A 72,089-nucleotide genomic window follows, 5' to 3' on the forward strand; every position below is an offset into this window, starting at 1 on the left:
GGTTTGAGTTTCAACAGGAATGAAGCTCAGGTTAGGTTTGTGGCCACGGAACAAGATATCAATAATCGATGGTGTGTTCAACGTTTTTGGTGGTATGTCGCTATAGCATTTCTCTTCGTATGCTATAGTGCTTCTGCTGCTGTGTTCCACTCACGAAAGGATCATGCATACCCCACAGGCATATGCTATACATCATATAATTGAGTTGAAAGTTATGTACAGTAATCCCTCCGTAGAAAATTATGTGGAGTATATATAATATTGTGAAGATAAGATTGGAATATCTAGGTATAAATGAGCTAAGTTTGACTTTTTCAAAATATATTAATAGTCAAACTGATAATACTTGTACCGCTAAGCAAAATATCTAGGTAGATTACTTACTAGTTAAGGTGGTTAAGTTTGTGAGTATCACGATACACATTTAATTCCATACGATCCTACAGGATTATACGAAGTATCCTGATCCCTACGATCATACAAAATTATTAATTTAAACAAGGTGGTTTGAAAATAATGTGATTAAGTTCACACAAGTTAAAAAATGTTAATTAAATTTATCAAAACTAATATTGTAGTCTTCCAATTATACAACATATTAGAAATGTTATGCTTTCTCCGCACGTCTTAAATATACCAACAAAGGATTATACACACCCCAGTACAACAAATATGAATAATGGAAAGATTATGTTAAACCCTCTCCAGATTGCTACATTTTAGGATAAAAATAATATAAAGTTATGTACTACTACTATAGGATCCTGATCCTACCATGCTATCAGGAAAATAACAACACCACCTATTATCCTGACATACTGAAATAATGACCTTGCTTACTAGTACTACAATGGCAGAAACGTTGTGTAATTTTCAAGATATTTTAAAGATTAAACAGGAAAAAGATCAACTCTTGTTGGATCATTGCTGATTTCAGTATAATTCGTCAGCAGCAGAACTGGTCATCTATATAAGTACATAAGCAAAAACGATCATTCGACCCCACACGCTTCCTGATCGCTTCTGGCAATGGGGCATCCTGTCGTCGCCGTCGCCATCGTCTTCGTCTCCGCCGCCATCGCCATGGCGGCGAGCTCCCAGTACTCCCACCACCCGCTCGACCCGCTCACCGCCACGGAGATCACCGCCATCCGCGCCGCCGTGCTCGCCTCCCCGCTCGTGCCGGCCCGCCCGCTTTTCTTCCACTACGTCGGCCTCGACGAGCCTGACAAGCCGGACGTCCTCTCCTACGCCTATGGCGCCGCCGACGCCGCTGCCACCTCCTCCCAAATGACCCTGCCGCGCCGCGCGTTCGTCATCGCGCGGGCCGGCGGCCAGTCGCACGAGTTCACCGTCGACATCGCCGCCGACAACGCGTCCGTGCTCTCGCACGCCGTCCACCGCGGGCCCGGCTTCCCGATGTTCACGGACGAGGACCAGATCGCGGCCATGGCGCTGCCGTACACGTACCCACCGTTCGTGGAGTCCGTCCGGCGGCGCGGGCTGGACGTCGGCGAGGTCGGCTGCGGGGTGCTCTCGAGGGGGTGGTTCGGCGCCGAGCAGCCGGCGTACGGCGGCGCCAGGGTGGCGAAGATGAAGTGCGTGGTGGTGGACTACAACGCCACGGCGAACATCTACGCGCGGCCGGTGGAAGGCGTGGTGATGGTGGTGGACCTCGACCGGATGGCCATCATCGGGTACAGGGACAGGGCGGTGTTCACGGTGCCCAAGGCGGAAGGGACGGACTACCGGGCGGACAAGGTCGGGCCGCCGTTCACGGGACCGGCGGCGCCGCCCGGCGTGGTGATGCAGCCGGAGGGCAGGGGGTTCCACGTCCACGGCCATCTTGTCAAGTAAGCAACCGTATCCCTCATCCGTTTCATATTGTAATCGTTTTGATTTTATTTTTCTACTTAATAGAACTTCTTTTAAGTTTGATAGAATTTATTGAAAAAATTAGCAAAACTCTAAAGTACCAAATTAGTTTTATTAAATGTAGTATTAATATATTTTAATAATATGTTTATTTTATATTGAAAATATTACTATATTTTTCTATAAACATTAATTAATTTGATTAGAAAAAAGTCAGAACAACTTGTAATATGAAACGGAGGGTGTATATCATATATATATATATATATATATATATATACCAGGGATTACGAGTTCTTTCACATCAACTGATCACAATCTTGCCATTCTCAGATTTCCGGATACATATTTTGCACTGAAAATAGAAGATGAAAACGTTGGCGCATTTCCTTAATTATAAATAATTCTATCATGGTACAAATGTGATTATTTGAATAGCATATTTTTCAAGTGTAGACATTCAATCCAAAACAGTATGGGTACTGTGCCACTAAAACCTGGAGGATTCTTTTGTCCATGCATGCACGTGTGATTCCGAAAAAGGATGTGTTTGTGCCAAATGAGGACGATCACGCCAGGACAAAATTAAAGTGGGGCTCATCAGCCTTTTGGACCTTCTAACCATCTCAAACAAAGTCTATTTTAGCCCCCTTACAATAGATATATGGATTTAAATTTTAGGGCGGTCTTAATAGGGGCTCTAATGATTTATTAGGGGGTAGGGGGTCTAAAGACCCCCCAGCCCCCACGCTGCCTCCGCCACTGAGGACGATATCAGTAATACATTAGGACATAGAATTGTAATATGTGTTAGAATGGAAGTAGAGTAGGATTCTTGTCATACGCTCTCTTAGCGAGGCATCACCGATTATAACCATATAAAAGACCTAACTTAGGTCTATAATTAACTTCTCCATAATCAAATGATAAATAACTAATCGAGTTTAAAGTCTTAAAACATGAGTTCAAAGTTTTAAATTTCAAGTTGAAATTTAAAAATATCCGAATTGAAAAGTTTCAAAATTGAAGTCAAAATTTTCAAATTTTGGACACTGAAAAAATGTTTTATTGTTTCAAATTTAAAAGTTTTAAACATTGAGTTGAAAGATTCAAAATTTTAAGTTGGAAGATCAAATTTTGAATTGAATGCTTAAAATTTGAGTTGAAAGTTTCGATTTGGAGTTAAAAGTCCAAAAACTGAATTTAAAGTTTAAAATTTGAGTTGAAAGGTTTAGGTTTTTAAATTTGAAATTAATAAATCTCTGTTGCTAAAGTCTATTACAACATTTTATTTAAATTTAATAAGTATTGAAAAATTACTTAGAATTCATAAAAACAATCCATAATATCTCTAGTACTTTTAATAAAAAAAGGTGACTATAAAACTTTCTATATTAATTAATTGGAAAAAAAGCTACATATTTAGTTGGCACTACGAGACCATAAGCAGTAGCCATGATATCAGGGCGTAGGTGCACAGCCACATGGGCAGGGCACTGCCAGCGCAGCTGCACCAACTTGCTCTAGATATGACTGGCCAGTTGGGGGTCGTGGATACCCAGATAAGCTATAATTATATTAGATCATGGAGGAGGGCCCATAATCAATATCCTGAGAATGAAGGCTTTGGTCAAACCTCATTAACAAATATTATGTCGTGGTGTCGTTAGAATGTTTGGATCTTTTATAGATCTCTTATGCAGATCATAATCGATGTGATACCGATACCACTTTAATATCAAGACATATCCAAGAGCGAGATCCATGATATATGTGCGACAGAACTGCCCCACAACGCGTGGCCCGCACAAGATGTCGATAGAGGGATATTGGCACATGGTGGAGCACGATGGCAATCAACATAAATTGATTGGTGGTGACGAATACACCTGGGAGGTAGTTCAAATTGCTCGATGAGCTCTAGTTGATGAGGAGGCAATCAAACATGGTGCTTGGGTCGATGGTGGCTTTAGGTGTAGCAATGAGCGATCTAATCGGTGGAGTCGGATACTTTGGGCGGTAGCCTAGATATCTCGATGAGCTATTTTCAGCAAGGAGACAGTCAAGCGTGACGTTAGGGGTTGATTGAGACTAGAGGCAATCGACGATTCAATCAGTGGAGTCACATTCTGGGTGGAGGGCCAGGGTTTATCGATGATGGCCAAATATGGTGCTAGGGTCATTTGGTGGCTAAGTATAGCATGATGATTTGTTGGCTTCAGCTTGCAGCTAAATTGTGGGGGCTTATCGGAAGTTGGTGCAGGCTGACCTTGATCAATTCTTACAACGATAGTAAACAAAGTGACATGCATCCAGATAAGACATAGTGTGACCAAACCGACAATTTGGGCTAGAAAGAATGTGGAATCTTTGGCTTGGCTATAGGTAGGGGTGGTAATGGGTCAAGGCCCGTGGGTTCTTTCACAACCCATCTCAACCCTTAAATATTTTTAGCACAAAAAAACTACTAAATTTCAGCCCAACCCTTTTTTGGACCCAACCCTCACATTTTCTAGGCCAAAATGTTGGGCCCATTACCACCCCTAGCTATAGGACATTGCACAACAATGTGCACTAGCTAGTTATGGAAGACTCTAAATTCCTCGTTGGTGGTTGTGTAGAAGATTGTGGAGTGTATGTGAAGCTCGGGGAGGTTAGGCCATGGTGGTGAGCATGATTTCACTCACTACTACAAAAATCTATTAAAACCTTCATAAGGACTGGCCTTATAGGTGCCGATTCATTTAAAACTGGCACCTATGGGCATTTTCCCACCTCCGCACAATGAAAAAAGAGATAACCAAGAAATGCCATCGACAAGCGTGAGTTCCAAGAAATATCATCGTACAAACGATTTTGTCCCAATAATGCCATCGCCGTTACGATTCCGTCCACCCCACGCCGTTACATACACTGTTCATCATATAGCTCTTAATGGTGCGGGATGGACGGAACCCTAACGACGATGGCATTTTTGGGACAAAATCGTTTGTACGATGATATTTCTTGAAACTCACACTTGTCGGTGGCATTTTTTGGATTTAAACGCTTGTCAATGTCATTTATTGGATTATCTTATGAAAAAAATATAGAACCGGCACCTTTAAGCAATATAGGTGTCAATACTATAGGTGCCGGGTTTTTAATAGAACCAACACTTGTATTATAGGTATCGGTTCTAGAGAAAAAACCGACACCTATAATGTAGGTTCTGGTTTTTTAATAGAACCGACAACTATAGGAGATGGTTGTTTTAAAAAACCAACACCTATTAGAAAAACCGGGTCTCAATTTTTTACCGCCGGCACGCCGGCATCCAGTACTTATCCACATCCCCTCCTTTCTCTTGCCACATCTCTCTCTCTCTCTCGCCACGTCTCTCTCTCTCTCGCTCTGTCCCTCACTCCTCCTCTCTCTCGCCTCTGGTGGAGCGGCCGTGGCCCACGGAGGGCATGGCGGCCCTCTCCTCGCCCGAGTGCCCTTCCCCCTTCTCTCCTACTCCAGCAGCTAGCCCGTGTGGTGGTGGCCGATGCGGAGATCGGCGCACGCGCGGCGAGGTGGCGGCGGCGGTGGTGGAGAAGGCGTCGGTCCCCTCTCTCTCCCGGGGGCCCTCCCCCCTCCTCTCCGCCACCCTTCCCCTTCTCCTCCTCTAAATTCGGTGGAGGCGGCGGCGGTGATGGTGGAGGAGGCTCGCGAGGTGGAGGCTAGTGCACGAGCGGCGAGGTGGTGGTGGCGGCGGTGTTAGTGGTGATGGAGGAGGCTGGCCGGCCCCTCTCTCTCGCAGGGGCCCTTCCACCTCCTCTCCGCCGCCCTCCCTCTTCTCGACCTCCAGATCTGGTGGCAGCGGCGGCGGTGGTGGTGGAGGAGGCTCGCGAGGTGGAGGCTGGCACGGTGAGGTGGCCGGCAGCAGTGTAGGTGCCATCGTCTTCTTTTTTTTTTTATTTTAATAGTATAGGTGCCGGTTGTAGAACCGGCACCAATAAAATTGAGGCAAAGGTGTTGGCTAGGAAATCGCACGTAAAGCCAGTTCCCAACTGTCACTTATAGAGGTTTCTGTACTAGAGACTTCAAGGCTAGACCAACGGCAATGACCAGCCGGCAGTGCAGATGAGTCATTTTGGCATGAGCAGCAAGGGAAGAAGACTCGGAGTGAAAATATCGTTAATTGGCGTGTTTACTTGATTAAAGAAAATCTATACAGAATGTGATGACGCGGATATGTATACTAGTATTTTCTCAAACGTAGACTTTCATTCCAAAAGAGTATTGGCACTGTGCCACCAAATCCTAAAGGACCTTTGATGTGTGATCGATGCTCAAAAGAAGCGTTGACGTGGATGCTAAGAGCCTATTCAGATTCGTTCGACTGAAAGCGTCCAATCGGATAATCGGATATTAGGTAGTAGTATTTTTTCAAATGTAGACTTTCATTCTGAAAGAGTATAGGCACTGTGACACCAAATCCTACAGGAACTTTGATGTGTGATCGATGCTGAAAGTAGGTTGATGACGGTGCTGTTCGTAGCATGCAATTTGTTGCCGACTTGTCTCTGTTAATTTAACCCTAGACTTTGTAATACCGTTTAAAGTACACCACAAGTATGGTGGTTTTGCATATTTGGACTCTAAAAGTTTTAAATAAGGAATATGACACATTTACAATTTATGCTCCATAAATATGTCATACTAGTATTACGTTGGTATCCATTTTTAATGAGAGCAAACATGGGGTAAAAGGAAAATTTTAATATATATCTCTGATATAATACATATGTCATGTAGTTAAACTCATCCAACGTATATACAGATTAGATAAAAAAACACTGTAAAACCAACTTTGGAGATTATATGAATGTTATCGTAAAGTTTGAGTAGTTGGATGTGTCGTTTTAAAGTTCAGGGCACCGAATTCACTTTCAATCAATAGCAATTCTATGGTCCTTGAAGAGGTACTATGAGGTACAAAAAATTTAGTGTAAAATTTACGTAGGTACTAAAAGGTACCAAATTTACAATAGAAAAAAATGTACCTCATAGTATCTTTTCAAGGACCGTAAAATTGCTCTTCAATCAAAGTTTACGCGGGGGGGGGGGGGGGGGGTAAAGAAAAACCTGTGACTGAAATATGGAGGAGTGTTTTCTTGTGATTCCAAATCAGAATATATGCTTGTTGTCATCCATGTTTTCATGCATGGAAGTACCTTTTTTTTTTCTGTGCCTTTGACATTGCTGGTCATATGTCATATCATAACCCGAGATAATTAACTACTACTGCATTAACATAGTATATAGTCGACACCGTGTCGTATCGAATAGTAAATATATATAAGATGTCCTTAACTAGCCAGGAAGAAGACCAATATCAAAAGAGGGCATATTATACAATTGCCTGAACAAAACGACTGTCACCTGACGATTTCCGGCCACCTCATTCACCACCACCACCAGCACAGCTTTCACCCAGCAATTTTCTTCTAAGGCCCAAGCTCGCCGATGGAGACTCGGTGGCGTGGTTGCGTTTACATTTTGTTCACACAAATCGATTTGGGTTCAATATTTCAGATTGTAATTTTTAAAATTTTGAGTTTATCCGTCCCCCGATAGGATATTATGTCGGGCAAAATATTCATTTCTTAATTCAGCTTATTTTATACAAATTCTAACATTTTTCAATTCAAAATCTCCGTAATTTCGTTTTGAATTAACATTCACCGAGATATGCAAACCGCCAGAAGAAAATTTAATTAGGTGCCACATGTTACAATTTTGATGCACAATAATGAGCATTACAGATGGGCCAACTGGGAGTTCCATGTGGGTTTTGACATGCGCGCTGGCACGGTCATCTCTCTGGCCTCGGTGAACGACACCGATGCCGGTGGGCTGAAGCGGCGGGTGCTCTACCGCGGCTTCGTTTCGGAGATCTTCGTACCGTACATGGATCCGGAGGAGGAGTGGTACTTCCACACGTTCACGGACGCCGGCGAGTACGGCCTCGGAGCCTTGGCGTCGCAGCTTCAGCGTGGTGCCGACTGCCCAGCCAACGCTGTCTACATGGATGGCTACTACGCCGGCTCCGACGGCAAGCCCGTGAAAGCCGAGGACGTGATCTGTCTGTTCGAGCGATACGCTGGTGATGTCGCATGGCGCCACACCAATGGCATTGGGCTGGGCGGATTGGTGATGACCCAACATAGTCTCTGTCTCTCTGATGTCTCCTTTGCTGGAAGATGGAACTACTGTTTGATGTGCATGGTTTTCGCTGCAGTTCTCGGAGGTCCGGCCGGACGTGACCTTGGTGGTGAGGATGGTGGTGACGGTTGGGAACTATGACTACACATTGGACTGGGAGTTTAAGACCGTTGGCTCCATTAAGATTGTGGTATGCGTACTAACTCTGTTCCCAAATATAAGAAGTTATAGTTTGTTCTAATCAAACTTTTTGAATTTTTGACTTAGTTTATAAATATATCAGTGTGATGTTTAGATATTGCTGTATTTTTTCTATAAATATGATTAAATGGAGAAGTTTGACTTAAAACAAAATTGAACATCTTATATTTTGGAATAGATGGATTGACAACCTTTTATCGTCTGCCTTGTCTGTCACTCAATCGCCGCATATATTGCAGGTGTCTCTTAGCGGTATCCTGGAGATGAAGGCCATAAACTACACGCACGTCGACCAAATCAGGGAAGACACACATGGCACGCTGATCACCGAGAACACCATCGGTGTCTACCATGACCACTTTGTTACCTACCACCTCGACCTCGACATTGATGGCACCCGGAACTCTTTCATCAAAAACAACATCGTTCCTAAGTGCAACACTGGCGTTCGTGCAACCGGCGGTGCTCCCACACCGAGGAGGAGCTACTGGACAGTACTATATGAGGTTGCCGAGACTGAGGCGGAAGGCCAGGTGAACATTAATAGCGCTCCTGCTGACCTCCTCTTCGTCAACCCGAGCAAGAAGATGAAGATTGGCAATGAGGTAGGTTACCGGCTCATTCCAACTGGTGCGACAGCAACGTCATTGTTGGCCGACGATGACTACCCGGAGCGCCGTGCAAGCTACACCAAGAAGCAGGTCTGGGTTACGCCGTATAACAAGTCGGAGAAGTGGGCATCCGGATTATACGCCGAGCAAAGCACGGGAGATGACAACTTGGCCGCCTGGAGCAAGAGGTATGTCTCCATGACTTGACTTTTGTCTATGCCATATATATAGCTCATCGCATGAACGGCCACGGCGTGGCTATGCTGGGGCAGGAACAGAAGTATAAAGGATGAAGACATTGTACTGTGGTATACGGTTGGTCTGCACCATGTTCCGTACCAGGAGGACTTCCCAGTGATGCCAACTATCAGCGGTGCATTAGAGGTCCGTCCATCCAACTTCTTCGAGAGGAACCCGCTTATCAGAACAAAGCCACCCGAAAACTCCCCAAACTGCTCGTGCAGCATTGGAGGATCTGCTTAATGTGATTGATGCTGCCGTGCATCTTATTTATATTTAAGACATCTTGTGCGTCTATGATTCGATATAGCGGACCATTGGGGAGACATTGTTCGCCTTTTGTCCAATAATTTTTATTTGATTTGATCAGTAAGAAGATCATATTTGCTGGCAAGGCCCTTACTGTAACATTACTAAATGATAATAGTAGGTAGGTAGAGTGATGCTTCGGTACTCTTCTGCTAGTAGTATACTACTAGCAGAAATGATCTGATCCGTTCGTCAATAAGGTAAATTAGTAATGCACTAATACAATGATGATGAGTACATCATTATTTTAGATACGCTAAGCACGGGACTAGGAGACGGAGGTCCATTCATTTTAAGTTCAAGCCCATCTTGTCATCCATGAGCAGCTTGCACTCAGATCATTGCCCAGACTCACATCGAAATTACTTCTAAGTCAACAGGAATCATCAAAACAAGAGAGCGTCTAGAATCTGTTCGGGTTCTACATTACCGTCTTTAAGTATGTTGGGCCGTATATCATGCTGGAGTCTATTAGGGATGTGTCCAAGGGTCTTAGGTTGACCTTAGAACCTATGTAATGAGTAGCCTTTATTGAAGTAGGATAGGTTTTTGCTTAGATTATTCTGCCATCGTTGTTTCTCTGCTAGTTCAGTTTGTGGAACCCTAACTTGTGAGTTTCATCCTAATTAGCAATATATTCAGATTGTATCTTCTGCCCTCTTGCGTGTACACGATTCGCTTGCAGGAGATTGCCTTATCGGCGAAATCAACTGTGTTTCAGCTCGGGTGATAACCAACAGTGGGTGGTGTAGTGATAGCAAGGGGTTCAGTTGTCCTGATCGAAGCCTTCGGATCATTAATGTCGAGTCTCCATAATCGACTTATCAGTACCTAACGGAACATCGGGACCCTAATCGTCATCAATTGATTGGGGGTAACTTTGTCATTTATTTCTTTTTTCGGCTAGATCGATTTGTGGTCATCCATTGCGCTAGCAATGCTCATATTCCATCGAAATAAGCCACAAAAAAAATGGAGAAAGAAGGTTTAGTCCCTACTAAATGAAGATTACACACATCTGCACCTTTTTTAACAATAATACCCCTCCACATTTTTCTATCTCTATTTGGGGTGGTAGTATAAATAGATCCGAACCCATCGATCAAATAAAGTCAACAGTTTGGATGACTTTCACTACTAAAAACGTACTGGCTCATATCTACTGGTTTATTTAAAACCGACACATATTGACCGTTTCCCTCCACCATGTGAGGAAAAAAAAAGAAACCAGCACCTTTGAAAAACTATAGGTCCCGGTTCTAAATATAAACTGGTTCTTATAATATATTATAGGTACAGTTCTTAGAAAACTGGTACCTAAAAAAATAACCAGAGCAAGCCACCGCTTAACCCCACCAAAGTCATCTCTCTCGCGCTATCTCTCTCTCTTTCTCTCTCTCTCTCTCACACACACACACACACTCGCCCTCTCCTCCCACCACATCGTCCTCTCCTCTCTCCACGCCACTGCCCCGTCACCACCCGCGCCACATCCATCACCGCTGCCAGTCGTGCCACCAGATCTAGCGGCGGTGACCTCGGTGCAGAGAGAGACGTACCCCGGCAGCGACCTCGACGTGGAGAGGACCCGACTGCTAGCAGCGACCTCCACATTGCTCCTCTGACGGCGACACGGATTGGCAATGATGGCGAGACCGGGGAGAGTGCCTTCATCTTGCTTATGTAGTTCTTGATCTTGTGTTGTTGTTGATCTGTGATCTGTGATAATTGTTGTTGTTGATCTGTTATATATGAATGATGGGATGCATATTATTGTTATTGATCTGTGATGGATGGGGAGAATTGTTTGTTAGTTTGTGATTTGCAATGGATGGGATTAGGTGTTGCTCGAAACGATCAACTCATCGAGCCGAGCCGATGCTTGGAGTCGGCTTCTCTCTTTTTTTTAATCGGGGAGAGGACAAAGGTGTTGGTTCTTCAACTATCACCAATGACGTCATTGGTGCTGGATAATTGGTGCCAACTGCGAAACTAGCACGTATGCCAGGTATGCAACCGGCAGCTTTATGGTGTTCTGTAGTAGTGTTTCTACTTCCAGCATAGAAGCTCAAGTAAGAAATAATGACATGTCATATGTGATTCCTTGGCTATAGTAACGTAATTTATTCAACCATGGAACATATAGAGGAAAATGTAATTAAATATTGCAACAAATGTTATTGAAAGTTTTGTTATATGACTTACCGGTAATCACGCATGTACAACACACGTAAAAAAGAAGGTAATGCTATGCTTGAAACAAAACGATATTGTTTTGCTTGAAATTCACACCTATGCGACAAACGGTCGTTGAATATTCTGTCAAGAATATGAATTCGTTGCAAGAAAATCACAATGTTGTAACAGGGGGTCATCGCCATCCCTCCTATTCAATCGTAACACTCAAGTATGGAATGTTCTTCTTGAGCCGGAAAGTTTCTCTCGAGCTGGAAAGTTCCTCTCGAGCCGGAAAGTTCTTCTCGAGCTGGAAAGTTATTTTCGAGTAAAGAGAACATGACCAAGTTGGTTTGTCATTTGTAACTTGTTTTGCTCATGAACTAAGTGAGGCAGGTTCGCTTCGGGAGTTGAAGGTGGAGAAGAATAAACAAGTCCCAAAGAGCACATGAGGCATCCGACTAGGTGTCTTGAAAGGGAAAATCCATTTGGACAAGGGGAGAGTCAAATGGAAGATTCTGTGGGGACCACTTCTCAATCACTCCTGCCAGCTGGAGCCGAAAGACCTTATTAACCCTGAAAATGTACCTTAATGCCCCTAGCACTGATGATGTGGCAAGGGCATTATAGTAATTACACTATAAACCTGTACGGTGCATAAATGTAATCTAACATGTAAGACCGTGGGCTATAAAAAGCTGGTCAAATCCCTGTAGCAGGACAAGACATTTTTATAACAAAAGTAACCCTCAAAAGGTGTGTTTGTTGTTTGAACTCATTCTCAAGGATAGACAGAGAAATACCTTTTTCCTGGTCTATCCCCAATTTTGTCCGTGACTCAAGGTCACGATAGTGGCGCCGTCCGTGGACACATAAAGTCTCCGATGGATTGGGTTCAAACAGCAAATGCGATGCTCGCAATGATAGAAAACTGTGCTAGTACGCTATACGGGAGCTTTTGCAAGCGCAACAGACGCACTTGAGAGAGAGTGGGAAAACGTAGTAGAGGAAAGTGATTTGGTAAAAGCTACGAAAGCAGTTGACAAACGATGGGCAGAGATGTCTAAGACATCCACATCAACGGTGGCCAATAGAACAAACCAGGAAGAAAGGATTGCTAACATAGTAGTAGAAGAAACAGGGAAAACACCCCTAACTGAAGTAGAACTTGCTGAATTGGTCCAAGCACAAGGGGCTGTCATGGTAAGTAAGGGACAATATGAGGAGTTACAAAAAGAGTTGCAAAGATTGCAAGCTCTACACAACCAGGCAGTAGGAGCAGGAGGATCAAGTGATCAAGGTGTAGCACTAGGGGCTGGTGAAAAGCAATCAGATCAGACCATCCCTCCCCCCTCCCTCCCTCCACATTTCCTTTTTTGGCACCGCATTACTTTCCTATTTTAGTAAATTTATACACCTAAAGTTTATAGACCCAAAGTTTATAAATCAAAAGTTTATATATCCGATTCAAATTTAAATTTGAATTAAAATATTTTTTATAGTATTTATATACATCTAAAGTTTATACACCTAAAGCTTATAGACCCAAAGTTTATAAATCAAAAGTTTATATACCCGACTTCAAATTTGAATCGGGTATATAAACTTTAGGTCTATAAACTTTAGGTGTATAAACTTTAGATTTATAGAAATACTATATATGAAAAAAATTTGAATTCAAATTCAAATTTGAATCGGATATTTGAATTCAAATTCAAATTTGAATCGGATATATAAACTTTTGACTTATAAACTTTAGGTCTATAAACTTTAGCTGTATAAACTTTAGATGTATAGAAATACTATATATAAAAAATATTTGAATTCAAATTCAAATTTGAATCGGATATATAAACTTTTGACTTATAAATTTTTGGTCTCTAAACTTTAGATGTGTAAACTTGAGGTGTATAAACTTTAGGTGTATAAATTTACTAAAATAGGAAAGTAATGCGGTGCCAAAAAAGGAAACCAGGTGGAGGGAGGGAGGGGGAGGAGGGGGGGGCTACCGATCGCTACCAGATCGGTAGGGCGATCGATCGCCCATTAGAACTCCCCAAGGAAGATGCCTGGAAGGAAAACAAAGAAGGAGAAAGCATCAAAACCACCCAAGTTCAAAACCCACCTCAAAGCCAAACTCCTAGCCAAAACCAAAATACAGCTCAAACTCAAAATCCTAACATAACACAGAATCAAGTTCAAGCTCAATTCTCAATTTATAGCTCAAATCCAAACTCCTGTTCAAAACCAAATTCCTATTCAAACACAACTTTCTCTCCAAAACCAACTTCCCATTAAAACACACATTCCCATTCAACCACATATTTCCGTTCAAACCTAAGTTCCCACCCAAATACAATACCCTGAAACACAATCCCATCAAACCTGAATTCCCCCAAACCAAAGCCACCAAATCCTCACCAACCAGATCCAGATCCCCCAATCCCATGCACAGAACAATCAAATCCATATCCCGCAAATACAAATCCCACAAAGTGACATCCCACAAACACATTTTCCACAAAATGACATAACACAAATACAAATTCCTCAAAAATAGAATACCCCAAGTTCAGGAATCCCAACCCACCTTTGCACATATGCAAGTGCCAAATACTCAAGCAACTCAAAACCATAACCAACATTCCCAAGGTTTTTCCCCTTTTCGTGTACAAGAACCAGAAATAGTACTTGAACAAGGATACATCCCACAAATGGCCAATCACATACAACACAGGTCAAATACCAAACCAAGCTTTCCAATTCCAATCCACGCAACATTACTTTCAACCTACCAGAGCAATAGACTCTAAGAACCCTCTAAGAATTTGCAAATGGCACCTTGGCCAGCAAATTTCAAGTTATCAAACATCACAAAATACAAAGGAGATACAGACCCCAATGAGTATTTGAGGGTGTATGAACCAGCAGTTGAAGCAGCAGGGGGAGATGATACAAAAAAAAGCTAAAATGCTTCTGACCATGTTGGAAGTAGTGGCATTGTCATGGTATACTACAATTCCACCCATGACAATCTACTCGTGGGAGCATATGAGGGACACTTTTCGAGCAGGGTTCATCGAAACTTATGAAGAACCAAAAGAGGCAGATGATTTGTACACCATGAAGCAATTTCCAGGCGAGTCTTTAAGAAGTTTCATTGTCAATTTTTCTAGAGTTTGATGTCAAATCAGACAAGTGGATGACGAGATGCTTATAGCAGAGGCAAAAAGAGCTTTGTTGCCTGGTCCCCTCCGTTTTGACCTTGCAAGAAATAGGCCAAAGACAACGAAAGATCTGTTTGAGAGAATAGAAAGCTTTGCAAAAGGCGAAGAAGATGAGTTGAGAGTGCAAGAAGAAGCAGCTTTGTTAGGCAAAAAACAGTCAAAGAACAAGCAAGTTTCCCAAGGGGAAGAACAAAAAGTGGAAAACACAAACAAGCCATGGAAAAAGTTCAAACATGACTACAAGCAAGAACGGAAGAAGCAAATTAACTTCATTGGTGATGGATCACATAATGGTGAAGGATTTTTCCGGCAAGAAGGAAAAGGTAAAAACAACTGGGATAACTCAAAAGGAGGAAAAAGCTATTGGGGCAATCTGGTAGAGGTCGAGGATAATGATGGAATTCTGTCTAAGGAAGAGGAAGATGGTGGAATAATGGAAGAGGTAGAGGACGAGAAAGTCAGAAAGATCAAAGCAAATTCTGTCAAACGCATGGCCCAGGTGGTCATCCCACGGAGGAATGTTCTAGCAAACTTTGTCAAATTCATGGGCTAGGAGGCCATCCAACAGAAGAATGCCAACACATGACTCATTTGTTGGAAAAACACATCGATCAGTATGAAAACAATTATGAAGGGGCTCGAGAGCGAGCTCAAAATGTTATAGAAGCACCGCAAGTTCTAAAGATAGAAGCAATTGAGGAAGTACCAAAAAGGGTGATCAGTGCCATAACAAGATGATTCTCATTGGGTATTGAATCAAAAAGACAAATCAAATCCACCAACTTACTCGAAAGCAGTAATTTCCTTTGGTCTAGAAGTTGCTGAGAGAATCTTGTTTCCTCACCAAGATCCTTTGGTAGTTTCGGTAGAAATTGCCCAATGTGAAGTGCAAAGAGTGTTGACTGATGGAGGAAGCTCGGCGGATGTGCTTTTTAATGATGTTTTTCAAGAAGATGCAAATACCAGAAGACAGGTTGGTTGACTAGTGCAGGAATACCCATGCAAGGCTTTGGTAGACAGCAAGTACATGCACTTGGCAAGATAGCTTTGCAAGTTGTTTTTGGCAAAGGTGACAATATAAGAAAGGAGGAAGTAGTGTTTGATGTGGTTGACATGCCATATCAGTAGTGTTTGGTAAGATAGCTTTGCAAGTAATGTTTGATGTGGTTGACATATCAGAGTAGAACTCCATCCAGAACCAATTCCACATGAGGGGAGAAGCCGCCGGCAGCCCCCCTAAACCCTAACATCCGCAAATTACAGAGCCAGGATATTAGGGCCACCTTAAGAGATCTAAGAAATTAAGGCCACCTTACGATATCTAAGAAAAAGTCAGCACCAAGTGAGATGGTACCCTGTTAACTGCATCAGCAATTGACTAGATTACACAAATGTTGATGGATCAGAGCTATAGCGAATTTACCAGTTGTCAAAACATGTAATTGTTAAAATTGGTGAAGATTTGCATAGGTGATTTCAGACCATTTCTGAAACCTATGATTTTAAATAGGACACAAGGAGAAAATGGATAGTATTTGAGAAATGGTCTATAGAACACATGATTTTTTTTTAAAAAAAAAGGATATACCCTGTTTGAGAAATGGTCTCTAGAACACATGATTTTTTTTAAAAAAAATAAGGGATATACCTGGCTTCTACATATAAACCGGATGTACACAGCCACTGGTGGGACACGCAGGTTTTGCGATCACTTAGGATCCAACCCGGGTGGGCTGCATGCACGACGGCAACGCTACCCATCCAAGCAATGCCTGGTTCATACAAGATGCTTGCTAATCATTTTATGGGCCATGTTTATCTGATTAGGAACCAAGTCCACCATATGGTTCTGTTTTGCAATCGTCTATCCGACCAAAACAAGATGGACTATCCGTTACCAACTATTGATTCAACAGCCGTATTAAAGAGGAGATCATCGACAACAATCTCATGGAGGTGTCAGTCTCTGATCTTCATGGTTTCCTTGCTAACAAAGGTGATCGACGACAATACTCTGCATAAGCAAATTAAAATGCATTTTTTTTATACATCAGCAAGGATGGTCTTTGCACCTTATGAGAGATGTTGATCTGTAGTTCCAAAAAATATACCAATACATACTCTCCCCAGTAAGAATTAAATCAGTTTTGCTAAACTTACAGTTGAGTTCATTTGTTGTTAAAACTTTTTTTTCTCGAAAACGCAAGAGAATTGCATTTCATTTCATTAAGGGGAAGAAAAATAAAGGAAAAAACTTATCATGGATAAAAAAAAAACTCAGTATGAAGGCAATACAAGTGTTGCAAAAGAAAAACATCGGTGCAAATGCAATAGTATGTATGGTCAAACATCTCTGCAGATAAATTATAATATGAGTAACCATAAATCCAGAATGATACAGTCCGCAGATTGAGTATCAAACAAGGGAATATTGTACATGGAAAACTCTGCTAGAAATGGAAACATAATATAGCATTTTTTGAAATTATTTGCTCATTGTTCAATAAGACATTATGAATCTATTGAACGATATGTCAGCAATTCAGCAACCTGCCTATCAATATATACTAAGCACTATAGTTGTAAAATCACAAATAAAAATTCAGCAATCTGCATATCAGAAAGATGTAAAATCACAAGATACATTTTAAATGGTGTGTACAAGTGGCCATTAGTTAAGCATTCAATATAAGTGCCCTTTTTATATCTCTGCAACATTTCCAAACAAAGAAACGCTGATAAATATGTAAATAGTCATAGATATACATTTTAAATCAAAATCAAGCTAAAATTGAAATCACAAGAGTTAAATTTCATTGTTTAACATCTTCGAAGCAAGCACAGCTCAAATTATACTTCAAGTGATAAAACCGTAACAGATCAAGAAATTTCTCTACGCCATTACTCCATTCGATTTCATCTTGTAATTTAGCAGAGCAGTGAACAGGGGGACTGCAAACAGGAAATTAACGTATGCTTTTCAGCATTAGAAAACATAATCTATGTTAGTTGTTCATTCATTAATATTGACCGATGTGTTAATTATCAAATAAGGTTTTGAGCCACCCTCCTTAGTGAACAGAAATCGAATTACATGAAAGATCCATCTCAACGCAGACAAAATAAGCGAGAAAATCTTACTCAACTCCCAATCATCCTGCGGCGAGGCATTATCTCGAGCACCAGGTAGGCGGTGGTCGTCTTCCATTTTCTCATCGTCTTGCAGTCTTGTGTCCCCAGTGGAGATCAGAAACCAAACATAGATGATTCACTGATATATAGAGAGTGCTTAGACTCGTTCAGGCGTTGACATGCAACGAGGCAACGAGCCAAGAGGTAACAAAGTTCGTGGAGCTCATTGACAAGCGCGTACAGGCGAAGCGACCTCGACGAAATCACCTCCAAAACTCCAATGGCTGATCTCCAACGACAGCCTATGCAACTCTTCCAGTTGTATGGCAGGTCCCTGTCCGTCTCCCACCCCGCAGCAGGCGGTCGAGCTAGGCTGATTTCCCCGCCCGTGCGAGGCCACCGGTTCGAGTAGCGATTGAGGTATAGCGTATGTGTTGGACTCTTCGCCACCCGCATCACATAATTACCATCGCAGCACACAATAAACACACGCCTCAAAAGGCAGAGGGATTAAGTGAAGCTTAAAAAATTACAGCGATTGAGCTAAAAGACAACATATGAGACGTCTACGGTGGTCCCTTGGCAGCTCCCACTCGCCCAGACCATCCGATCTTCTTTGCGTCATCCTCCTTTGCTTCACAGCTGTCCAATTCAAGTAAAGGGAAACCGGCGAAACGTTGTACACGCTGCCAATTTTAGTTTTCACTCAATCCCTAAACTTATCTGAAGACTGAACACTCTGAAATTCAGATAACGTTTTCTCCCGACTTGCAGACAAGACACCTGTAACTGTACGACCTAGCTGTATATAGGCCACCTGGCTATAGTGAGAAGTGAGAAATCACTCCTAATATTGCTACGTTATTAGGGCAACAACAATGTATATAGCAAAAATAATCCATATAGATAGGATCTACATATATAAACTATAATTATTATAACCTTCACAATGCATATAGATAGCAACTAGTATTAGGAGAAAATAGAAAGTAGAGACAAATAACATATTTTATTGTATATGGTAGTGTAATGTTGTTAGGTGGTTGAATGAAATATTGTGTTACTTATGGACTAGTTTCAGACTACATTGTAGAGTAGACTAGATTTAGGCCCTCTTTAATTATTTAGGCTTATAAGCCAACTTTATAACTCGAAAAGTCTAAGGCCTGTTTGATTCAGCTTAGGATTATTATAATCTGGATTATTAGGAGTAAGTTGAAACAAACAAGTAGATTATTATGCTAGATTATTATAATCTATAAGCCAGATTACTATAATCCAATAATCTCCTCTAGAGGAGCTTTTTTCAGATTATTGAGTGGCTAAAGACCCACTACCCTTAGATGCCTCTAATAATCCAGAGAAACAAACAACTCGTAGCTTATTTTATGTCGGCTTATTATAATCCAGCTATTAGAGTAATCTGATTTAATAATGTATATTAAATTTTAAGCTGAAACAAACAGGGCCTAAGTTTAAACAAACAAGCAGCTTTTCCGTTTGGCTTTTTTTAAACTATAAACCACTCTAACACTATTAAGTCAAAAGCTAGGTTAGAGAAGTTTTTTTTTGCTTAAGTGAGATAGTTATATGACTCCTCCATTCAACTAAGGGCATTAAATCCACCAGGTTATAAATTATATAAGCCAATAAACTAACTTAAAAGTCTAAAGCAGTAAGCCCTAGCCTGAACAAAGAGGGCGTTATTTTAGAACATAACTTCAATCTTGCAGCGGGCAGAAATTAATATACCTGATTTGTCTACTCCCCGCATCATTTCATTCCTGAAATTACCACGGTCATAACACTAGCAAGAGGTGACAAAAATACAGATTGGGATTAATTAATGCAGTCACAACTAGCTAGAACTGCAGGTTAATGACTGCATAGGATCTCATTCATTCATTTTTTCCCAACGAAGGTAGTAGATTAAGTACTACAGTACCATCTGCTATAGCAGATAGCTGTTATTTTTTTTCACGAACAATGCTTAAACAATCTCAACCATTCGATGTAGTTTCAATAGCCCTAGTGTGACTATTAAGTTGCAGTCACGCTAGGGACTGCATATGAACCTGATCTCAGGAATACATGGTGTCCTGATAGAGATTTCTCTCTCTACAGCTGAGTTTGTGTCGGAATCACTAATCTGACACAAAGGTGTATTGGGTGGAGGTGCCGTGGGTTGTACGAGGTTCGGTGGATAAACCCGTGGGATTAGAAAAAGAAGCAGGGGAAGCTTGGCCCATACCCAAAAAAGTTTAAGCCATATGCCTGATAGCGCGCACAACTCTTGGAGCAGAATTAATGACCAGGGGATCGACTGATGGATTATGAAATTTCGGTCGCCTATAGAAGAGGAAAAGCTTATTAATATAAAAGTAGGATTGACGGATGTGTAGGTGAGGGATATACTCCCTCCATTCCAAATTGATATACGTATAGTTTTTTTTAGGTTATTCCTAAATGATCTACATATTTGTGTTCATTTATTGAGTCTATTCGTTATTTGTGCATTGGAGTAAATGGACATTGATGCATGTATCCATACACACAAGTATTTATAACCTACATGCAATATCTTGATTTGCTATTGGTTAGGAAATATTGGGGATGGTGTATGCATCTAGTTTATTGCTAGAGTAAATATAGTATGAGAGAGTTATTAGCTTTTCTTGGTCTTGGTGTACCTATGAAATATGTAGATAAATATGGAATGGAGGGAGTATACAGTAGTGATCAAACTTCTTGATTTATGAACAGAGAATAAGTAATGAAGTAGAAATAAACTTATTTTGGCACAAGTTTTAACCAAAAAAATCAGTTTTATTTTGGGGTAGAGGAACTACATACTATGGTGTGAATAATTTTTGTTTCTATTACTATCGATCTACTCCCACCATCCTAAAATTTAAGCATTTTTAGTATAGTGACAAGTCAAACATTTTTAACTTATACTATTAATAACAAGAAAATAAAAAAAGATCAATCATGTAAAATTGATTAGTAGATTTATCATTAAACAAAACTATCATAATATGCATCTCTTTCTATTAAAACATCTTATTTTTATAGATATTGTTGGTCAAAGTAACATCTCAGAGACCGTGTCAGAGTCCAAAAATACTTATATTTTGGGACGGATGGAGTACATGATCCAACACGATCTGAGAGCTTAGATTTTAATTTCTTTTTCCTCCAAACGTAGTAATTTCTATACCTTCAGAGTGAAGGTGATTTATCTTTTCAAGCTAGCTTTACTGTACAGTTAACTATGTAAACAAACAAATTAATTAATTAATTACCTATAACATTGTAAGGTGTTTAATTTTTTTGTAAGTAAAAAGTTTTTTTTTAACTTTGATCAAGTGTGAAAAAAATAATCAACACAATAACAAGTAAATATACTATCATGACATACCTCATTGTGGATTTTAGAGAAGATTGACTCAGCACAAAGCTATCTGAACGGATTGAGTATTGAAAATTTGAAAACCGGATGTGAACAAGTATTTTAAGAAACATAGAAATTTGTTTGAAAAAATCACGACGTTTTATGAGCTTTAGAAGCGTGCATGTAACAATCTGTTAGCTAGTATAGCACTTTCAAAGGAAGCCTTTTTCAACAGGTTGAGCTGTCGCTGAGACTAAATAGCTCTGTGATTTCGTCGTGAACATAAATGGACCACGTCACAATTTAAATGTCAAGCGACTTGCAGGTAACAGATCATCAAATTCGATCTTTCGATGGTTCAGTCTTGGTGAAATTTCATATGGGTGTATCCAGGTATTTTTCTCCTATTAAATCCTTTCACTTGCAGTATAATCTTTTTTTCTCCTATTAACACATTCTGACTTTGCATGCATGACCATCATTATGTAGAAAGCGTTGCGTTGTTGACCTGTAAATATATGCCACTTCTTGTTGACTTGTTGGGCCTTAGAAGAAAATTGCTGGATCAAAGCTGGCTGCTGGTGGTGGTGAATATAATGAAATGGAAATCGTCAGTTGATCCAATTGTTTTGGTCAGGCGATTGTATAATATGCTCTTTTGATATTAATCTTCCACATGGCTAGTTAAGGGCTTCTTATATATATTTACTACCAGTTGATACTCCGTGTTTTGGTGTGACATGTAGATAAATGCATGTTATACATTATAGAAATAGAAATGGTACATGTGTATGTTAAAATAATATGAAAATGATATGGAGATAATGATTTGACATTGCTTTCATAAAGTTCTACAAATACAACAAAATTGTAAATGATATGATATATTTGTATGATATTTAAAATACTCTAGATAATAATTGCTAGTGGGTAATGATGTGACACACTTGCATGTTGAGTTTTAGAAATTAGTGGACATCAACTTTGTACTAAGATAAGATACGATATAATGTTGACTATACAATATTATTGGAGTATGTAGTTTTCTCGGAATATGTTATGACATATGACCATATACTATGTTAATGGTGTATGATATTAATGGTGTAGGAATGTCAAAAGCACAAAAAAAAAAGTACTTGCATAAACATGGATGACAACAACAAGCATATATTCTGATTTGGAGTCACAAGAAAATACTCCTCCATCCAATCAAAAATATTTTTTGGGAATTGCTAAACAACTACCTACTGAAATTTTTTGTTTTGTCAGCTGAGTTCGCGAGCGTTGGATTTTTGAGTTTGCTTGCATGATTATCATTATATAGAAAGCGTTGCGTTGTTGACTCGTTGTATGTATATGCCGGCCACTGGAAGGTGATTGGTAAGGAAAATCGCAGACAAATCAACGGTCGGATCGGACGCTGGACAAACCAGCTTATTAGACGCGACGAGTAGTATAGGAGCCAACACAAATTTGTGTGAGGGAAGAGGTTGAGACGGATAGGGAGCAAGTGGCCGAATCGTGACAGTGCTACAAACAGAATGATTTCATAGTAGTAGTGCAACTTCCTTTTTCCGATGTATCTTTTTTTTTTTTTTGCGGGGTTTTTCCAATGTATCGATCATTGTTGACTTTAGCGAGCGCCAGCAGTTCAGTACACGCAAAACGCACAGCTATATATGTGTACGCTAATCATCCATGAATTGTCCCAACCTCATTTCCTTAAACGCCTACGCATAGCTCTCACCATGTATCCGCCTCTGGTTCTGGTCCTTGCAATCTTCTTCGCCGTGGCCACTGCCATAGCGGCCTTGTCGAGTCCCCTCCCGCACCCACTCGACCCACTTTCTCCCACGGAGCTCACGGCGGTAAGGTCCGCCGTCCTCGCCTTCTCTCTCGTCGCTTCCCGCCCGATATCCTTTCACTATGTCGGCCTCGATGAGCCGGAGAAGCCCGATGTCCTCTCTCACACCAACGCCGCCGCCGCCGCCATCCTCCCACGCCGCGCGTTTGTGATCGCCCGAGCCGGCGGCCTCTCCCATGAGTTTTACGTCGATGTCACCAACACCTCCGCTCCCCGTGTGGTTTCGCATGGTATTCACGATGGCCCTGGCTTCCCAATGTTCACGACCGAGGAGCAGGTGGCGGCGGGACAGCTTTCACGCGAGTACCCTCCCTTCAGGGAATCCTTGCAGCGACGTGGGCTGGCCTTGACCAATGTGGGGTGCGGGGTGTTCTCCATGGGATGGTTTGGAAAGAATGAGGCGAGGCGGTTGGCGAAGGTGCAGTGCTTCATTGTTGCAGGCGGCACCGCCAATTACTATGCGCGGCCACTGGAAGGCGTGACGCTGCTGGTGGATGTCGAGAAACTGGTTATCGTTGCGTATAGAGATAGGGCAGCGTACTCGGTGCCCAAAGCTGAGGGGACCGACTACCGCGCCGGCAAGGCTAGGCCACCGTTCAACGGAGCGGTGCCGGCGCCTGGCGTCGTGGTGCAGCCGGAGGGCAAGGGCTTCCACATAGACGATCATATTGTCAGGTAAGCCCCTCCAATTTGCATGGGGTTGTTACTTGTTACTTGCCACCTCTAAAACTGGTTTACTTCGCGTGGTTCTATCGACAATTCCTTGGGAGTACCAATGACAGCTGCCCTTGGTCAAACGGTTGACAATATTCAGAGAGCAACTTCCCAACTTAAATAAATTGCATGTATTAGCACTGAAATATTTGACCAACCGGTTTCAGTAAACTTTTGGGCTCATGTCTTTCGACTTTTCGCTATATAGAATCTTCCATCAAGATTCGTCTTCCTGTAGGCCCAACTTATAGTTGTACTTAGTTATATAGCACTTATACTTAGCAATAGAAAATTTATGCTCAATTACAATGGATTTATACACAGCTACAGTGAAAAAAGATTTTACAACTGTTTTTTCTCTAGATTTATGATTTTTGACATATTTATCCCCCTTTTTTATCATTTTATTTAAAACGGGTTGTATCTATTAGTGGAAAATTTTGCAAGATTTAAAGCTCCAAATCTATCCATAAATCAATAGGTAGTACCTTTGACAAATTGAACTAATTCATGAGCTACACTGCTTGAGCGTGACTGCAGGTGGGCCAACTGGGAGTTCCACGTGGGTTTTGACATGCGAGCCGGCACAGTCATCTCTATGGCTTCTGTCCACGACGCTGATGCCGACCTATGGCGGCGGGTTCTCTACCGCGGTTTCGCCTCGGAGATCTTCGTGCCATATATGGACCCGGAGGAGGAGTGGTACTTCCACACATTCATGGACGCCGGTGAGTACGGCCTTGGCGTCTCGGCTGTCCCGCTGCAGCCTGAGGCTGATTACCCAGCCAACGCCGCCTACATGGATGGTTATTACGTCGACGCGGACGGCAAGCCGGTGAAGTCGGAGAACATCATCTGTGTGTTCGAGCGGTACGCCGGCGATATTGCATGGCGCCACACCGGGGTCGCGGGACCAATCGCACCGGTGATCTACCATCGACCCCTCAAGTGCGTGTGTGTGTGTGTGTGTGTGTGTGTGTGTGTATAATACTAGATGATGTGGCTTTCGGTGCAGATCACGGAGGTCCGGCCAGACGTGACCTTGGTGGTGAGGATGGTGGTGACGGTTGGAAATTATGACTACACATTGGACTGGGAGTTCAAAACCGTTGGCTCCATCAAGACCGTGGTATATAACAATCTTCTGTTTGCTTGCCGTGTTTAAAGCAAATTAAAGGTAAGAACTAACTCTTGACTCAATTAACACACGTATTGCAGGTGTCCCTTAGTGGTATCTTGGAGATGAAGGCGACGAATTACACACATGTCGACCAGATTAGAGATGACATACATGGCACGCTGATTGCCGAGAACACCGTCGGTGTCTACCATGACCACTTCATTACCTACCACCTTGACCTTGACATTGATGGTACCAAGAACTCTTTCATCAAAAATACCATCATTCCAAAACGCAACACGGGCGTTCGTGCAACCGGCGGTGCTCCCACACCAAGGAGCTACTGGACGGTACTCTATGAGGTGGCCGAAACTGAGGCTGAAGGCCAGGTGAACATTAATGGCGCACCTGCTGATCTCCTCTTCGTTAACCCAAGCAAGAAGACAAAAGTTGGCAATGAGGTCGGTTACCGGCTCATTCCAGCCGGTGCGACGGCAACATCATTGTTGGCCAACAACGACTACCCACAGCGCCGAGCAAGCTACACTAAGAAACAGGTGTGGGTTACGCCATATAACAAGTCGGAGAAGTAGGTGTCCGGGCTGTACGCCGAGCAAAGCACGGGAGATGACAACTTGGCTGCGTGGAGCAAGAGGTATGTCACCTTGAGCCCATGGCTCCACATTTGTGTACCTTAGAATACCATATCGCTCATTATACATCCCATGGCATGCGTATGTTGGAGCAGAAACAGAAGGATAAAGGACGAGGACATCGTCCTCTGGTACACGGTTGGCCTGCACCATGTTCCGTGCCAGGAGGACTTTCCTGTGATGCCGATGATTAGTGGTGCATTCGAGCTCCGGCCATTCAACTTCTTTGAGAGAAACCCGCTGATCAGGACCAGGCCACCCGGGAACTCCCCAAACTGCTCGTGCAGCTTTGGAAGATCCGGATAAGGTGATCGATGCTGCCGTGCAACTTAATTATATTTGAGATGTCCTTCGTACTTACTCGGATAATGTCGAAAATCTAACTTTGTGACGTTTTTGTATCATTTAATTTCATTTTCAGTACCAGTTGAATAAATTGTGTTTAAGTTGTGAGAAGTCAGGCTCCATCGTGTGGTTCACTGTCACCTTCCTAATGCCTAAGCTTTGAAGCTGACTGCAGTATCTCTCATATCCACATATATTCTGTCACTTGCATACGCTTTGTCAATCAAATGTCAATGCCTTCAATTATTGCTGCTGCCAAGGTTACTGTTCCACCATCATAGATCATGTAGGGTATACATATGCATATAAGCATATTGCTTGGTCACCTGGTTAACGTCATGGCTTTGAGCTAGCTATATGACCCAAGCATGTTTTCATCGATACCACGAATGGTAGCTTCATTCCAACTTTGGCAGTTTTTCAATGTGCCCACGCAACGCGCGGTGGTTCCTATTGAATGAAATATGTAATTTGATTCTATTGTGAACTGCATATATATCATTGGTGGAGAAGTGCTTTTTACTCCCGGTTCGTAATCCCCAGTAGTCCCGGTTGGAACCGGGACTACGAATCTGGGACTAAAGATCGCTATCTTTAGTCCCGGTTAAAGCCGGTTGGTAATACCAACCGGGAGTAAAGAGAGAATAGCGGTGGTCCCAAATGATCTTTTTTTTTTATTTTCTCCCAAATCAAGTGGGATGCATATCCCCAAATCAAAGTAACATCCCAAATCCACATCACAAATAAAGTAACATCCTAAATCCACATCACAAATCTTAAAGTTACATATACATCACAAATCCTAAAAAATTACACACAAATCAAATACATCACAGGTCATCTCAGATCCATCCAATAAATCACAAAATTATACATGTGAATCACAAATTAAAAAAAAAAGAAAACAGCGCCGTTGCCGCCGCCCGCCGGCACACCGCCGGGCGCGGCCCCGCCGGCCGCCGCCGCGCACGGCCCCGCCGGCTGTCGGCTGCCGGATGGGAAGGGGAGGATGGGTAGGAAAGGGAAGAGGAGGAGGTGGAGGAGAGGGGAGGGGATGAGGAAGGGGAGGAGGTGGAGGGGATGGAGGGGAAGGGGAGGATGGGCAGGAGAGAGGAGGAGGTGGAGGAGAGGGGACGAGGAAGGGGGGAGGTGGACGGGATGGATCGGGATGAGGAAGGATCGATCTGATTTAAACTGTAGGAAGGGGAGGAAGTTCGACCTGTGGAGGAGAGGATAAGGGATAGGGATTATATACTACGCTTGAATTTTAGTTCCGGTTGGTGTTTCCAACCAGGACTAAAGATCATTTAATTTTTAGTCCCGGTTGAGAACAACCAACCGGAACTAAAGTGGTGACACCAACCGAGAGTAAATATCCTCGGCCCCCTGACATCAATCTGACAGGGGATGAACCGAGATTAAAGATGATTTTTAGTCCCGGTTGATAACACCAACCGGGACTAAAGATCATAGATGGCTCTGGGGTTTTCAACTGGGACTAAAGATCATTTTTACTTCCGGTTTTTTTAGAACCGGGATTATTGTGGTTTTGGGTCGACCCAGCAGAGATCATTTCTCCACTAGTGTATGTTAGTTAGACTATGAACGAAAGCTGCAGTTTAGTGGTATTAATCGGTACTACACCATGTCAGGTGCTATCGGGCTGCACCTTGGGAGTTGGGATGTGTCACCAGGGCAAGCCCATGAAGAGGGGACAGATAGAAAAGGCAGTATATAAACAACACTTAGCTCGGTTCCCAAAAATACGTAATACGCACGAAAAACGGAGCGGTCTATTTGCACGTGATTAATTAAGTATTTGCTAATTTTTTTAAAAAAAATAGATCAATATGATTTTTTAAACAACTTTCGTATAGAAACTTTTTAAAAAAACACACCGTTTAGCAGTTTGAAAAACGTGCAAGTAGATAACGAGAGCAGAGTTTGAAACCGGCTGTTACCAATATAGCCTTAGGCCGAGTTTAGTTCCAAACTTTTTCTTCAAACTTTCAACTTTTTCATCACATCAAAACTTTCCTACACACACAAACTTTCAACTTTTCTGTCACATCGTTCTAATTTCAACCAAACTTCCAATTTTAGCGTGAACTAAACACACCCTTAAAGGAAGGATGAAAGAGAAAGAGCAATGCTCTGGTGCTATCAGCATCTGCTGATAGTATTATAACCATTAAAAATAATCCGAATTCTTTGTTAATAAGGGTAAATTAGTAATTTACTAATACATTAATTTGGGGTATGTCATTTTTATTTTTGTTCCCATCTCATAGTTCGTTGCATCGCTGATATCCCATAAAAAAAAGAGAGAAAGCAAAACGAAGCTTCTGCATGTGGATAGCTAGTCCTCCTGTCGACGGTGCTTGTGGATCGCAATTCGCAAGTCTCTCCCGCCGGCGGCGTATACACTCCGGCACCCCTGTCAGATGACAAGTCCCTTTTAGAAAAAAAGGATTGATAGATAATACTCCTTTCTTATTTTAATATATGATGTCGTTGACTTTTTTACTAACGTTTGATCATTCGTCTTATTTAATTTTTTTTACAAATATAAAAATATTATGTCATGCTTGAAGACATTTGATGATAAATGAAGTCAATGTAAAATAAATGATAAGTACATAATTTTTTTATAAGATGAATATAAAATAAATGATAAGTACATAATTTTTTTATAAGATGAATAGTTAAACATTGTTAAAAATTCAACGATGTTATACATTAAAACACGGAGGGAGTAAAAATTCAACGATGTTATACATTAAAACACGGAGGGAGTATGAGTTTGAGAGCTGCTTTCATTTCACTGAACCGTCAAATAGACTGCAAGCTATTTCAATGCTGAACAAATCCAGCATATAATTAATCCAGTGTAGGGGTTGGGTGTGAAACGTAATCCAGTTCCCTTTCTTCATTGCAGGAGGTTTACCTGGTGACTCCAGAAGAAAAACGGAAATGGTAAACCCTTGCCAAGTCTCCCAAATTAAGCCCCTGATCTTACGTAATGGCTGTCGCTGGAGCTCGTCGACGATAGCGTTTTTGCACATTAACTAAACATCTCAGCGATAGAGTTTTTGCCCCTGATCTTCTATGTATCTCAGTCGAGTTGGCGAGCGGCGCTTTCATGTTTGAGCTGCGAGATGAGAACCCTTCCGCACCTGCTAGTTTAGTCACTGCAAAATAACAATTATACCCCTCCTCATATATTTTTAAGAAAATCCCCTATGTACAATTGATAATTCGTCCAATCATTTATGTATCCCTGAATTTTGCCTCATCCCTTATATACACCTGAGTTTTCATTTAGATCTCCTCTATACCCATTACGTTAGTTGACCATGAGTTGACCGTTAAATGTTTTTAAGATTGACTATATTACCCCTCTCTTATCCTTATGTGCTAGTTTAATGATAAAAACACAATTATTATATGACAAAAATATCTATTTGTAAATAAACAAAGGGAATATAATTATTTGACAACAAATTTTAAAAATAAATTAAAAAAATTTAAATTAACTTTTATGGTATACGTATATTGTTTTCATCAAAATTTGAACCCAACAAATAAATAATTTTGGTTCACAATTTATAGCTAAAACTCTTATATGGATTTTGTAAAAAAAATAAATTTGTTCAACAGTTTAAGTTTTCTTTTCAATAAATAATTATGTCACATTTGATTTTATTATGAGTTACAATTTTTCACATTGTGAATTATGAAAAATGGGCGATATGGTCATTTTAGAAAAATTTAACAGTCAACTCACGGTCAACTAACAGAATAGGGATAGAGGAGATCAAAATGAAAACTCAAGAACATGTAGGGGATGAGGCAAATTCAGGGGTATAGAAGAGATTGCGAAACTTTTTAGGGTTATGTAGGAAATTTTCTCTATATTTTTTGAAGAACCACAATGCCTTATCACGTTTCTACTACTACTAACTAAGGTGGTAATAGAAATATATTTGAACCATTTGATCAAATGAGATCAATGGTTCAGATTTCTTTCTACTATTAGTAGAGAGCGCACCATACTGGGGCCCTAACAGAAAACAACGACTTGGCCATGGTGGCTCGGCGCGGCGCGGCGCGGTGACAGCATCCTATTTCCTGGCTTGGAGCCTTGGCGATTTCCTTTCCTACTCTCATCGATCTTTCTTCCAGCCCCCTACCTTAGCTTCTAGAACCTTCTAGAGCATGTGTCATCTACCTCTTTTCTTCTTCAGTTTCACCTCAAACAGCTAGTTATACTTTGAGTTTGTACTGGAGATTGTTGTTATTTGTTGAGAAAAGAGGTCCTTTAACAATCTGGGATCAAAGCCATCGATCCTTGCTTGAGTATACAATGAACAATCAAAAGAAATCAATGGATTGGTACCTAGGTAGGTTACTAGAGAAATTTGTGCTATATGTTACTACAGAAATACTCTCAACAAATAACAACAATCTCCAATACGAACTCGCATGTACAGCTAGCTATTTGAGATCAAACTGAAGAAGAAAAGAGGTAGAGGGTACAAGCACTAGAAGGTTCTAGAAGCTAATGTAGGGGGTTAGAGGTAGGGAAGGAAAACGCCAAGGCTCCAAGCCAGGAACTAGGATGCCACCGCCTCCAACCCGTCGTTGCCAAGGCTCTGTTTTCTATTTTGTTTGATCAATGATCCTGTAGTTGGCTGAAACCAAGAGCATGTCAATGTTATATCATACAATACTATAATGTAATAGGAAATTCTAATGAATAAATCAATTCATTCATTTTTTCCAAGTTTCATTGTTTTAGTCTGTTTCCCAGGAAAATTAGAAAAATTCACAATAACTGCCTTTTGTTTGAGTCTATTGTTTGAGTAAGCAATAAGAATTGGAGCCAATAAATTCCCAATGGGAAAATTCACTTTTTCTTGTTAAGGAAAAAAGGCAAATAATTTCTCAAATAATAACCGTTGAAACCCGTAACTGCCTTTGTTCAATGGGAAGAAGAAGGCAACATCTTCAAATTCCCAATTGTTGAAACTTACTACCTCCGTCCCAAAATAAGTGCAACCATAGATATCCGTGTTTAGCACTTTGACCATCCGTCTTATTTAAAAAATTTATAAAAAATATTAAAAAAAATTAGTCACACATAAAGTACTATTCATGTTTTATCATCTAATAACAATAAAAATACTAATCATAATATTTTTTCAAATAGGACGAACGGTCAAACGTTGAACATGAACAGTGCTAAAACTGCACTTATTTCGGGACAGAGGGAGTACATGTTCAGCTTCCTCGTCTAGTTTGTGTATCTATATTTCTAAAGCTGGCAGGCCTCCCTGCAAGCTGATTGGTTGAGTTGTTACCCCACTCTTTGATTGACATGTGTCCCTACACCATCCGTCTATAAGCACAGCGCACTCGCATCCTTTGCACCTAGGGAAGCCGGGAAGGAGGAGCGTGAATGTTGGCGGGTCAGGGCCACATGTCAGTACTAAATTGGCAGAAAGCTCTCAACAGGGAACTTCCAGAAAAATTCCAGGAGGAAAAAGTTGCAAGTGAAAACAAAACTCTCGAGAGAACATCCAAAAAATTCAATGAGGAAAGAAAGGCAAAAAAGAAATAAAGAGTTGAAACCCAGGAAATTTGAGGAAAGAAGGAAAGTTAAGAAAAATGAAGAAAATTATATTGAGTGAAAGTCATTCACAATGAACGAAACAAGGAGGAAATTTTATTGGAGTTGCAGCTTTTTCAAAAAAAATATATAACATATTTTTTGTAGCATGATTGGGAATTTCTAAATACTTAAAAGATAGTGTAAATTTCACAAAACTACATGTATTTTCACTAAACTATAACAAAACTATAAATTTAAAATGTCGTATCATAAAACTGTATATTTAACATTAAATTTATCACAAACTACAGATCTATAATCAATTATCACAAAACTATATATTTAATATTGAAGTTATCACAAAGTTACAGATTTTTAGAGTTTAAATCCTAACACTATTGTTATGTTATGTTAGAGCTATAAACATAGTTTAATGATTGAATCGGTTCTAAACCTATAGTTTTATAATAATGTTCTAACTAAATGGGTAGTGATGCAGACATCACTCCTTCAGATATACACAACAATCCTCCACCGGTCATTTAAGAGTCGATAATAAGAGCTCGCGCACGACAATTGAATTTAGAGGTGAGCTCGTTCCTATGTTCTTCATTGTATGAATTTGAGAATAGATTGCTACCTAATGATTATATTGTGATTAAGAACAATGTAGATAACAAGGAAACACTTAGAGAAGGACTTAGTCATGGAGGATCAACAAGGACGTCCAAGTCAAGGTGGAGGCCCAAACCAAGTGACTTCGAGTGCAATTCAGAGTCCAGGACCAGTCCGCACTAAAACGGGTGCCCAGGTCGCATACGTGCTCAGATTGGGGCGTTCTTTATATGGATGGAAAGCTAAGAAGATAAACTTTCCAATGATTCTGGTCCCACGTCCAAATTATTTCTAGGTCAACAGGAATCGACCGAACAATTTGACGTCCAGAATCTGTCCCGGTGTTGCATCACCGTATTTGGGCCTTTGGGCCGTGTATCGTGTAGGAACCCATTAGGGTTGCGTCAAGGGTTGGTTGCACGACCCTAAACTCTATATATCAGTACCCGCCGTCACCTTTAGGGTTTGGGTTTTGCTTAGATTAATCTGTCAAGAACAGTTTCGCCGCTAGATCGATTTGTGGGTTTTGCTTAGATTAATCTGTCAAGAACAGTTTTGCCGCTGGATCGGTTTGTAAGACACTCGAATTTGGGGTTCCACAAACCGATCTAGCGGCGAAACTATTCTTGACAGATTAATCTAAGCAAAGCTCAAACACTAAAGGTGACGGCAAGTACTGATATATAGAGTTTAGGGTCGTGCAACCAACCCTTGACGCAATCCTAATAGGTTTCAACACGATACATGGCCCAAGGGCCCAAATACGGTGACGTAACACCGGGACAGATTCTGAACGTCAAATTGTTTAGTCCATTCTTGTTGACTTGGAAAGAATTTGGATATGGGACCAGAACCATTGGAAATGTTATCTTCTTAGCTTTTCATCCATATAAAGAACGCCCCAATCCGAGCACGTATGCGACCTGCGCGCCCATTTTAGTATAGACTGGTCCTGGACTCCGAAGTGCACTCGAAATTGGCTTAGTTTGGGCCTCCACCTTGACTTGGACGTCCTTGATGATCCTCAACTCTAAGTCCTTCTCCAAGTGTCTCCTTGTTCTCTCTATTGTTCCTAATCACAATATAATCATTAGGTAGCAATCTATTCTTAAATTCATATAAAGAAGAACATAAAAACGAGCTCACCTCTAAATTCAATTGCCGCGCGCAAGCTCTTGTTATCGGTCCTCAAATGACCGATGGAAGATTGTTGTGTGTATCCGAAAGAGTGATGTCCGCATCAGGTAGTTTTGTTACATTCCATCTTAAATGTGTAGTTTTGTGATAAATTTAATTTTAAATCTATAGTTTTGTGATAGATTAAGTTAAATCTATATTTTTTAGATAGTTTGGTCATAGTATAGGTAGTTTTGTTAAATTTACTCTAATTATACTACTCGTACATGCTAAATAAAATATAAAATAGTACCCTTTAAATATCATATAATATTTTTTTATAGAAAACTTTATAAAATCTATAGGCGCGCCAACCGTGCGTGCCGATTTTCTAGTCCATACTAGTCGAGACGTGTTACACGCCACTTGGCTGGGTCCTGCTAATGCGCACCCGCACTCCCCTCCCCCTACGCCGATTCCTCCCTCTTCCCCCCTTTCTCCTCCCCATCCTCTCTTCCTACTACAGTACACCACAAAAATTTTTTAAAAAAACAAAAGTTAGAAAAAATTACGGATAGAAATACTATATATAAAAAATTTGAATTTAAATTCAAATTTGAATTAAATTTTAATTCAAATTCAAATTCGAATTCAAATTCAAATTTGAATCGGGTATGTAAAACTTTTAACTTATAAACTTTGAATCTATAAACTTTAGATGTATAAACTTTAGATGTATAGAAATACTTGATATAGAAAATATTTGAATTCAAATTCAATTTGAATCAGATATAATTCAAATTCAAATTTGAAACGGGTATATAAACTTTAGGTCTATAAACTTTTAGGTCTATAAACTTTAGTTGTATAAACTTTAGATGTATAGAAATACTATATATATAAAAAATATTTGAATTCAAATTCAAATTTGAATCGGATATATAAACTTTTGGTCTCTAAACTTTAGATATGTAAACTTGAGGTGTATAAATTTTAGGTGCATAAATTTACTAAAAATAGGAAAGTAATACGGTGAAAAAAAAAACAGGTAGAGGGAGGGAGGGGGGAATGGGGTGATCGCTAGCCAATAGCCAGGGTGATTGTTCGCCCATTAGAGTTTCCGCGCTTGACTGGACCATGTGGCGTACGTGATGTCACTGATAAATCCGAACCGACGCGAGATAAAAAAAAACTGAAAAGGAAAATCTCGAAACGTCGATCCAGGATTGAAAGCAGATGGATCAGAGGCGACCTGACCGTTGCTAGCGACTTCACCAACCACCAGTCCATTCTCAAGGCACTTTTTGCATTTTAATACATACAAATAATTTTATACTTTGATCCAAAAAAAAATAAATTAAAAAATCATGAAAGTACCCTTATGTTGCCTGTTGGAATTCAAGACTCGTGTAGTCGCATAACGTAAAGGACCTTGGAGATTGGAGTTCTTGATTGGTTCCTATTGGAAATTTGATCATAATTCGGTATATTTTAATCTAAAATAACAAGATAATAAGCATGATATTCGCAATGGGAATTGATCCAGTGATAGTGGTAAATGTAATCAACATGAGCATACTTAATATAGAATAAGCATCAATATAGACAATACAACGCAATAATATTGTGACTGACAGTTGTAGGAAACAAAGAACGAATAGTAACAGTGAAACGTTATACCCCCGAGAATAGTTCTCCGCTGGAGTTTGAGGCAGTATTGCCTCCGTTGATGTTGACGGGAGGCTCCTTCTCTTTGTATCTAGTGTTGCTGTTGTCACCAGTTGTCGACATGTTGGTGAAGATGATGCAGAGCTACCCAAAAACTTGATCGTCCGCCTACCCGTGTAGGTTCTCAAGCGGACAGAGTTTCGGAGGCACTTGCTTGTTCCGATCACCCGTGCACACGAGATGAACAGAACCGGAGAAACAGAGAGACAACGCAAAAACAGAAGGAGAGTATCGCCAAGGAACAACAACAGGAGGAAGACTCGATCTTTGAGAGCCTCTGCCTTGCGTTATATATATAGAGAGAGATCTCCATTACCACACAAAAAAAATCTCATTTGTTGTGAAGGTTACCACTGTCAGGGTTATGAATGAGGTATACCCTCTACCCTTGGACGTATGTTGTATACTGATACGGTATACCTGCGCGTATATGGATGTTTCCTATACATGTTAAGGAAATCCATCACGTAACAGAAACGGAGTCCACAGATGGAAGGAGTCATGCTCGGACAGAACTGGGTCGTTACTATATCGTGTGGGGTCCGATATCTCCGAGTTCTACTTGGAGATTGACTGACCCGCGGTATAAAAGGGACCCCCTGGGAGGACCTAAGGCATCGAATCTCACCACCAACACATCTGCCACAGCCTACGAAGCCGGAACCTACAGGAGCCAAGTCGCCGGGTGATCTAGTCGAACCAACTCGACTACGATCTCGTCGATACCATCGAGTTCCTTTATTCCCTTTGTAATCTGTGACTTCCATCATATAATCCCATACCAACTGGATTAGGGCTATTACCTACGAAGGGGCTTGAACCAGTATAATCTTTGTCTTCTGTTTGCTTGATGTTCTATTACGTAGATCCTCGTACCAGCGTACCCCAATACCCTCCATATCCGGTCCAAGGGTATCCCTCGTCGACAACCACAAAATAAATATTATTTGTTGTGAAGGTTACAACACAGTGAATCTCTCATTTGTTGTGGAGGTTACAACACAATGAATCTCTCATTTGTTGTGGAGGTTACAACACAATGAATTTCCTTTATTAATGGCAACTTTATTCTCATCTGTTACAAAACGGAAGAGCAGCAGGCAGGCTCGGCTCGATTGGCCACTTTGCATCGGCACACCCACGGCCGAGGCCGACTCAGCGCGCGCACGTGCGTGTGGCTGTCCAACCATCACCTCAACCGGTCAACGGAAAATCTCCAATATCACCATGTTTAAGTTGAGGTTCTTCCACCTAAATTTTCAAGGCAGTATTATTATCTCTAACATTACTTGTGGGCTCTTGAAATTTTAATTGAATTAAATTGGGCCTAGCCCATTTATTCCAACAGGTTCCACCACAACTAATCATTGTGCCAAACTACACCTCCATATTTTCTTGGCACAGAAACCAGTCTCAAATTTTTTTTAGTGACAAACATATCTTCCAAGTTGAAATGTTCTAAATTTTATTTTAATTAAAACTGCACACTACTGTGCCTAGAAGAGATTTTTCTGAATTTCATGTAAACTGGCAGATTCCATAAATCCCGCTAATTCGAAAGCCTTGTCATCAGTGCTAGATACATATTTCCAGATTTATTTGACTATTTGCTATATTTAAGCTGCCTTATTTTTTTTTATACTTTACCACCTCAAAGAATAAGTACATTGATAAACCTAATATTTTACGCATAAAATAGGAAGGTTGTTAACATATATTTTACCATGAATTCTAAATGCTTACACACAAACTTTCCTTTTACTAAAGTTATATGCTGTCTTTTTGGAAATCACATTTTATAATTTTTTTTATAATAATCATATTGCTGGAAGGATGTTTTCTGAGGCTATATAAATGTCAATTATTAAAATTAGATTGTCCACCAATCAACATATACTACTACAAAATCTCTTATTGGTGACGGTTCATAGTTACCAGTTTAATTGAAATCGGCACCTATTTATTTTAAAAGTGCTGGTTTAAAAAAATGCCACATATACTATAGTACTATCCTATTTGATTTGTGCCAAACCATTCAAAAACAGAATTAAAAATCAATTTAAGGGTTTTGTTGAATGTAGGATATTTTTTTAAGAAAAATGTTAAAAAAACAAAACATAATACATTTATATATTTTAGAGCAATTAAACAATATTCACGGGCTATAAATTTTTTGGTGCACCACAAGGAGCGCTCATTTTCTAGTATCTATGTAATACTGGCTAGCTCAATCCCTTGTAAACACATGAATATGTGAGGCAACAGGATAAATTTTGAGAGGAAAAAACATAGAGTAAAAGGTAGGTAGAACACCACTCATTGAAGGAAACATAGAAAAAAATTGCTGAAAATGATTTGACCTTCAATGTGTGGAATTGATTTAAATCAAGAAGCATTGATATGTAATATGCCGTCCTAACGCTATACCCACCAAAATATTTAGTAAAGCATTACCCTTCTCTAATTTGACAGCATCTTTAGATCACTTTAATACCTTGAGTAACTAGAGTGAAGTAGGCAACAGCAAAACATGAGTCGTTCCGAAAATATTATCTCTCTTCAGCCAGAAAAATGGAGACTATGTGGATCAGGAATTTTTTTGTTGATTCCTGCGAAATTGTAAACATGGAATATTAATATTGTTTTGGTCCCTATTGGTTCAAAATAGCTTCCATAAAGTAAAATAGTCTTGTCACTATAAACAGATGTCTATAGTGAAACTAAAGCAATTTCAAGGGTATGAATCTAAACAAGGTGCCAAGGTTTACAATCAGAAATTCAAGGAAGTAGCTAGAAACTATTTTCATAAGATAAGAAGCATAGACTATTTTCACACTTTTTGACCTGAACTCATGCGGTTAAGTTGCATCTACCTAATTCAAACATTTGAGTATTTGACGTGTGGCAATGAAACCATGACTCAGGTTACTCACATATCATAGCCCCCTGTGAAAGGGTGTGTAACCTATTAGTTGCAGTGACCTAAGTAGCACCCTAAGATTCTGAAAGTCTTCATGGGAACGAATTTCAGATTGGTTTGCTTGTAGGCTAAGTTCCCAATTTAAATGACTGTACTGCATATATCCCAATGGATCTTAAAACGTCATTGATATACTACAAATTCATTTTTCTTCTAAATATGTATATGTCAAATGTTTAAAATCAGATGTTTATTTCTTTTGGAGCATATGCATATGTTACCCGCTTGAAACCGGTTTACGTAACCTGACGAACGAACTAAGAGTGACATGACGTTGAAGACGGGGAAGATTTATGAAGAAATCAGGGAAAAGCAGAGTAGACAGTATTTTCATTTCATTTTTCATATCCCATTCGATTACAGGTTGTGTCTTAATATACTAGCAACACACGGAACCACCCTTTGGGCCCCACTCCAGCGAGAACACAATCAGCTTGTCTCTCTTTCCCGAATACATCTTCCCAACTCGAGTACGCCTTATAGATGTGCCCTTCCCCTGTTTGAGCCACCTCTTAGTGTTTTCATGTCATCCCGTTGTCACTTGCCGCATCCATCTTGGCTGCAGGCGCTACACAGGGTATGCCTTGTCGAGGCTTCGCTTGATCCGGTAGTGGCGCTCCAGTGAAATGGAAGGTTGGCCACAAAGCGGTGGCACCCCTGAACCCTAAACCAACAATGATACCCTTTCACTTGATCCGGCATAGGGGAATCAGCGCATATGGTGGCATCTTCTCCGCGGTGGGTGACGGCTAACAGAGCGGAGCATAATGAAGGAGAATCGGCGTAGGCAACGATATCTATTCCTCCCTGGCTAGCTTGGGCTTTCACGATGAGAGGGCAAGCGATTGTTTCGGCGGTGGTGCTAATCTGCCTAGGTACACCATAGGACGCACCGGTCCATTAGCAGGCCTGTGCGCCTAGAAGCAGGCTCTATCGCTACAGTAGCAGTTACTCCCTCTGTCCTACCGGATAAGACATTTCATAATACAATAAATCTAAACAAATAGAATATCTCATCCGTTACTAGGTTGTAATATTGTGGAATGGAGGGAGTAAGCCGCCCAAAGCTAACATAATGTATTACAAAATAGCGACAAGAACCACCTTGGTGTACCAAATGAATTACTGTACCACCCAAATTGACAAGAAAATTACAAATCAATAACAGGAACAGGGCCAACAAACGGATACACATAGTTTACTCATAATATCATGGATCAATCTCGCTAGAAGCGCTTCAACTGTCAAGTCCAAGCTCAATCTGTTAGAATAGACAAGAGCACACTATTTTTTGGGGTATCACGGTGAAATCATTTTTTCGAAATACATGTTACCCCCTCCCTTCTTAACTCCTTGTACGGCTGTATCTGACTTAGCAAACAAAATTGTTCAAGGTCAACCACACTATCAAAATCGCTCTACTTTCTTGCTGAGAGATTCTGCTTTGTGTTCACTGCTAGCAGTTACAATATAACCAGCACCAACCTGAAATCATTTCAACATATAAAAGGTTATAAAGACAATTTCAATGTGGCGTCTCTATAACAGGGCTAAATATAAAATTATTCATTTTTATTTTATATATACAAGGGTGAAAAGCAATATCATCAACTGTACCTTCACCGCTTGACATGAATAAAACATTTCCCCTCTAAAGTTTTAATCACTTCTAAGTTTAAGTAAAATTGGTGCACAAAGAGGGAAAAAAATAGGTACCTGACAATCTTTCAAAACAGCACGTTCTTGAAGTTGCACATTATTGCATATCACAGAACCTTGTATGTGACAACCATCTTCAATAACCACATGGTTCATCACGACAGAATTGACAATCTAAAACAAAGGAATATAATAATTAAATGTTCAGATCAACAAAGAAACTTTTATCTCCAATCAGAAGTAATTAGTTGTAGTATTCCACCAAATGACCTACTGCATTGAAACTATGATATAAAAACAGTGGCAAGGTAGCATATACTGATTACTAGCTATCAAATGATACTATCAAGTAGAACAAAGGAATTTGTAATAAATTGGCATGAAACAACAAAGTAATAGTATTATTACCTTTACATTTGAACCAATTCGACAATGACGGCCAATAACAGATCGCTTCACACTACATTTGTCACCTAATTGTGAACCCTCAGCAAGCATGCATTGTGGTCCGATCTATAAATAATCAAATATTACAAGGAAAATAGGCCAAAATAGAAGCTCGTCATTTAAGAAGTTTTGACACAACAGAATAGAGAGAATTGCTATTTTTCATTAATCTAACAAAAAAAATTAAAACATAGGGTCCTCAATGCCAACACTACAAAAGAAGATTCATCATTCCAGCAACCAGGATCAGACAAACATACTGAACTTCTCATCAAAGAAAAATTGAATTAAAGAATCTGGTTTTGTAAGGAAAATACTTTGGAAGAATGAGTTCAAATGAAATAAAAAATAACAAAGATCCCATGCAGTATTTATGAAGCATGAAGGTAGTATTCTACTTGAGTTGTAACAGTGAAAAGTGCCAGCACTGATAGATTTACGCTTCCCTCTCTAGTACTTATCTAAAGTCATACAATATTATTGCTAGTCCTAGTATCTATGTACAAAGATCCAATCATTTTAGAGGCCATGTTAAAATGGAACACTAGTCACTTTTTGTCAGCAGAGAGAACATTATCATCTTCAATCCAACACATGTAAATTTGCACATACAAGACTTGATTGAATAAAGAATGTTCGCATTCTATATTTAACTTTTATTTTTTATGTATTTCAGCAACCATTTCATGGTTCTAAAACTAAAATAGCTATGAAATCAGACTTACTGTAGTCTTCGATCCAAGCACAGAAGTTGGATGGATGATGTTGTTCTGTGCAGAGAAGGAATAACCGGACAAGTGACTAGCATCCCCTACAACCTGTTAAATTATGGTTAGCATTCAAGTAAGAACAGCAATATTGCAACAAAAAAAATTGGCATTTACTACAGGATGAGAAATTTACATCTCGGTTGATATCACAGTATGCCTGAATGGAGTTCAAACGATGACAGTACTTGCTTTTAGTAGCAATATAGACACAGCACCTATATGTTCCTCCAGATGATAACAAATCTTTCTTAAAAGCAGATGGTGCAAGTATGCGATGCTGTGATAGACACTGCAAATGACTATTGGATGGAACTGTAGTATCGCCAGTTTCATCAACGGTTGTTCCCTCACCTCCTGATGAAGATGATTTCTACACAAATTTGACCAAAATTATGAAGTGCTTAGAAATAGAGTTAAGAGACCATCAAACAACAAGAAATTGAGTACGAACATACCAACTGACTCCTCACTAAGTATGGTAGGACTTCAAGTCTAATGCTACGGTATGATTCTTTCTCTTCCAGTATATTCTGTAATGTTGTCCTGTGACCAACAGACAGCAAGATATTACTGGATTGGGCATTGGGACATTTGCCCACACAAAACTAAAGGGAAATAGAACAACTCAACTACCTCTTAAAAGCATACAGATGTGCATCCATCAGATCACTTCGAATTTCCATCTAGCAAGAGGAAGATGGTTAGTTAAGATTACAATACAATAGAAAACTCTAACTGAATACATTCGAGTCTCCCGCATTCAAGTTATAGAATAGGATGATAGAGTCAAATTCGAAACGTGACACTACATTCCAGTGAAAATAAAACTATTGTCCACACAGTCACTTGCCCTGTCAATCATTCATGGTCATCACAAGTCATGCTCAGACAATTCTGAATTTCCAACTAAATTAATGCAAGAATACATAGACAAAAATGACTATCCTTAAAAGGAACTCTGAAGTACTCAGCTAATATCTCTAAAAAGTTTTCCCTCCTTTGTCAGGTCCCACTTATTAGATGTACTGCTCCAGTCAGTCAGTGCACTACCCTTAACAATGTGTTTGGATGAGGTAATCTTTTGGGGGAAATAGCGACAAGTTAAGATTTATATGAAATCCCAAAGCAAGAATCCTTAGAATGCACACGTATCCACAATAAAAATCATGAAGCCCTTTTTGAACCAAAGGAGAAATGGAGAACTTTAAATCCTATAGGGAAAAGGAGCATATGAAGCTTTAGCCTTGTTCTTGAGTCCTGCTTTTTCTGGATGTTATTCAAACAGGAGTTTTAAACTTTAAATGGGACCCCTCTCATGGCGCTTCTATTTAAAATAATATGCCCTCAGTGCTCTATGTTTCTTTATTGTCACCAAGCAGTAATAACAGAAGCCTCTCGCCATGCAGATCAAGCCTGCTCGACCAGAAAGCGCGCTTTCTGACTATTCCTTCCCTGCTGCCATATAAAAGAATTTGCTAATACTAATAATGCAGGATATATTATATGGTGAAGCCTGTTATACAGTGCCTGACTGCCTGTCTCAGTAAAGTTTGATTGCCTTGAACCCATTACAAAGAAACTTTATTGTGCCTACCAAGAACCAAAAGAATAGAGATATGTCTTGAGCTCTTCTCAAAAACTAAAATTAAGTTTTGAAATCTCTATCACACTCAACATATTTTTTTACCAGATATTTTTGTGACATGTCATGTGTTATGGCACATAACAAGTGCAGCACAGCCAATATATATTTCTGTTAGCAAACAAAATCATTTCATATACAGGGTTACACGTTCCGTACCTCGCCTACAGCTCGGATTTTTCGCTTGTAAACACGTACATCTTTTTCAACATCGGTTCCTGCCAGTCGGAATCGACAAGCATATGAATCATGATTCATGAATAACAGCTACTAATCAACTTTAAAACCTTTTTAACAAGACATACAAACCTGATACAATATGCAACAAGAATTGCCTTGTTATGTCTAGCCCAACTATATTCAGTCGAGTTGGTTTTTTAGCTTTATCTTTCCCTCCAGAAGAAGCAGCATCTGAAGGACCACTGATAGGAACAGAACATAGTAAAGCAGTAACAGCGGCACCATTTCTTCTATGAGTAGCAGCAACAGCCCCAGGAAGTACATCAGTTACTAGGTCGCCGCTAATCACCTATTGTAACAAGGTTCTAATACATTAATATCTACATTACACTTAGCATGCATATTTTAGCATTCTTAAGGTTCTATAAAAGCATTAACATTACCAAAACATCATTTGCAGTCAGTCGCTTTGAAATAGCTCGTAGTGCACCAGCTGTTCCAATGTCCTCTGGAACTGCCACAACCTATACAAGAGAAAGATAAGTTACTCCCAAAGACTGATACACTCCACATAGACACGAGACCTATTTCAATAAAAAAAATCGGAAAATACTATAGTTGAGATATGTGAGTTGCAAAATACGAGCGTATCTGAGAATGGCATGTGGGTCCTGGACCCACATCAATGACAGATACATTAGTATTTTCCAGTTCCATGATTTTTGCGATGGTACCAGGCAAATTGGCCTATTTTAATTTGAGGAACCAAAGAAAAAATCTAATGGACAACTAAAACTAATGATTAGAAGATAACACAGACAAAAATATAAATGAAATCCAAACATAAACCCAAGGAGTTGAAGCCGCTAAAAAATGGAGGATTTTAGCAATACATCATGCTGACTGTGTCTCTAACTCTCTATCAGAAGCTGAAATTTTCATATTATAACATATTAATGAAAAGCAATGATTAGACAGGGCAAAGACTTCAATCACACATTATTTTAAGTTTCACAGAAGACTTATGATATTGAATTAGCTTCATTCTGTTGGAAGGTGTATCAAAGTGAAAAAAGTGCAGAAGAGTGCATCAAAATATGCTCATACACATATATGTATTCAAGTAGCCAGTTAGCCACAAGCCAATGTTAAACTACGTATTGTGATGGATGTCAAATATTCAAACAAAAGCAACGAATAACAACTTAACATGCAAGATATCAGCAGAATGTGCCCATCTAATTTGTCCAATCAATCAACCACGCTCTGCTAAGAAAAACAAACTACGATATTAAACAAAAAGAGATGAACAATGTTCTATGTTCCTCTATTGCTATGTGAAATATTGTAAGTTCTAACCATTTAGACTGCTCGCCTATGTTTGAACCTTAAAGGGGCAATTGCAAATTTACCACTACTTTGAATCGTTATTGCAAAATTGCCACTAGAAAATTGCAAAAATGCCACTAGAACTGTCATTCGAGTGGCATCCTTGCAATATTGAAAAAACCGGTGGCAAATTTACAAATGCCCCAAACTTAAAAGGACAGGGCGGGATTGGAGATTGCAATAACTACAATGTAGATCTTATGTTCAAAGGGAAATGCAGAATAGTGGAAATTCCTAAGAGCAACCACAATGTGGCAAAAAACCAGGTAACAAGCATTTATTTCAAGCCTACTACCCAATAGTAAGCATTGTGGGAAGAGGTAGTAGTTACTACCTGGTATTTGTGCTATTGCCGGCAACAACCAAATAAAATATGAAGATTCTGACAGGATCCAGGTAATGGAGGGTTGGGATGGATGGATTTTTTCAGGTGGACCCCACCTTGTTTACCACTACACTCATATAAGCATTGTGAGAAGAGTTGCAGCTTACTACCTCCTGGTCATGGGGCCCATCTTATTTACTAGTTGGGTAAGATACATTGCGCATGCCCTAATAAATAAGCTTTATCTGGGATGTAAAACGCCAACTGTAGTCAGTAGACACTGGCTTCATTCTTTCGCAATACAAATCTGCCACTGGGGTTTTCCTTTGGTTCCAAAACAAAAGGCCAGCTCGTAATAGATTGGACAGACACTGAACATAGAGGGGCAGCATTTCAATTAATTTAGACGAATAGGTACACAGCCTTTTTGGCCCTGTTTGGGGGAGCTTGTCCCAGCTGCAGCTTTTCCCAAAAGCTGCTTCTGGTAGAAGCTGCCCCAAACAGTCCACAGCTTCTGAGAATCTGTAGTTACAGATTCTGAAAAATGAACTAAGAAGCCAGAAGCTGGAGAAGCTGGGTTTCAAAGCTTTTCCATATTTTTAGAAGCTGGCTACCAAACAGCTGCTTCTCAGAATCTAAAGCTCCCCCAAACAGGCCCTTTGACTGATTTCACAATAAATACACCTAGCCAACCAATTTTCACTAAAAAATAATCATAACAGCCTTAGAACTAGGAAACTTGATTATATCATGCTTTCTGAAGCTGACCATATCATGCTGCTTCATATACCATAACTCCTTTAGCATTCAAACCTTCTTAATATCATTACCTTGAGAACCCAGATAAGCAAGCACACAACTGTATAATATGCACGGCACCACGAGACTATCTCCGTGAAAAAAACTCCATCATACACGAAAATTAAAAGGAGTTCATCCATACAATACAGCAACCTGAACAAAATGATTCAATGATATCTCCACAAGAGAAATTCTTTTGCAAACTATGCAAAAGTTAGCCCATAGATACCCATGACATCTAACAAAGAAAGAAACATGAATATAAATTCAGCTGATTCTGACAGCAAAGGGAAACACCTAGGGTCTATCATACTTCAATCAATCGAAAGCCAAATTAGGCTTCGAGCTCACCTCCACGAGAAGGCGGTCTAGGTAGGCGCTCGAGGCCCAAGCTCCGACGAGTCGCGCGGCCTCCTGCCCCTCCACCACCTGCACCGTGCGAAACACCCGCATCAGCCACAATCCCCCCACCATTTTTCAAGCCGCGTCCAAGCAGAAACACGCGAGCTCGCGCGCTCACCACGATGATGTCCTTGAGGTCGCTGGCCTCGAGGAGGTCGAGCACGTAGGAGAGCACGGGGCGGTTGGCGACGGGGAGGAGCGCCTTGGGGACATCCTGCGGGAGAAGAGGAAGAGGGTCACAGTTAGGGCGCCGGAGTTAAAAGACGGCGGTGGGGAGGAGAGGACCTTGGAGACGAGGGGCGAGAGCTTCTCGGAGGTGCCCCCGGCGAGGACGACGACCTGGAAGTCCATCTCCGACGGCGGGGAAGCGTCGGCGACGGCGGCGCTTGGTCGCGTCGGGAGTCTGGACTAGGGAAGGAGGAGAGATCGTTTGCTGCTCACCATGGTGGGGTTTGGGGAGAGCTGGCAAAATGGGCCGCCCGGCCCGACCCGACACGGCCCGGTGGCGGGCTGTGCCGTGCCAGCCTCACGTACACAGGCCGGCCCGAGCACGAATCGGCCCATGGTCCAGAGGCGGCTTGTTTGGCCCGCAAATAGAATTAGTAAACTAAATAAAACGAAAGAAGGGGAAAAAAAGTAATTGTGGGTTTAGAGGGCTGCTACCCCACGGGATTCCGTTGCTCCTAGCATTCACGGGATAACTAAAATCCCGAGAGATGTAGATGTAGAGGAAGAACAACAGAAGACAAGGCAAGATTGCGCCCATCAACTATTTAACTTTGACTAAATTTGTTTACCATTATTATTGAAATGGTGATACTAATAATCTAACAGAAAGTATTATGAACACCGAATAATGGATTGATGATTTTATCAGTGTTTGGAGAGAATTTTAACTAGAATCTCCCCACCCAGGGAAATAAGATGTGCGGGCATGCCAGTGTACTAAGTACACAAAAATAAAATGGACGAAGAAAAATGCATTTTATTATAATTCTCGAAGAATTAAAAAATACAAAATCCTTGGACAAATACGCTCCACGGCCCATAGGCAAGGTGGATCTGACTTGGCGATTGTGATCTCCTGGTTCCCGGGGTCTCGGAAGACACCCGGTTAATTACTCTCGTGGGTGAAACCCGTGAGATACCTCCGATTAAGGTACGCTGGTCATCGTCGTCCGTCTTCGCTTCACGTCCTCCCATGCATGATGGTGATGATGGTATAGATGTGTGTGAGTGGGTGCCGGCAGTGTTCGCGGCCTCGTCAGTCCGCACGCCGGTGTTGGTGATGTCGTCTTGATGTCGACTCTGCCCGCCCTGCCATTTAGCCTCGTCGGTGGAGGTGAAGATGGTGCTTGTAGTGGGAACTAGCATGGCATTGGCTGGGGTGAGAATAAGATCACGGTGCTGGTAGTGGTGCCGAGCTCGAGTATGTTCATGGTAGCCATGAAGAGGTCATCAGCGAAAGCATGAATGACATCGGTGGTGGCGTCGAGCTTGAGAGTATATATGCCGATGGTGGTCACGAAGAAGTCATCCGTATATGTATTGATATCGCTAGGAGCAATAGAGACACCGGTGGAGATTCCAAGCTTGTGGTCACTGGCGGTTGGGGTAGCATCACCCATCTAGTCTCCACGACACCGGTTGACCATCATCATGGCACAGGAGTTAGCCTTCTGATCGCTGCAGCACACACTTAGTATCAAGTGGCTGTAGGGGATGTTAGGGGCGTAGCGAAACCTGGGAGCGATGGATAACACTCCAGGTGTCGGTGGCCCTATTTTATATGAGCCGACAATCGGGGCCAAACTCAAATGATGTTGAGCCACCTCCGATCGTAATGGCTTGAGTCGGGAGTGAGCATATGGCGGCCATGAAGAAGCCGTCATGTGTATGGGCGCTGCAGAGTGACAGAGACACCAGTGGGGATGCCGAGCTCGTTTATTAACAGCTAGCGGCTCCAAATTTGCACGTTGACGATGAATGCATGATTGGCGTCGGCAACGACGACAAGGCCGTGCTTGTCATTGGCAGAGAAACAATCTGCACGGGCGATGATCACCAGGAACAGCCGAACAGGTTTGCCATTGGTGACAGCCACGAGGATAAATGTATGCCAATGATCGATGAAAGACGAGGATACTTCTGGTTTGTGGACGAGATCACATCACCGGCGTCGATGGCAGTCATGAAGACGCCCTGGCGGTGCGGGTCTGAGAGTATGACTGGCGACAGTGGCGAGTCGACAATCATCATCGATGACGGTGTACATATAAGGATTTTGTCATCAAGCGGTCAAGGCCGGCGAGCATGACACTGTAGCTCTTGGTATGAGGATGATCCCGACGTGCCGAAGCGAAAGCGTCGTGGATGGATGGCACGACGACCTCGGCCGGCTGAAGCGAAGGGATCATGGCTGGACTCGGTTACGACGTGCGGGCACCAAGCAATGGTGCTCCAGCGTTCTCCTCGGGCGGCTCGACAATTGTAACGTGAGGAAGATCATAGCACTGGCGAGGATGACTTAGTAGACGTCGGCGGCGACCCGCAGAGGCTACGACGAGCGTGGGGGACTGAGGGCGTCGCCGATTAGTAGTCTCAGTGGGACATCCCTGCCCAGCAAGGCTGCATCATGACAGGTGCCGGCAACAGGGTCTGACGATACCATCGCGGCTTGTGGATGACATGTTAGTGACCTCCGGTCTCCGGATATCGGCAACCAGCACCTTGGCGACCTGAGAATATAATGGCCTTCTCCGGTGGGCAACGGACGGTGACGGAGACGAACGTTAGTTGGCAATGCCTCGTCGTCTATGGATTTGGGCGGCTCAGCGGCGTCCACGGGACCACGGCCACTCCAACAAGATAGTTCATGACGCAGCCGGAGGTAATGACGCCTTGCGTGCACCGAGTAGTGGTGCTCCGGCCGGCGTTCTCTTCAAGCAGCAAGGCAATGAGTGTGAAGAAGATAGCTGCGTTGATGAGGGCGAGCGGACGTCGACGGCGTTGCGGAGAAGAGGCCACGACCGGCAAGGCGACGACGTCCAAGCATCCCGGCGACATCGCCGCACCATGCAGAAACATCGTCTCAACCTTGATGGAGACTTGCGGATGACGTCAACGGATCGGTTGGCCTGGCAACTCTGGCGATGGCGGTGCATCCGACATCTTCTCTGCTGAGGAGCATCGTCCCGGCATGCATGCACTGAAATGGAGCAAAGGGATGAAAAGATAATAGGCTAGTTACCCATGGCAGTGAACTGGAGCGGCATCGTCTCCCTGGTGATCGTCTCCTCCTTAGCGCGCTTCCTCAGCACACGTGCCTCCTCGCCGGACGCCGAGGTACGGCAGCCGATGTCGCCGGCCGCAGAACACGCACGTTCCCGCCGAGGCACTCAGCGCAGCGCAGCGCCTGAAGGCCGCGACGGCAGTGGCGACGGTGTGAGCTTGCAGGCTCTCTCGGCTGCCTGCCTCTCTGTGTCCTCTCTCTGCTGCCTCTGTCTGTTTTTCTCCTTGTGAATTTGCTTGGCCTTTTATAGCAGCTGCAGGTCGGTGCATATGCATGCCCGTGCATGGCTTTACCAAAAAAATGCTGAATGCGGAGATTATAACTTGCCATTTAGTTGTCTCACTTCTATACTTGTGTTCTTCAGGAAGCTTCCTGTTGATTAAAGTAGGAAATGGATGTGCTATTTTTCATCTAACCGTGATACTGTGAATGATGTATTTCCATTAAAATGATATATCCTGAAATTATACCATCAAGAGGAGATATGATCATATGTATTTCCATGTTGTTATATTGATCAGGAGCGATCATGTCCACATCTAGCAGATTTGTGGGCCCGGCTAGATAAATGGCACTTCTGGCAGGTCCGGTGAATAGCTAAGTACTGATGATTTGCTGCATGTGTGTGCTTATCGGCAATTAGCTATGACTAGGTACTAATTCCCCTTCTTTAAATAATCATGGAATGCACACATGAAAGTAAATCACAGGCAAACAACCAAGTATTTCCTTGCGCGTGACTTGCCCATTAGTTCTCAACTACAGTACTCCGCACAATTCATTTTTATAATTAATTTATAAAAAAAGCGCACAAAATTTCGTCGAACAATCAGTGAGAATAATAATGTGATTATGATACTTAGCCTGAGATAACGATATCGGGTGGCTGATATCAGTGTGAGATGAGGAATGCCTCACACAAGTAGGGAATCCGGCGGCGTGATTATCAGATGAGGGTATCACTAGTTGGAGAGAAAAATGGGTTGAAGGAACAAGATTACGACGATTATGTTAATACCTCTGCAGTGTGGATTTAACTCATTTACTATGGTTAATGTCCTTTATTATTTATTGGCCGTTAATATCTATGGGTAGTAGTATTTTCTTTTGTCTTTAAAAAATATATATATAGCTATATGTACTAATCTTGCTGAGTATGTATAACATATTCATATATTATTATTATTATTTGATGTGCATAGAAACTATTTAAGATGAGATGCCAGAGGGAAATGGTGACATGCAAACCTAGTGGAGAGTGTGGTCTACTTAGTCTTTAGAGGCATCCAGAGGTCATACTTGCATGCTAAGTATAGGGTATCGTCCTGGTAATAATAAGTTCGTCAGTGAATCAACCGATGTAATATGCAATGTATCTGGTGAAAAAAAAAGTAATAATAATAAATGGAACCACTGTTGTAGGTGTCCAAGCTCCAGTTTTGATGGTTAGACACTGCATCTTGCTTTGTATATATGCGTATAAGGATACGACAGACTGTCACGGAAAAAAAATATTTGGGTCGTGACAACCCCTATATGTATGCTTATTTATTTTCTTCCATAATGACCCAAGGAGGTCATCCGAAACACATGCATCGTTAATAAAGTTCAAATCTAAAGCTCCACGTTCTTCTCTTCTCTTCTTCATGCTTCTCTTCTCTTCTTCCGAAACACATGCCCCTAGACATTGTTCTTCTTCCTGCTTCTCTTCTCTTCTCTTTTCTTACTTCTCTCTTTTCTTCTCTTCTCTTCTTCAGCGGTGTCACTCTCGCGCTGCCTGCCGCGAGCGCTGCTCCACCCTGCCATGCTTGCTCCGGCCCGTGCTCCTAGGCCTCCTCGTCGTGCTCCCTCGCTGTCAATCGTGGCGGTCCTCGGAAGCGGCGATGAAGGACAACGCCGACGGGACGCCGTTGCTGCTCTGCCGACTGCCGTCCCACCCGCCGCCTACCCCCTCTACCGCCCGCTGCCGCGCTTGTCCAGGAGGCTCACCAAGTTATTGGAAGGGATCGTCGAGGCTTGGACAACAGCAGCTTCGGTTGGAACGGCTCGACTGCGAAGAAGAACTCTAGGTTCACGACAACGGCTTGATCTACTCGAAGAGCTGCCAAGTATGCACACGGATGGTGTTATGGACATCCTAGGGAGCTTCTATGCGCGATGGATTGAATGGTGGCTCACCGGAGCGGGTGGAATCAAAGATGGAGCTCGCTGGCCGGAGTTGGAGAAGACGATGCCGATCGATAAGCTCGCCACGCCATTGGCTAGGTTTCTTTGGGGCTTCCGAAGAGGAGGTCGTCGTGATGAAGATGGTGCGGTGGCTTGGCCTTAGCTTCACCCGATCGACGGGAACGGCAATGATGTCGCGGCGCGATGCTCAAAGTGCGCTCCAGGGCAGCGAGGGCGTGGTCCGCGTTCACCGTTGCATGGAATGGCACGAAATTAGATGGAACGAAGATGGCATCAAGTGAAGATTGAGGAATGCAGAAAGGAGAGGGCGATCATGGCTCATCGGCGCCGACGGCGGTCGTTGTCTTCACCGAGGGGCATGAGCGGCGGCAAGAGAGCAAGACATGAGGAAGAAGACGAAAATAGAAAGAAATGATATGTAAGATTGACAAGTGGGCTCATGGGCAAACTTGTCTTTAACCAATGTTTCTCTCTCTGTTTCCACCGGAAATAATATAATAATAAGGCGGGTGTCCTGTAGCTAATTACCACATTTTTGCAGTGTCCAGCAGCTAATACACGTTCTTTGAGTGTCCTGTAGCAAATTTTGCCCACCGACTATTACTGGGAGGCATAGTTCCACTGGACTGCATATTGTGGGGGTGCAGGTTAACCTTGGTCCAGCTGATCGTGTTCCCTACCTTTATTATGAGGCAGCTAAGACCACAGTAGCTGAAGCTGAGCAAACTACTTCACTCATGGCTATACACGCCTTAGCGGCAGAGCGCCAGGATGTCAATTACCCTCAGGTGCAGCATCTGCGTCATCAGGTGGCGTGCTTGCGTGGTAGGGGTGGAGGCTGAGAAGCTCTATGCAGAACTGTTGACTATTGTTCGCTCCAGTGAGAATGAAGTTATGTTTCTGGAGTGCCTCACCCATCGCCTGTACCACCGCGTCTGCTACCTGAGTGAAACCACTACTTTTCTGCAGCGTAGGGGTGGGGGTAGTGACAGCTCTAGTGGCAGTGTGTGAGATGTAGGAGTGGTGTAAGTATGGGTTTTGTTTTCCCTTGGGATGGGATGTACTCCACTATAATAAGTCTTGTAGCATCAGTAGCATGTGTGGATGGGCTACGAGACAACCAAAGGAGCTTTTAGAACTGAGGAGTTAACATCAGAACTCATGGTGATGTCTTTCTAGACATCTCTTATGTAAAAACCAGAGCTCTGTATGTGGCAATAGTATACCAGTAAGTGTTTGCCTTAGTGTTTGTGTAGCAGGATAGGCTCCTGCACTTTCTTTTCGTTGAAGTAATGCGTTGAAGTAATGCAGTAGTGCTGTGGTGCTTGTGGTTTGTACTAATTTTTATTATTTTTAAATTGGTGCATGTTAAGAATGATGATAAGACTAAAATAAGAAGAGAAAAGCATAATGGTGATAATATAACTAAATGGTTTTATTTTAATATTACCTATATTGATTACTCCCTCCGTTTGACAATGTAAGTCATTTTAGTATTTCTCACATTCATATAGTAAATCTGATTTTTCTTACCATTTTGAGATCCATCCAATGATCATTTATGTATTCTGGCTAATGAGTTGAATATGATAGATGGAGCAAAACAACAACAGCAATGGTACTAGTCAGTATGGAAATAATACTAGTAATGGTGCCACTGGAATAATTATACCTAGTGCAAGCAATCAAGACCCTTGGGCTATGGAGCTTTTAGAATGTATTACTAAAAGTGATGCTAACCGGAATGGACTTGGGGAATTTCAGAAATTGAAGCCACCAACATTTTCAGGAACTGCCAATCCACCCAAAGCGGAAGATTGGATTGTAGCCATGGAAAAGGCATTTGAAGCTATGGGTTGTACAGATAAAGAAAAGATTATATATGCTACCTATATGCTTCAATCTAGTGCTTTTGAATGGTGGGATGCTCACAAAAAGTCATATTCCGAACGTATCTCTATTACATGGGAATTATTCAAATAAGCTTTTTGCAAGAAATATTTTCCAGAAAGTGTGAAGAGAATGAAGGAGAAGGAATTTCTAGAGCTTAAGCAATGTAATAAATCTGTAGCAGAATATGAAATAGAATTTTCAAGACTTGCAAGATTGGCTCCTGAATTTGTACAGACGGATGGCTCTAAAGCTCGACGATTTGAAAGTGGATTACGTCAACCGCTCAAAAGGCGTGTCGAAGCCTTTGAATTAACCATATTCAGGGAGGTAGTAAGTAAAGCACAACTTCTTGAGGAGGGGTATCATGAACAAAGAATAGAACACGGACAACCTCAAAAGAAGTTTAAGACTAATAATCAACAAAATCAGGGAAGATTCCGTGAAAACTATTCTGGACAAATGCAGAGGGAATCTTTAGAAAATCAAGGCAGAAAATGTCCCATATGCCAAGTAGCCATGTTCCATCAATTTGTCCTAATCGCTGGGAAGGTGCTTTGAATGTGGAGAAGCAGGACATATTAGGTACCTTTGTCCTCTGTTACAGAAGGGTAAAAATCGAGTTAGTTCAACTACTCAGCCAAATACTAAAGTATTGACTCCAGTACCCTCGCTTTATTTACCTGGACCATCTTCAGCAAATAATCATGGGCCAAATCAAGGAAAGCCACTTGCAAATACTAATACTACATGAGGAATACGGTCGAATAATTCACAAGGTGGGAATCGTGCTCAGGTATACAACTTAACTAAGAGCACAGCTGAAGAATCCAACACCGTGGTTACAGGTAATGTCTTAATCTGCTCTTATCCCTGGTAAAGTTTTATTTGATTATGGCGCAATACATTCGTTTATCTCCACCAACTTTGTGAGAAAATACACCATCCCTACTAGTCAGTTAAAAGAAAGGATCTGCATAGAAACTCCTTTGGATAGCCAAACAACTAATTTAATTTGTAAATCGTGTCCAATTACTATTGATGGATGGGAATTAGCTGCTGACCTCATACCCTTGGGTATGCATGATTTTGATATTATACTTGGTATGGATTGGTTATGCAAGAACAAAGCAAATATTGATTGCCATGAAAAACAAATTTCACTTAAACCATGGGATCAAAACTAAATTACTTACCATGGAGATCAAAACAATTTATCAAGATCTTTAGTGGCAGAAATCATGAGAAAGGAAGCAAGTTGGGAAGGAATGCCAATTGTGAATGAGTTTCCATATGTTTTTCCAGCTGAATTACCAGGATTATCACCAGATCGAGAGATTGAATTTGGTATTGAAATAGTACCAGGAACTACTCCGATTTACAAGGCACCCTACAGAATGGCCCCTGTTGAGCTAAAGGAACTAAAGGTACAACTAAAAGAATTAGAAGATAAAGGATTCATTCGTCCCAGTGTCTCCCCGTGGGGTGCTCCTGTTCTATTTGTCAAGAAAAAGGATGGAAGTCTGAGATTATGCACGGATTACCGAGAACTGAATAAGGTGACTATCAAAAACAAATATCCCTTACCAAGGATAGATGATCTATTTGATCAACTACAAGGAGAGCGGGTTTTCTCAAAAATTGATCTTCAATCAGGCTACCATCAACTAAAGATTAAACCTAGTGATATACCCAAGACTGCTTTCCATGCACGCTATGGACACTATGAATATCTAGTAATGCCATTTGGTTTGATTAATGCACCGGCAGCTTTTATGGATTTAATGAATCGTATATTCAAACCTTATCTTGATCAATTTGTACTGGTATTCATAGATGATATTTTGATATATTCCAAGACTAAGGAAGATCGTGCAAATCATTTGAGAATAGTACTATAGACATTGCGAGATCATAAACTATTTGCCAAATTAAAGAAATGTGATTTTTGGATGGATAAAGTATCTTTCCTTGGTCATGTTATTTCGGGTGAAGGTATATCAGTGGATCCTGAAAAGGTCAAAACCGTCTCAGAGTGGAAAAAGCCCTCATCGATAACTGAGATATGAAGTTTTCTTGGGTTGGAAAAGGCCCTCATCAAAACCGTCGATTTATTAGTAACTTCGCTAGAATTGCAGCTCCTCTAACCCGGTTGACACAAAAGGGAGTAAAATATGAGTGGACTCAGACTTGCAAAGAAAGTTTCAAAGAATTGAAGAACCGGTTAACGACATCACCTATTCTTGCCTTGCCTATAATGGGAGAAGAATTTACCATTTAATGTGATGCTTCAAAAATTGGATTAGGTTGTGTTATTATGCAAAAAGGTAAGGTAATTGCCTATGCTTCGTGTCAATTAAAATCATATGAGCAAAATTATCCAACCCATGATATGGAATTAGCTGCTGTTATTTTTGCCTTAAAAATATGGAGATTACCTATACGGTGAGCATTGTGAAATATTTACTGACCACAAAAGTTTAAAGTACATATTTACTCAGAAGGAATTAAATATGAGGCAAAGGAGATGGTTAGAATTATTAAAAGATTATGATTTGAATATTAATTATCACCCTGGGAAAGCCAACATTGTGGCGGATGCTTTAAGTCGAAAGGCTCTCTGTAATATGGCTATTCAGATCACACAGGATCAACATATACTTAGAGATTTGGAAAGATTGGATGTGGAATTAAAGATCCATGAACCTGGAGTATTATTAGCAGCGCTCCAAATAAAGCCTACTTTAGAAGAAAATATTCTAGAAAAACAAAGAGACGACAGTGAATTACAAAAGGCAAAGAAAAATATTGAAGAAGGGAATGTGTCTGAATTTCCAATTGATCATAATGGCGCTATACGTTTCAAAGATTGATTGTGTGTGCCTAACGATCCTGAATTAAAACAGAAAATATTGGAAGAAGCACATTCCTCTCCCTATAGCATACATCCAGGAAGTACTAAAATGTATCATGACATAAAAAGGTCTTTTTGGTGGAATAACATGAAAAGCGAAATTGCCAAATTCATTGCAGAATGTGATATTTGCCAGCGCATCAAAGCTGAACATCAAAGGCTGGCAGGACTGTTACAACCCTTAAGTATTCCACTATGGAAATGGGAAGAAATTAGTATGATCTTTGTTCAAGGATTACCTACCACACCTACCGGTAATGACAGTATTTGTGTAATAGTAGATCGGCTAACAAAATCTGCCCATTTCATACCGGTTAAAAGAATTTTTTCTTTGAAAAAGTTAGCTAAACTATATGTCAAAGAAATAGTATCTTTACATGGGGTTCCAGTAAGGATTGTGTCAGGTAGAGATACCCGGTTTCTGTCCAAATTTTGGAAAAGCCTACACAAGGCCCTAGGAACAAAACTATATTTCAGCACCGCGTATCACCCCCAAACAGATGGACAAACTGAAAGAGTGAATCAAATTATTGATGATATGATAAGATCTTGCATTCTAGAATTTAAGGGATCATGGGAAGAATTTATGCCCTTAGCGGAATTTGCATATAATAATAGTTATCAATCCAGTATACAGATGGCTCCATATGAAGCTTTATATGGAAGGCGGTGCAGAACACCTGTTTGCTGGAACGAAGTAGGAGAAAGAAAATTGTTAGGACCGGATATAATACAGCAGACAGAAGAAACAATACGACTGATACGGGAACAACTGCAAACAGCTCAAAATAGACAAAAAAAAGTTATGCAGATAATAGGAGAAGGGATCTTCACTTTGATATAGGTGACTGGGTATATTTAAAAGTATCGCCTATGAAGGGAATTAAGCAATTCGGACTTGGAAAAAAATTAAGTCCCAGATATGTTGGACCATTTATAATTGTCAAGCAAATAGGAGAAGTGGCTTACAAGCTAAAGCTACCCGATGCTTTCACTGGGGTACATGATGTATTCCACATCTCCATGCTTCGTAAATGCCTTCGGAGGCCAAGTGATCAGGTTGAAATTCATATGGCTGAGTTGCAGAACGACTTGACATATCTGGAATATCCTGTTTGTATCTTGGACATTAAAGATCGAAAAACAAGGAACCAAACAATTAGATTTTTAAAGGTACAATGGAGTCATCGCACCAAGGATGAGGCCACATGGGAGAAGGAAGATGATCTCCAGAAAAACTATCCTCAGTTTTTCCATCACCAAGGTATAATAATTTCGAGGACGGAATTTCTGAAGTAGTAGTAGTAGTAGTAGTGAACTTAAAGTGTGTGAGAAAGATAGAAATAGAAAGAGAATGGGGAGGGCAGTATATTTTACTAACCAAAGGGGATAGGATAGACATGCACCAGTGGATAGGATCGTAGGGACCAGTTAAAAAAATGGATAAATAAATGTCCAGGAGGTGAAAGCTATCCATTCCTCTCATAAACTGGGCAGGTGTCTCCTTAGACCCGAAGGAAGCTGCTGCTATAAAGCCTCCCAAAAACCTAGGAATACTACTCGCACCATAGAAGCACAGGGCTGCACAGAGCAAGGAGGTAAGTGTATTGTTACATTTTAATAGTGTTCAGACCTAGCAAGTAGCAGCTAGTAATAAGCTAGCTAGATTAGCAAAAATTTCTTGTGGTACTAGTAGGCTGCTACACTTACCATTTTTTTAGGGTGCTTTTCATAATCCTGTGTACTAAATGCAGCAGGAGGTAGATATATTAGTGTGAAAGGTTAGTACTTGTGGTCAGCGGCGGAGCCAGCGTGGGGGCGGAGGGGGCTCGAGCCCCTGTTACCCCGCTGGACTCCATGGAAATGTGAGGGAGGAGAGGGGGGAAAAGAGGGAGAGGAAGAAGAAAATGGGGGAAGAAGAAGAAGGCTGAGCCCCCCCTCTCCTCCAAACCTAGCTCCGCCACTGCTTGTGGTAGCTAGTATAGAGACTAGGAGTTACTAGCTAGCAGCTATACTACATGCTATATGCATGCATGCAGTACTGCTCACTCGACTAGATGCGTGCAAGCACCTACACACTACTCCATGTTGGTTTTCTTTCTCTAGTATAGTCACATCAGCCAGCTATCTATGGTGCTAGTAGCTGATGTCAGTAGCTAATGTCCTGCACGACAAATATAGATATAAATTAATACCGAAGACCTGTATATTTGATTAGATGGGATGCAGAGGAAGAACAACAAAAGACAAGGCAAGACTGCACCCACCAACTATTTTACTTTGACTAAATTTGTTTACCAGTATTATTGAAATGGTGATACTAACAATCTAACAGAAAGTATTATGAACACCGAATAATGGATTGATGATTTTATCAGTGAGAATAATAACGTGATTGTGATACTTAGCCTGAGACGGCCAATACCTGAAATAACAATATCGGGTCGGCTGATATTAGTGTGAGATGTGGAATGCCTCACACAAGTAGGAAATCCGGCGGCGTGATTCTCAGACGAGGGTATCACTAGTTGGAGAGAAAAATGGGTTGAAGGAACGAGATTACGACGATTATGTTAATACCTCTGCAGTGTGGATTTAACTCATTTACTATGTTTAATGTCCTTTATTATTTATTGGCCGTTAATATCTATGGGTTGTAGTATTTTCTTTTGTCTTTAAAAAAATACATATAGCTATATGTACTAATCTTGCTGAGTATTTATAACATACTCATATATTATTATTACTATTTGATGTGCGTAGAAACTAGTCAAGATGAGATGTTAGAGGGAAATGGTGACATGTAGACCTAGTGGAGAGTGTGGTCTACTTAGTCTTTAGAGGCATCCAGAGGACATACTTGCATGCTAAGTATAAGGTATCGTCCTAGTAACAATAAGTTGGTAAGTGAACCAACCAATGTAATATGCAATGTAGCTGGTGAAAAAAAAAGTAATAATAATAAATGGAACCACTGTTGTAGGTATCCAAGCTTTAGTTGTGATGGTTAGACATTGTATCTTGCTTTGTATTCTTATGGACATATATAAATATTAGTATATATGCGTATAAGGATACGGCAGACTGTCACGGAAAAAAAATATTTGGGTCGTGACAACCCCTGTATGTATCCTTATTTATTTTCTTCCGTAATGACCCAAGGAGGTCATCTGAAACACATGCATCGTTAATATAGTTCAAATCTAAAGCTCCACCTTCACTTAAAAATCACTATTGCTGCAAACAAAAACACTTTCACCTAGCGCTTGATAGCATCACAATATCATATACAAAAACTGCTAGTTTTATATAACTTTATTATGTAAATACAACTTCAATTGTATGTTCCGCTAAAAAAACTAATAAAACATACATCAAGTTTCAAAATGCTAAAATAAAATGACATACACTACTACACAACTCATTTTCCTGGACGCAGGGCACTTTTGTTTCCAGGCGGGCCGTACGAAAAACCGCACATAATAATCATGGGACTGGCGCCGGATAGTTACCCGCACAGAAAAATCAATTTTCCTGTGTGGGCTGTTGGTATTTAATACAGTCAAAGATAAAATCCACAAGCGCACGGATATACCGATGTAGCACTTTCCCTACGGAGTATTCCAAGGATATCGAATCCAAGGGAACATGTGTGGTCAAATCTTCCACCAGTTCATCCAAGGACACCAAGCAAAAGATAGGCCAGGATAGAGAGGATTTAATAGTGAGAAACAGTGTCTAGGGAAAGCTTAACTTTAATCCTAATGCAATACTTCAGGCACTGGCAACCTGCTATTTCTAGATGTCGCTCTACTACATACCCGGACAGGGAGGACTTAAGTGATCTCGAGGGCTGTCACCACCTCTACACCTACCTCAAACGTACTGTGGGATACGCAGCAATTACTGGTAACAATTACCTAAACACTACGTCTAAGCAATTAATATCTATTTTAGTGTTTATAACTCACCAAAGCAATCACTATATTTTAGTTGATTATAGTGAACAATAATCATGTATGCTATTTAGGAACTAACCAAGAGATAATTCTCACAAGATAAATCTAAATTACTCAAGAAGAATATTATATTAAATTCAGAGTAATAAACATAATAAAAGAAATAGGAGAAGATTACCGACAACTCCGGAATTCTCCCGACTCCTTCTACTCTACTCTCTTCCTATTCTAGTATACAATATAGTACAATAGAGCCTTTTATAATTCAGCTTAAGCTTGGAAGTGTGTGTGAAGTGAGGGAGTGATGTCTTTATATAGGAGTAGGTATGACGGTTGGTGAAGGGGAAATGTCCGAAGTGCCCTCCAACCGCCATGGTTTGGAGCGTCCACGCCAAACCCCAGCCTGAACGGCTGAGATTTTGGTTCGGCCGAACCTGGGCTGGGCCCATCTGGCCTGGTCTTCGGCCCATCTCCTCCCCTGATCCTCCTTTATCCATTTCTTGGTATTTTGGGCTGATTTACTGACGTTTTGATGAAGTTCACAACCCATCCTTGTATGGATACAGAATTCTCCTCACTTTAGTCTAGATTTCCTCCCAACATCGGGGTTTATCACCTGCATATAAATATACACCAACACTGTGGAATATGTTAGATTTAAGCACCTATCACTATGTTGGATATTTTATTATCCGAACTTTATGCAGATGTTGGCGGTATAGAATCGACATTTAACAGCCGCCAACACGGGCCACTTAACACGTCCACAAGCAAAAATAGCCTTATTTTTGCATGCAGACGTGTTAATTGGTCCGTACATGAAAATACCCATCCACCATTTAATCCGCGCGCCCACTACTCCCTCTCCCATCCCCCTCCTCGATTGCTCCCGTTCCCCTCTCTCTCTCTCTCTCATTTCTCTCTTCCTCTCCCCCTCTTTTTCTTTCACCGCGAGCGGGGGCGGTGGGCCGATGACGAGGAGGCGCCGGGTCGATCTGGCCACCGCCGCCCTCCCCCGCTCTGATCTGGCGGCCGCCGCCCGCCCCGGCCTTCCTCCTCTACGGCGATAGCGGCGACGACGATGAGGTGGCACGCGACGGCTGCAGCAGATCCATCGGCAGCCACCCCACGCGCGGATCCGGCGGCGCGGCGGTGGTGGCGGCCGCCCCCTGCGTGGATCCGGTGGCGGCGGCCACCCCCCGCGCGGATCCGGTGGCGTGACGTAGGGTGTAGTAGTGATAAGTGTCTACATTTTGAGAGATCGAAAAAGGTTCAGCTAGATTTGATTGGGAGGGTCGGCTCCGGCATCATACGTGTACGAGACTCTTCGTGAGGTTGAAGACGGTAGTCGGCTAGGAGAGCTAGCTAGGCCATCGAGGTATCGAACTGGACTAACACTGAAAAGGAAGGAACGAAAGACTTTTCAGCCAAAAATCAAGGAAAGATATTTATTAACTTTTTCAATTATAATTTATATAGCGGTCCTAATGGTTGCTTGCCTTCTAACTATTATATCTCTGAAAAAACATCTTTACCTATTGCAACACACAAACATTTGTGCTAAAACATGTGATCGAGAAATTCTTCATTTGTGTCCGAATCTTAAGCGCAAAAGGATTGCACCTTAATATATAATATATTAGATTCGTGTCTGATTCGTTTTCAGTCATATCTCTATACCAATTAAATGATAAAATTACACTAGCGGTCCTTAAACTTGTAACGAAGTTTCACTTAGGTCCACGAACTTGCAAAACGCACACCGAGCTCCCTAAACATGCTTTAATGTATTATCCTGGTCCAAAGCCTCTTTTGACCGTGTTCTTGCCTATGTGGCATGCCACATGGATGATGACATGGCAAAACTTTCTTTTTCCCTTTTTTTTTCTCCCCATATTTTCTCATCTTCCTCATCTCGCGTGGTGGACGAGGTTTCCTGCAACGGTCAGTGTGCGTGCTCGGGCACCTGCCGGCGGGAGGAGAGGAACGGAGCGCGTGCGCGGGCAACGACCAGCGAGAAAGGAGCAGCGCGTCGGCGCCGGCTGGCGGGAGGAGAGGATCCGTGGGTGAAGGCCGAGGGGGAGGAGAGGGAGAAGCGGCTGCCGGCGGCCATGTGAGGGCCACCACCGGAGTGGTTCAGGGGTGAAGAGGGCGGCGGCACAGTTCGTTGGGTCGAGGCACGCGTAGGGGGAGGTGTCGCCAGCCGCGCCTGAGGGGAGGGGTGGCCGACTGCGGCCGCGCGTCCGGGGCAGGGGGGAGGTGTCAGTGAGCTCGGCGCGAGCGGGCTGGGCGCTAGCTTGACGGTGGCAGTGGGTAGCCGACCGCCGCCGCGCGTGCGGGGTAGGCGTCTGCGAGCTCAGCGTCAGCGGGGTGGGTGCGAGCTCGACAGCAGCAGCAGGGTGGCAGGGCGAGCTCAAGGTCAGCGGCGCGAGCTCGACGGCGACAGTGGCAGAACCCGACGATGAGCTTCGTGAGAGAGGAGGCGAGCTCGTCGAACTTGAGCAGCTGCCGCATCTGCTTGCCGCGCGTGCCCGCGGCCGGCCGGAGCAGGGGCCTTCCCCTTCCCCTCCTCCTCCTTCCTATCGACGACGTCGTTGCTGCCGCCGGCCTCTCTGCCCCCTTGCCAGCCTCGCGCGGGCTGACAGAGTGACAGGTGGGCCCCACCTGTCAGCGGTAGAAGGGAGAGAAAGGAGGTGAAGTGGAGAAAAAAAGAAGGAAGAAGGGAGAAGAAATAAAAAAAATTCCATGCCATCGAGGCTATGGACCTGGATGATACATTAAACTAAGTTTAGAGATCTCGATGTGTGTTTTACAAGTTCGTGGACCTAAGTGAAAGCTTATTATAAGTTTGAGGTAAGCTAGTGTAATTTACTCCAATTAAATCATACTACCTCCGTATTTTAATGTATGACGCCGTTAACTTTTTATACAACGTTTGACCATTCGTCTTATTCAAAAAACTTATGTAATTATCATTTATTTTAGGAAAAAGTACGAGTTACCCCCCCGAACTATCGCGGTCGTCCGAATTACCCACCCCCCCGGGAACCACAAAACCGGGCATTCTTCACCCCGAACTATGAATACCGGACGAATTACCCCCCTCAACCCAATCTGCGGTGGTTTTGGTTTACGTGGCGTACACGTGGCAGTCTAGTCAGCATTCTATTTATAAAAAATTGTGGGACCCACATGTCATACACTACTCTCTGTTCTCTCTCTCACTTCTCTCTGTCAATCTTCCTCTCTCTCTCACCGTCTCACGGGTCAGCGGCGGTGGAGGACACGGAGCGGCGGCGCGTGACGTGGTGGCGGCGACCGGGGGGGGGGAGGGGTGGGGATGAGGAGCTCGGCGCGGCTTCCCCCTCCCTCTCGGAGGCGTGTGGGCGGACGGAGCTCGGCACGGCTTCCCCCTTCCATCTCGGACGGAGCTCAGAGCAGGATACGATCCGACCGCCTCGCCATCGTTGCCTTCTCTGGCGCGCCGCTCGGAGCAGCAGCTAGTGGTGCCGGCCCTCCACGGCGGGAGCTCGTCACAGTGGCTGCACGTCCTGTTCATGGCAACACGAGCGGTGCCCGAGTCGCGGCAGTTGGCGGAGCTGAACGACTACGCAACGGCGCGGGCACACAGAGCTACGCGACTACTGATGACGACGCACTCGAGCCGGTCAACCCCGCCACCCGCAGCCTCGCCTCGTACTCAGGCCATGCCATTGCCACCTCCTCCTCGGGCCTTCCCCGTGCGACGGATGAGGAGGATGACGGGTTCCACACCTGGAGGTCCCGCTGCATCGTCGGCTGCGATGGCGAGTACCACCGCCGGCATTCGGTCCGCGGCATCTCAACCCCGCCGCGCCGCGCGCCGTCATCCGTCGCCCCCTCCCCCCAACCGCCTTGCCTCCTCCGCCGCCGCCGCCTTGCCTCACCTCGAGCAGCGCGAGCTCCCGCCGTCGCTCGCCTCCTCCGCTGCCGCCGCACCCCGGCGCCACTCGCCTCCTCCTCCGCCGCCGCCGCCTTGCCTCGCCTCGAGCAGCGGGAGCTCCCGCCGCCACTCGCCTCCTCCGCCGCCGCCGCAGCCCGCCGCCGCTCACCGCCTCATCCCCCGTTCGCCGCCTCCTCTGCTGCCGTGCGCGTGTGAGACAGAGAGTGAGAGAAGAGAGAGAGGAATAGGAGTATGACAGGTGGGCCCTACATATTTTTAATAAATAAAATGCTGACTGGACCGCAACGCGTACGTCACGTAGACAAAAACCACCGTGGATTAGGTCAAGGGGAGTAATTCGTCCGGTTTGCATAGTTAAGGGTGAAGAATTTTCAGTTTTGTGGTTTAGGGGTAATTCAGACGGTGCCGTAAATTAAAATACGGAGGAGGCCTGATCGAACACATGACCAACTGAAATTGACCGTTCTTCCCATTTTGACCTTTCATTTTTTTCCCCCGCCACCTCATCTTCTCGCAGCGCCGCCTCCGCCCCCACCTCCCCTCTCTCGGTTCACCATTCTCACACTCGTACTGCAGCCGAGGTGGTTGGGGACTAGAGCGATGACCGACGCGGCCGTGGACTCATGCTGGCTAGGCCTGGACTCCGCCGTTGCCATATGACTCCTGTAGTCCGTCCCCTTCGCCGAGGTCGACGCCCCCCTCGCGTGCCGCCTGCAGCTGGCGGGAAATTCCTCTTCCAGTTCCAGTGTGGCCCAGCGAGGGGACTGCTGTCGCTGATCTATCTGCTGTAGCCCTCGCCCTTCGCCGCGTAGGTGAGTTAAATGCCCGTCATTGTGCAGATTGAGGAGGCCATGATTGGTGGGGGCAAGCCAATGACGATGGTCTTGCCAGTTGACAGCAAAGGTTTATTTCTTCTTCTTCTTGCGGGGTTGGAAACGGGGTGAGAATGGGGGAGAGTGAGAGTGGAGGAAGAAGCCAGGAAGAACACAAAGAGAGGAAAGAGTGAGAGAGGATTGAAAAATTGAAGAATAAATGGTGTCCGTACTTTTGTGGAAGTTTGAAGATGAAAATTGAGTTTTTTTTTTCCTTATCCTATATATACTCCATAGTACAGCAAATAGTTCAAAGAAACTGTGAAGCTAAAGAAGAAAGCGTCCAATTGAATAAGTTCCCATTTTCCTCAACCATGATTGGCTTGGATAGGCAGGATTTCAAAAGAAATTGACTTCAATTTCTTTTCTGTCAGCTGAAGATAATGAATCTAACCCCACCCTATCATAATAAGCCCAAATATGTATTGCAAATTGAGGATGTATTGATATTTTCTTCTTTGCCCCCTTTAATGGAAGCATAGTTTCTTTGGTAAATTTACTTTCCCATCCTTAATAATATTTAGATATATGATTGCCTAATTCTGCAAACTGTGATATAATTGTCAACTAAAGTACAGTGCTGTGTATTTTGCCTATCATAAAGTACCTTCTTTTATTTTATTCCTGTACTGTTCTTTTGCATCTCAGACTTGCATATCATATACAATTCAATATGCTGCGTACAATTTGGTGGAACAGTGAATTCCAATGGCCAAGACCATCTCATTACCAATTTTCTTATACAGGAAAACAGTGCCGTCCTCTACGGTGACCAGAATTTCTAAGGCTGCTATATATGGATCAAAAGTCTTATCTTTGTTTTCGCGTACAATTTGGTGGAAAAGTTAATTCCAATGGCCAAGATCATCTCATTACCAACTTTCTTATACAGGAAAACAGTGACGTCCTCTCTGGTGACCAGAATTTCTAAGGCTGCTATGTATGGGATCAAAAGTCTTATCTTTATTTTCTTCTGTTGACATTAGGAACAGCCTCCCCTGCAAGAATGAGAGAGTACAGTGACGAAGTCCAGATTATCCGGCTCTAAGAGTTGTCACTTGTCATGCTACTTAACAAGACGGCATGGATCGCTAGCTCAAGTTGCCATTGTATAAAATCCCTGAGCTGTGGTAGTATATAGTTAAGTATGCGATTCTTATAGGTTTCTTTCATCACGACTGGACCAGGTATGTATTTTCTATATACTCAAACATTTGTGATGATCCAGCTTTCCTTTTGTCAATTCTTGTTCTGGATATCCACATGTCTGCAACCTGCGATCTTCTTATGTGTGCAGACCCGAATCAAGATGTGGGCAACCTTGCTGTGTAAGCATCTCCAAATCAAGATAAGGATTGGCATCGTCCATCAGTTAGTACTCTTACTCATGTCATCCTCTCTGTTCCTGGTAGTTTCTGCTCAGTCAGTTCCAGCCGATAATATGGATCAAGAGGCCCTCCTTGGTCTCAAATCTCTGGTCACCAGTGATCCATCAGGCATGCTATTATCTTGGGGTAATGGCTCCGCTTGCACATGGAGTGGGGTCCGATGCAATCGTCATGGTAGAGTCTTGGTGTTAGATCTCCAGGGCCTCAATTTGGTTGGCAAGATTAGCCCTAGCATTGGCAATCTATCAGCCCTTCATGGTTTATATTTACAAAAGAACCAGTTTTCTGGTGAAATACCTGACCAAATTGGTTGGCTAGGACAGCTTCAAACACTAAATGCTAGTGCTAACATTCTCACGGGCAATATCCCTGCAGCTCTAATAAACTGCACAAATCTTGAGATCATTGATTTGTCACAGAATACCTTCTTTGGTACTATACCTGCAAGCATTAGCTCGTTTCAGAAACTCCGAGTCCTGAAGATTGGAGGGAACCAACTAAGTGGTAGTGTTCCGCGATATATTGGTAACCTCTCGTTGTTGAGCACACTTGATCTTAGCACCAACAACCTGACCGGCACAATTCCTTACGAGTTTGGTCATCTAAGACAGCTCAAGTACCTCCAGCTCTCGATAAATAACCTGAAAGGCACAGTTCCTGAGCCACTTTACAATCTCTCTTCCCTTTCTTTCTTTGCAATTGCAAATAATGACCTACATGGGAAGATACCAAGTGATGTTGGGTTTCGACTCCCACGGCTCCTTGTTTTCCATATTTGCATCAATAGGTTCACTGGTCCAATCCCACCATCTCTCCATAACGTGACAAACATCCAAAGTATAAGGATGTCCCACAATCACTTTAGCGGCTCTGTGCCGCCGGGACTTAGCGGTCTTCACAATCTTGTCTTGTATAATATTGGATTCAATCAAATTGTTGGTAACACAAGTGTCCTTGTTGACCTTATGAACTGCACTAAGCTACAGCTGATTGCCTTTGATGAGAATCTCATTGAGGGTATACTCCCTGATTCCATTGGCAACTTGTCAAGTTCTCTCACAAGGCTATATGTTGGTGGCAACAGAATAACTGGGTACATACCAGCTTCCATTGGGCGTTTATCTTCCCTGACTTTGCTCAATATGAGCTACAACCTACTTTTTGGAAGTATCCCACCAGAAATCGGACTATTGAAAGAGCTGACCATGCTAAGCCTTGCTAGGAACAAACTGTCAGGCATAATTCCAGCAGAAATTGGGGATCTTGCACAACTAACGAGGCTCGAGATGAACCATAATGAGTTAGTTGGTGAAATCCCAGTAGAGATTGGTAACCTCCAACATGTGCTTTCACTGGACATATCAAGCAACAGTCTGAAGGGGGGCATCCCTGCTTCCATCTTTTCACTCAACAGCCTTAGCACTCTCCTTAATCTATCACATAATTTACTAACTGGTTCAATAAGAGAGAATATTGGTCAACTAGGGCAAATAACCGCCATTGACTTGTCCTATAATTTCCTCAACGGTAGTATCCCAGTGTCAATCGGGAAATGCCAGAGTCTTCAGAGTCTATCATTGAGCAGAAATTCTTTGTCAGGTGTGATCCCTGGTACTATTGGGAATCTGAAAGGTTTGCAAACCTTGGACCTGTCTAGCAACCAGTTATCGGGTATTATACCTGCAACGTTGGTGAAGATGCAAGCCCTTAGGCTACTGAACCTCTCAATGAATGACCTTGATGGATTGGTGCCAAACAACGGCATCTTTAAGGACCACTCTGTTGTTTACCTTGACGGCAACCCAAAATTATGCTACTCAAACATGCTATGCTACTACATCCATTCCTCACATCGTCGAAAGATGGCCGTTGCTATTGCAGTTGGCACAGCAGCAATGGCTGCTATTACCATCGTTGTCATCATAAGCATGCTGCTGTTGCCAAGGAAATGGTTAAGAAATAGGAAGCCTAAAAAACTAGGCAGCTTCATCAAGAAAAGTCACCCACTTGTTTCATATGAAGAGCTAAACCAGGTGACCAGCTCCTTTGACAATAGAAACCTCATCGGCACAGGTGGCTTTGGTTCAGTGTACAAGGCAGTGTTGCGCAGCAGAACAGCTGTGGCCATCAAGGTGTTGGATCTGCATAAGATGGGAGCACTGAAGAGCTGGACCGCAGAGTGTGAGGCCCTTAGAAATGTTCGGCACCGCTACTTAGTAAAGCTAGTCACCATGTGTGCGAGTATCGATTTTTCAGGCAATGAGTTCAGGGCATTGGTTTATGAGCTAATGAGCTGCGGAAGTGTTGAGGATTTGATCCACAAAGGCAGGCAGGGTGAGAATGTTGCAGGGGTGAACGCCGATATGATACTTAGCATCGCCATTGATGTTGCGAGTGCACTAGATTACCTACACAATGATTGTGGAGAACAAGTGGTGCACTGTGATATCAAACCGAGCAATGTGCTTCTCGATGAAGACATGACAGCTAAGGTTGGAGACTTTGGGTTGGCTCGGTTGTTGTCTCCAACATCAGCTGGACAAGATGTATCCAGTACTCATGGCCTTAAGGGCTCCATTGGATATATTCCACCAGGTGCTCCTTCTAGCTTGCCATAATTTGTGTTCATTCATATCATTGTGTTTATTCTAAGAAAAAAAAAGAATGAATTGCGATATGTTTACACTAAAACTATATTGTGCAGAATATGGGTATGGGAGTAAACCATCAGCAAAAGGCGATGTCTACAGCTACGGAATGTTGCTCCTCGAGATGATCACTGGAAAGAGGCCTGTTGATCCGCAGTTTGGAGGGGACATGAATCTTGAGAAATGGGTGCGAGATGGATTCCCGCATCGAGCTCATGAAGTAGTTGACGAGCGCCTTAGGGGAACAATCGTTGATATCTGCCATGAAGGGCAGCAGCAGGCTAGTGCTGAGCAGAAGCGGCAGCAGCTGATGCTTAACAACATAATACTTCCTGTCATGGAGGTTGCGTTGTCTTGTGCTCTGGAGTCTCCTGATGAACGAAGCACCATGCGCGATGCTCTCTGTAGATTGAAACGAATCAAGGAGGCTTTCTTGAAGAATCATAGCTTTTAATATGATAACCGAAGAGGTTACAAGCTGCCCATTTCTAAAGTACCTTTTTGTATTTGTATGTTTAGATATTTTCCCTGAAAAATGAGGTCGGATCAGACACCAGATTAATTAAACTTATTTATTTTTTGTCATGTAGCTATTATTAATGAAACATATGTGTATTTCTAATGTGTCGCACTTGGACATCTGAAGTACATGGCAGTGACAATGGATCAAGCAGGAGTATGCATGTGTTGAAGTGAAGGAATGCTTCTTGATCTAAAGTTCTCACCAGTTATATATGCAAAGATATAAGTGTTATGCATGTGCCCTTACTGGCAGGGCAAATTATTATTTTTGAATGAAACTGTATAATTAAAAGAAATCAGTTTTGTTGTTATAAATATGTAGAGAGTCCCAACTTAAGTATTTGCTAGCCAATTTTGTAACTGATAGGCTTGATAGCTGTGGTGACTTTTGCTGAGCTCTCTGTCTGGATAGGAAAGGGAAGCATTGGGAATATTTGAGCTGCATTTCTTTAACCGGAGACTGCACGTATTTCTGCAGGAAGTAGCCCATCACACGTTCTCAGTGCTTTTCTGGATTTCATCAGAGATATGGTACGTACATCGGTGTATTGCAGACCGCATGCGAGCAATCCTAGTCATTAGAAGGAATTAGTTAAATATTGCAAGTAAAAGAATTTAAATATATTAATTGTGTGGAGCATTACCGGTCAGTATATATGCACTAGCAGCTTCTCCCTTATTTGCAGTTGTTCTTTACCATTTATCTTGTAGGAGTTGTACGCGCTGTAAGGATATTAGCAATTCATATTAAGTCGAGATTTAATTATAATTCATCAAAAGTACACATGCATGGATCAAAATCACTTACTATTGTTAGAAATTATATGTACATCCCGTGATTATAATCAAGGGTAGATAAGAAACAAATCTAATGATCAATACATAGTAACGATGATGCAGTTAGTCACGGATGAAGTAACACAGATATGTAATCTATGGGACTTACTTAAAATTGTATGCGGCCATTATGACTTTTTTGTTGAAATTTCAAGAAAGCTCGTCCAATGTACTGCACCACAGTAAGCAACTTAGTTTTGTGCAAGCCCTTGATGTATTCTGCTATCTCTTCAGGCGTCTTAGCAATATCAATAAATTTAAATACTTCATCCGTGTATGACGGCAAAAGCCTCGGCGTATGATACATCCATTGGCGCATGTCCTTATCTCTAGAAAAATTTCATTTATAACTATATTTAAAAAAATTCTTAACAACAAATATTTGTAAACAAACTTAAGTTCGCCTTAAAGGATAGAGAAATATTAATAACTAAAGGATGGGAATCTATGAATTTCTCGTAAATACAATACACTTTTTTTTTACATAGACCTAGGGGATGAAAAAAAATTTCCTCTCTCCTATCTAGATCTAGGAAATGAGGAAATGGATGAGAACAAAATACATCATTTTGGGTAATTAAATTGTCGCATTCAACCACTAGAGGATGACTGCGACCACATGCCATCATATAGTATACATAGATCCAACATAATTTTTTTTACATAGACCTAGGGGATGGAAAGTAAACATAATACACTTATTTTTTTACATAGACCTAGGGGATGGAAAATTTTCTCTCTCCTATCTGATATAGGAAATGGATGGGAGCAAAATACATCATTTTGGGAAAATTCAACCACTAGAGGATGAGAGGATCATAGCATCAAGGAGTATACATGAACCCAACACAATCATATCAAAGGAAAGTATAGGAAAAAAAGAAAAGAAAAAACATGGTGCTTTTTTTTCACTATTTTGCATGCACGGATCCATCACAAAGGGATGTTTAAAGGGATGTTTAAAGTTATAAAAAAATGAGTAGTAAGAGTGGAAAGGCATATATCTAACCACCGTAGAAAAATCATTCGAAAATTTGGAGTTCAAAACCTTCCCCCCTATATTTTGTTTGTTTTCGGAGAGAAAAACTTCGGAAGAATGAACAAGTGCTCAAGGAGAAAAAAAGGCTATATAGCCTCATTTTTGCAGGCGGACCACATAAGGTGGTGCCTACAAAGATAAATTTTCGCAGGTGGACCACATAAGGCGTCCGCCTAAAATTATCGCAGGCGGCGCCTTATGTTGTCCGCCTAAAAAATCTATCTTCGCATGCGAACGACGATGTCGCCCCTGGTTACTATTTTCGTAGACAGCCATTTCGCTCCGAGAGACCTACCCGCCTAGAAAAAAAATGCCATCGTCTGAAAAAAAATGGTTTTTCTAGTAGTGCTTGTTCTCCCTTGCTCTCCCCCATCATCGATCTCCTATAGTCTCTACTTCGCCGCCACCGCGCTGGCCACCCACTGCAGGGCGCCACTTTCGCCTTCGCACTGATGAACTTCGAGCAGATGCTGATCCATATCTATTATATACTAAAAGTCCATTAAACTCTCTACAAACGCTCTAAAACCGTCACGTGGCACTCCTACAAACGTTCTCAAGCCGCCACATGGCACAGTAATCTCACCGTCGATTTTCACTTAAATTGGTGGACCCGTTATTTTACACAATTAGATTAGATTTATTATTAAATATAATAGCTTCCTCCTCTATGGAGGATACAAACGGTGTAGGATCGTAAAGGGTAAAGGGTCTTTCCCACCCCAAAAGCTAGCCATTGAGGTGAGGGGCTCCTCCACTTATATCTTAGGTCCTTTGCCCTTCCTAGGGGTGGACAGGAAGCTCATGGCTCGTTAGCTCGCTCGGCTCGTGACAGGCTCGGCTCGGCTCGGCTCGGCTCGGCTCGTTTGAATTTC

General features: G+C 42.1%; 4 protein-coding genes across 7 annotated transcripts; 3 read left to right on the forward strand and 1 right to left on the reverse strand.

The window, feature by feature from the left end:
- Positions 1-923: 923 nt before the first annotated feature.
- On the forward strand, positions 924-9,513 carry LOC4340945 (amine oxidase [copper-containing] alpha 3, peroxisomal). 2 transcript variants are annotated; one of them, XM_015785593.3, is made up of 5 exons: positions 924-1,853; positions 7,668-8,055; positions 8,144-8,257; positions 8,508-9,067; positions 9,152-9,513. In XM_015785593.3, exons 1-5 carry the CDS (start codon positions 1,030-1,032, stop codon positions 9,360-9,362), a joined length of 2,097 nt encoding a protein of 698 aa, XP_015641079.1. In that variant the 5' UTR covers positions 924-1,029; the 3' UTR covers positions 9,363-9,513. The 2 variants fall into 2 exon arrangements, with proteins under 2 accessions (XP_015641079.1, XP_015641080.1); XM_015785594.3 differs by having other exon boundaries at positions 930-1,853; positions 9,158-9,513.
- A 13,557-nt stretch (positions 9,514-23,070) lies between these two features.
- On the forward strand, positions 23,071-26,166 carry LOC4340946 (amine oxidase [copper-containing] alpha 2, peroxisomal). Its single transcript, XM_015786628.3, has 5 exons — positions 23,071-23,898; positions 24,478-24,862; positions 24,953-25,066; positions 25,156-25,712; positions 25,806-26,166. Exons 1-4 carry the CDS (start codon positions 23,108-23,110, stop codon positions 25,648-25,650), a joined length of 1,785 nt encoding a protein of 594 aa, XP_015642114.3. The 5' UTR covers positions 23,071-23,107; the 3' UTR covers positions 25,651-25,712; positions 25,806-26,166.
- Positions 26,167-39,104: 12,938 nt separating this feature from the next.
- Positions 39,105-46,155, reverse strand: LOC4340947 (uncharacterized). Its single transcript, XM_015789023.3, has 13 exons — positions 46,009-46,155; positions 45,842-45,937; positions 45,673-45,750; positions 43,250-43,330; positions 42,936-43,155; positions 42,786-42,844; positions 41,618-41,667; positions 41,440-41,527; positions 41,118-41,354; positions 40,940-41,032; positions 40,176-40,280; positions 39,825-39,941; positions 39,105-39,593 (listed from the first exon to the last, which is right to left on the reverse strand). Exons 1-13 carry the CDS (start codon positions 46,072-46,074, stop codon positions 39,516-39,518), a joined length of 1,368 nt encoding a protein of 455 aa, XP_015644509.1. The 5' UTR covers positions 46,075-46,155; the 3' UTR covers positions 39,105-39,515.
- Positions 46,156-64,441: 18,286 nt separating this feature from the next.
- Positions 64,442-69,513, forward strand: LOC9267517 (probable LRR receptor-like serine/threonine-protein kinase At3g47570). Of its 3 annotated transcripts, XM_066311834.1 has the most exons (5): positions 64,442-64,720; positions 65,527-65,967; positions 66,078-66,151; positions 67,768-68,763; positions 68,873-69,513. In XM_066311834.1, the coding sequence occupies exons 4-5, from the start codon at positions 67,866-67,868 to the stop codon at positions 69,268-69,270; spliced, it is 1,296 nt and encodes a 431-aa protein (XP_066167931.1). In that variant the 5' UTR covers positions 64,442-64,720; positions 65,527-65,967; positions 66,078-66,151; positions 67,768-67,865; the 3' UTR covers positions 69,271-69,513. The 3 variants fall into 3 exon arrangements, with proteins under 3 accessions (XP_066167931.1, XP_015644458.1, XP_015644457.1); XM_015788972.3 differs by having other exon boundaries at positions 64,442-64,811; positions 66,078-68,763; XM_015788971.3 differs by having other exon boundaries at positions 66,078-68,763.
- The last annotated feature ends 2,576 nt before the right edge of the window (positions 69,514-72,089 follow it).

Source organism: Oryza sativa, chromosome 6, assembly GCF_034140825.1.
Source record: "Oryza sativa Japonica Group chromosome 6, ASM3414082v1".
Lineage (NCBI taxonomy): Eukaryota > Viridiplantae > Streptophyta > Magnoliopsida > Poales > Poaceae > Oryza > Oryza sativa.

Coding starts and splice junctions, on each gene's coding strand:
- LOC4340945 (XM_015785593.3), top strand. CDS start 1,030: ATGGGGCATCCTGTCGTCGCCGTCGCCATCGTCTTCGTCTCCGCCGCC. Junction 1,854..7,667: donor GTCCACGGCCATCTTGTCAA/GTAAGCAACCGT, acceptor TGAGCATTACAG/ATGGGCCAACTGGGAGTTCC. Junction 8,056..8,143: donor GCATTGGGCTGGGCGGATTG/GTGATGACCCAA, acceptor TTTTCGCTGCAG/TTCTCGGAGGTCCGGCCGGA.
- LOC4340946 (XM_015786628.3), top strand. CDS start 23,108: ATGTATCCGCCTCTGGTTCTGGTCCTTGCAATCTTCTTCGCCGTGGCC. Junction 24,863..24,952: donor TCGCGGGACCAATCGCACCG/GTGATCTACCAT, acceptor CTTTCGGTGCAG/ATCACGGAGGTCCGGCCAGA. Junction 25,067..25,155: donor TTGGCTCCATCAAGACCGTG/GTATATAACAAT, acceptor CACGTATTGCAG/GTGTCCCTTAGTGGTATCTT.
- LOC4340947 (XM_015789023.3), bottom strand. CDS start 46,074: ATGGACTTCCAGGTCGTCGTCCTCGCCGGGGGCACCTCCGAGAAGCTC. Junction 42,845..42,935: donor CTTGTTGCATATTGTATCAG/GTTTGTATGTCT, acceptor TCCGACTGGCAG/GAACCGATGTTGAAAAAGAT. Junction 41,033..41,117: donor ACTGTGATATCAACCGAGAT/GTAAATTTCTCA, acceptor ATAATTTAACAG/GTTGTAGGGGATGCTAGTCA.
- LOC9267517 (XM_015788972.3), top strand. CDS start 66,090: ATGTGGGCAACCTTGCTGTGTAAGCATCTCCAAATCAAGATAAGGATT. Junction 68,764..68,872: donor CATTGGATATATTCCACCAG/GTGCTCCTTCTA, acceptor TATATTGTGCAG/AATATGGGTATGGGAGTAAA.